The following is a 72089-nucleotide window of genomic DNA, read 5'->3' on the forward strand; positions in this document are numbered from 1 at the left end:
ACTGTCACCAGTTCAAAGCTTAGATGTTATTATTTACTCTCATATAATTATGTCACATGCCGAAGCAAGTTGTTTGGGTCTTTCTGTTTCAGATTGAATTTAAAGCTGAAACCGGCATGTGCTGGATTTATCCGGGCATTTTGAGTATATAATTGGACAAAATATGTTTGATACTTTCGTTGGTAGACTCAAATGAACGAAACGTTATCTAATTTTACTCACAATTCATTCTATAAGTGCGTGATTTTGTGTAAGGAATAAGGGACGACCATGCGTGACCAACATGAACACCTGCTCATCTTTTCAAGTATTCGAAAGCACTTTTATTAGGTTCCACCCTTAACCTGTCTAATAATGTTTTTTTGTTTTTTTGTAAAGATGTTTATTATTAGATAGTTTATTATGAAGCAAATAAATCGAAATAAAAGCTTTCGGCTCTAATGAATGAAATGTTACTAATTTTACTCTCATTATTCATTCTATAAGTGCGTGATTTTGTGGAATAAGGGACGACCATGCGTGACCAGCATGAACACCTGCTCATCTTTTCAAGTATTCGAAAGCACTATAATTAGATTCCACCCTTAACCTGTCTAGTAATGTTTGTTTGTTTTTTGTATAGAGGTCACTTTCATTTTAATCTGTGCACATATAATAGAGCATTTAATCTTTCAAACGCATACCTTGTATGTCGCGGCGCTTTTGTCCTTCATAAAATTGCCCTGCTGTCGGGAAAAATGAGAGGGAAAGGGAAGGAAATGAACGAAATAGAGAACGAGCGGCTGATAATGTCGAAATGAGAAGAATATTACTGTCTGTACAATAGTATAAATAGTAACACTTTTGAATGTAAATCTCTGTTGCATCAAAATAAAATGACACGTTTATTACATTATACTTAAGCACAAAAGAGTTATATCTAGAAGAAGGTGGACAACATTATAAGAGAAAGAATGAAACTTTCTCTTTTATTTACAAACATATAAATAGCATAAAGAATATTACTGAAATATTATAAACAGTAAAACTTTAGAATGTAAATCTCTGTTGCATCAAACTGATATCTAAAACAACAAAAAATTATAATGCTATATTGACGATATATACGTCGGACATTATATAAACAAAAACAAAAAAGACAAACTAAAGAAAAAATCTGAGAGGGGGGGGGGGGGAGGATCGGAGTCGGTGAGAAAAATATAATAATAAATACAGTACAGACTGCGTCCAACTTTCTATCTCCCGCCACCCCCTCTTCTCCCCTTCTCTCTCCCTCTCTCTGTCTATGTCCATCTTCATCTTTGTCCATCTTCATCTTTCATAATGTTGTCTAGTATTCCGCCATTTTTTGTACGCCGGGCATCATCCCTTCCTTGAGATTAATTATTATAACATATTCCTGATGTTATACGTCGGACATTATGATCAAACCAACAGAGACAAACTAAAGAACAAAATCAGAGGTGGTGGGGGGGGGGGGGGGGGGTGATCGGAGAGACAAATATAAAACATAAATACAGTATACAGGCTACGTCCAACTTTCTATCCCCCCCCCCCTCACATAATTATACCTTATATTTAGTTTAGGGAACGAAATAGAGAACAAGCGGCTGATAATGTCGAAATGAGAAGAATATTACTGTACTTATATTATAAAAAGTAAAAATTTTGAGTGTAAATCTCTGTTGCATCAAAATAAAATGAAAGGTTTATTACATTATACTTAAAGGTAATACAAAGTTTTGGTATGGGGTCATGAATTTGGTTCAAATAAACATATTGGACGCACATGCGATCCTACGATATTCAGTGATCGTTGTCGCGGTTGAAATCGAGTATAAAGTGATGAAATTGTAAATAATAAACTTTTTATGTTGTATAGCGCCCTCTCAAGGTCAATATATTAATTGAGCTATTAAACAATGTTTTTGAATAAAATCGACCGATTTGCTATTACCGTTTGGAATATATATATCACAACTACATATTCTGAGAATTTCATGGTCGCAGCTGCCATCGTATGGTCGTAGGCGCTATTTGAAATTTATCAAAATTTACCGGGAGCACCGGTAAATTTGTATATTCAATTTTTCTTGAAGAAGGTGGACAACAAAACAAAAGAAAATGACCGCTGCACTTAGCGTACTGCCTTTGTATGTAGGGGGCGACTGTGTATTGGAGGCGACTGTGTATAGGAGGCGACTGTGTATGGAGGGCGACTGTGTATAGGAGGCGACTAGACCACACAATTTGGGGGCGACTACGTTAGGAGGCGACTGCGTATAGGAGGCGACTGTGTATAGGAGGCGACCGGCTGGGGGTCGACCTGACCAGACACCATGTTGGTTGGTTTATGAGCCAGAGCAAAATAACACACTGAGCTCCCATCTGAAACCTATTTATTCAGATGGTTATATCTCAGCCAATACTTTACATATTCAATTGGTTTTCGACATCTGGACATCATTTTTATGCTCTTTCGGAAAATAAAGAGAAATTGAGAATTTTTTGTTTATGACGTCACATTTCCTCCACTCTTGTATGGCATGGTAATGTGCGGTTAACAGAGTAGACAGAAATAACCATCTGGTATGGGTAATTCTTTAATAAAACTGACATCTGTCAACGTTCCCCAAACAAAGATGATAGCCCGCACGGCTCGCAAAAGGGAGGAGGAGGAGGGGGGGGGGGGGGGGGGGGGGGGGAAGGTTCTTGCAATTTGGGCCGAATCCGGTACAACAACTTAGGCCTATATACTCCCCCGTTTTTCTTCATAAATATTAATTTGTGCAACCCGCAAAGGGAAACAAATTTATGTGACAATGAAACTTAAATTTTTAAACATGTATACAGAATTATGTATTATACATATACATTGTAGACTATGATTGTTTCTTTGACTTTTGTTTATTTTACAAGTGAATACTTAATTGAAAATTTCTCTAACCCTTGCTTCTTTTGAGCAATAATGACACACATTTGTGGTGGTATCAGCTGCTATGAAATTTCCCTTCAACCTGACATTACGTTAAGGCTTATTTATCAGCAATGGTAATGTTTTTGTTTTAATTTATTGTTTTAATTTATTTTGTTCTAAAACTTGCATAAGTGTTTTCCATGTGAAGATGATTAGAAGCAAAACTATATTTATATGTTGTATGAACGACCTGCTTCTATCCCTTGCTTTCATAAAATCTTCTTGTGAAATATTATGAGTTTTAATCCAATTCGCCCCCCCCCCCATTCCCTTTTATCTGGCTTCGATATCTTTGTGCCAGCCCTATACAATGATACTATCTCTATCTTTCTCTCCCCCTCTCTCTCTCCCTCTCTTTCCATCTCCTCTCCGCTCTGTCCAATCTTGTTCTTTCTCTCTCTTCTCTCTCTCTCTCTCTCTCTTTCCATCTCCCTTCCCCCTCTGTCCAATCTGGTTTTCCCCCTCCCTTCTGTCCTTTCTTGTTCTCTCTCTCTCTCTTTCTCTCTCTCTCTTGTCCATCTCCCCCTCCTTCTCTGTCTAATATGGGATTTTTTTCTCTCTCTCTTTCTCCCACTCCTCCTCTCATATGCCCTTATATACCCCTCTCTTTTCTCTCTTTCATCCCCCATTTCTTTCGTTTCATTTTCTCTATTTTTTCTTTCTTCCTTTTCTCCTTTTCTTAATTTCTTTTCTTTCGTTTCTTTCTTTTCTTTTCCTTTTTTCCTCTCCTTTCTCTTTTTATTTGTCTCGTTCTTTCTTTCCCTTTCCTCTTTTCCTTTTCTTTTTCCTAATTCCCTCTCATTTTTCCCGTCGGCGGAGTGCGGAGGGGGTGTCACATATCTCCCCTCCCCTTTAGCGACCCCCATGAATGAAAATATGACGAATACTAATTATCAGACAATATTCCGCAAACAATTCGGCCTAAACAGTCGCAGTGAAACACAACATGCACATAAATATGAACAGCGCCATCTAGCGCTGATGAGTGTTGTAAATTGCTTTTATCAAAAATAAAGCGAACTGAATAATTCAACTACTTGGTGTATAGGATTATGAAGCATATCCGTCTTTTTACCTCAAATACTAAGTAAACTTTTACTTCTGTATTTTATATTAGACCAATCCACCCTCTCTGTTAACACATCAGTCACACCGATAAACCGACTGACTTTATTGCCAATGGGTGTAACGTAATTGTTTGATCGATCTGTTGTCGGTCTGTTGTCGGTCTCATTAGTCTGACTGGGGTTGGCCAGATTGTATAAGCTAGCATAATAGGCTTATGTATATGTAGGCCTATGTATGATTGATCTTGGATTATAATTTTGTTGGTGGTATCACCTTTACCAACATTTGAGTTTAGATTGATTTCTTTCTTTTAATCAAGACATTAACGATATCCATACATTTCAAACAACATATACCGGTAAATAAATGTTTAAAGTGTTATAATTCCACAAATCATACAATAAATTTACTTAAATGCAAGTTATGAAGCATTATTCGTAAATATAGTTGTTCTTGATAAATAAACAAAAAGACAGAATGAAAAGCAATTCATGATAGTCGAACAATGCATGGAGTTGCGGTACCCCCCCCCCCCCCCTCCGCCCCGCTCTATCTCTCTCTCTCTCTACATATCTCTTTTACTTCTCCTTCCCCCTCTCTCTTCATCTCTCTAAATTATCTCTTCCTCTCTCTCTCTCTCTCTCTCTCCCTCTCTCTATCTCTCCATATCTATATCTCTCTCTCCATATCTCTTTTAATTCCCCTCTCTCTTTATCTCTCTAAATTATCTCTTCCCCCCTCTCTCTCTCTCTCTCTCTCTCTCTCGCCATATCCCTTTTTCTTCTCCTTCCCCCTCTCTCTTTATTTCTCTGAATTATCTCTCTCCCTCTCCCACTTCCTCTCTCAATCTTCCCCTGTCTATGTTGCCCTCTATTTCTGAAACTAAACGTGAATCCCTGTAAAGATCTTATTTTCCTATACAGTTGAAGCATAGTCATACTGTATATTAATGTTGTAGACGATTAAAGCTGTCTACCATCATGTCAATACTCACTCGCTAGCATTGCTTTATGATGCCTTTAGTATGGAGTCATAATAAAGAATACATTTAGAGGCTCAACATATTTCAAATATTGGTGTTCTTTATAGCATCATATTCGGATCTTAACATACATTGTGTCGCAAGCTGGCGCTATTACCCGCATCATTACATCTAACAGAGACTGACAATCATTTGCATCTCCAAACAATAACACGGCCAAAAAAACAACATAGAATGCTATATACACATGATATATCAGATCATAATAAGCCAACAGGTCATAGACATTGAAAATGGATTTAAATACTTAAAGCTACGTCATGTGTAATAAACAAGTCATTATGATCAGGACTCGTAACACAAAGACTAACACTTGATCTTCTGATTTACTTTTGCGATTGATTGCAGTGATCAATATGTGCAATCAATCACAAAAATCAATACTCAGTCGCATAAATCAATAATGATTTGTACGACCAATCACTAAGCTTTGTGTTACGCGGCCTAGAACATTCTCACGAGTATGTGAAAATAATTATGAACTTTTGACTGTATAATTACATACCGCTAATACTAGACTGAACAGAATCAGCACCTCATTCAACTTGCATCATCAAAATACATGGAAATGGTATCTGGCAGAGAATACAAAATACTTGCTCATCTTCCTGCTTGCGCTGACGCTGTTACGTTGGGATATTTAGAATTAAATGAACACAACATAAAAATGGAAGCAGATTTCACAACATTATAGCAATGTACATAATACAAAATGCACACAAAATAATATATGAGCATATAATATAATATCATATACCGACTGAAATTAATGCTAGAATGACTGGACACTTTTGACTGGACTGCAGTAGATATTGTAAACAAAACCACTGCCTAATTAAATCTTCATCATCAAATTAAAACTGGTATCTGAGAAAATGATAAGTATTTGCAATGTCAGAACATCAGAAGTAAACAAAATACACAAATGGAAGCGGACTGATATAACAATAAAGCAATAACAATCATATTTACATAACCATGTATCTGCAAAAAATATCAAGATGAAAATACAAAAATATTAACATATTATAATACATCATATACCAACTGAAATAAATGAAAACAATATGATTATGCAATAGTAAGGCAACGGCATAATACACAACTTATGAACATGCACCTGTGCTTCCTATATACATGTACAGGTAACGTTAATACTGCAATGGTAACAAAAATAACTCTAAAGATGGCACCGACATGTGCCGTTAGAACATGTGATAAAACAGGCTCAACTGGTAAAATATCAAATTAACATCATAATTGAACATAAATACCACAATCTACAAATAAATGTAAATAAAAACTTTACATTTATTTGTTCTTGCCAGCGGAAATCGATTATTAATGTTTAAAATATAATGCTAATTAAGTTTATCTCTTGCGAAGTTGCCAGCAACTGTTTGTTAATTTGCCGTACATATTGTTTGGCTTCTTTATTTGGGTAGCACACTAATGAATTCATATTGCACTTTCACATATACACGCACATAATATACACAAATGCTGAAAGACTCATTTATTGCACTATATCTTGTATAGATATTTCACACAACACAAATATTTAATTTCATTCTCTTTCTATAACATAATTGTCAACGTGCAACAAACTAAAAAAAGGACACAAATAGGACTCCCATACAAACCAAGCAAATCGATTTGCCATTTTGAAGGCTACTTCAACCATCAAATAAAAATTATGTTTACAGGTGAAACTGTGGATATGGTTATGAGTTTCGCCTTTGTATATTCTTGTATAACGAGAGGTAATTAGAAATCATGGTATAAAATTAAACCATACGTATGTCCAAAATGTAAATGTTTTCCTGGTTCATACTAACTATCGTCGCTCAGGAGTTCGTCTGCCAGACGATTTTGATCAATTGAGATCAGGGCTTTCTTCAATTGTTCACGTTCTTTGGACCTTGTAGTTCTTTTCCTCCAATCCCGAAGCATATTAAGTGTTCCCATGTACGAGTGGTCTTGTTTGTTCTTTTGTAGGTAACGTTTTATATCCGGAGGTTCAAAACCCAATGTTACGCCTAGATTGTCGATGTCAATATCCTTATCAATTCGGTTAGCTACTGTCTTGAGAAGGCCGTCAAAATCTTGGTCCCTGGATTTCTCGGTAGGTCTATATTTGTATGGAAAACATATTAAATGTAACTTTTTATATAATAATCTCACTTCAGCGATATTACAGTGTATAGCACATTAAATAACTGGGATTGTAAGTAGATACATACACCATAATTATTTTCTTCTTGATTTTTTTGTGTTTTTGTATGTCTTCAAATATTTTGTTCTAGATAACATGCTTTATATATACCTACTCTGATAAGACTTTCCAGATATTTCCGAAGCATAAGCATGGATTCTAATTCTTTTCATCTTTTTTATCTCTCTCAGTTTCTCGTTAGATACAATTGTAAACAATTTCTAGCCAGATTAAATGGTATATTTCCTTTTGTGTAGCGTGGATAACAAGAGTCAAAATATAAAATATTGATGAGTGTCGGGAGACGTAATTTCTTCAAAATCTTTCAAATTGTATTCTTCTATTCTATTTTTTCTCTCACTCCATTAAGTAAAAAAGGGTATATCCCAAAAATAGATTTATCTATACAAATCTGAATAGAAGTCAACATTGACTTAGATGATGGCATTGCACAAATCGTTACATGAAAACAGAACACAAACAATCATGACAATTCTCGCTTATACCTTTTGATCTACGCTGACTTATACTAGATAATTATCTAAAAACGATATCAGAATATTATTATGTAAGATATGAATTATCCCATCAATGATGTTTTTATCAATTAATTATTATTAGCGTTTATCGGCATTAGCGATTAGGAAACAATTCTGACCTGGCTTTAGAAGTAGAAGCTTCACCGGCTGCTGCTGATGCGCCTTGAGGAGGAATATCGACTGCTGTGGATGCAGACGGTCTCGGGGATGCGGACTCTTTTTTTCCTGGTGATGTCTTGGTCATTTCTGTTTTAAGAGTAAGAAATTGTGTTCACTTTGTACAACTATGTATTTATTATGCTCATGTTATTGGTTGTATAATCCTGTTGCCTTATAAATTAAATTACGATTGAATTACACAAATCATTTTTTTTTTTACTGATTTAATTTATTGCCTCATTTATTTTTGTAATCTGCTAACAATTAAAATGCACCCCATGTTGGTGAGTTTAAGTTTAAATTTAATAGAGTTGTATTAATTAATGTAAGCAAAATCCTTACATCTCTATAAACCCTTACTGTACTGGGGGAGAGAGCCCCCTCCCCCCACCTCCACGTTTTTGGAGATTGTCGTTCCATGACTTTTTTTTACTTATGTCTTACGCACATTTTGATACCATTTTCGTCGAAATCAGATATACATGCAATGTGTTAACTAACAATTAGTATTTGCATGTCATCAAAAAGTGCTATAATTGCATATTCATGTACAATCAAAAATGTGAAAACAGGTTTAGATGTATTTCTTCATAAGTGGGATAAGAAATTCATAGGTTTTGTTTACAGTTCATGTCTACCCATGACACTCATAATGGCCGCCCATGACAAAGAGTATCCCACCTCTTACAAAATTTGAAGTTTGGTTTAAAATTTGATTGATGTGACTAAGAAATCAAGTCCCGTTATCATGTATTCTATTTAAGAGGTAACCATGGCAACCAATGTTATCAAATGTCAACATTTTCTTGACAATGTTTACCTAATATAAGGATTTAGTAAAATGGATTGGTTACCAAATACAAAACAAAAATTTAGCATGCTTAAAGGTACTATGTCCCTTCTGCAGGTCAAACAAATTAAAAGGTTAAATTCCAACGGCATTTGAAAGACAATACTTATTTAGAACTTCCCTCAAAATGAAAGGATTTGAAAATGGCTATTTGTGGGAAAATAACGACCATTAGTTGTCGAATCGACATGAGTGATTGCAATCACCTAAGTAGTAGTCTGATTTCAGACCCTTGTACCGAATGGTCGTACGTTTTGTGCTTACAAAGATTCAATCAGTTTAATTTTGGCCATTAGTAGTTGGTTATTGATGTACATAAATGATCATGTACCTGTTACAGCTCATTTTATGTATGTTATTACAAAAGAAAAAATGAAGTCAGTCAGTCACTCAACAGTGCCCGACAGGGAAGTCTAACAAGTAAACGGGTTTCCTTGCATAATTTGAATATTAGGACACTGCTAACGTTTGAATTTCACAGATAGGACATATTCATAATTCCTGCAAAGTTCTACAGAATTTGATGTTGGCTGCAAAACTTTAACGTAGTTACAGTTGCGGTTTATACTCAAAGTGAAACACAGAGCCTCCTTTACAAGAATCAACAAAAAAAAATAAGGTAAATTATGTTGTTAACCCACCACGAGAAGCAAGGAAATGTGTTCTTAACTTTATATCCATCTGTAGCTTTGATTGTATCACTTTCAGCGTCACCAGTTCGTCATCTGCTTTTCCGTTAAAATCCAATTCGAAGTAGAGAGTATGCTTAGTCTCTTTGATGAAGCTTGCATTGATATTCTGTCATTGGATATAATTAAACGTTAATATTAACACAATTGATAGGAAAAGAGGGTTCAGAATACTATTTGAATATATTTGTAGGGGAAAACACCTTAACACGTGAATTACATTAAATGAACAAGTACAGAAATACAAGGCATTGATACTATGGGTGGTAGGATCAGGCGCGTACGCAGGTTTTTTTTTTTGGGGGGGGGGGTTCGACCCCCCCCCTTCATTTTTGTTGTATGTGTGTGTTTTGGAGGAACCCCTCCCCCTCAATTTTTGTTTTAATATTACAAAAATGGTGCTAATAGGTGACCAAAAAAATGTGCTCTTAACCCCCCGCCCTCCCCCCTCCCCCCCCCCCCCCCTGTGCTTATTCAGCGGCAGGCTGAGTTGTTGCGAAATTTGGGGGCACAAAACAAAATATATGTCCTCTTACAAAAGAGTTTCGTACATACTGTAGGTTTAATATGGTAAAATAGTTAGGCCCAATAATGGTTTAGTAGGGAGCGTTACGAACCCTCAATGTGCTGTCATATTTTAGACCTTCCACATAGACAAGCGCTTGTCTATGTGGAAGGTCTAAAATATGACAGCACATTCTAAACACATTCATATATCAAACTTGTCTGCTTTGCAGGATTTAAGCTTAAAATGTTACTTTAATTATCACCTGAATTGATTTCTGACCACACACCTAGTCGGCATATACTGCTAATAAATCCTGGGATCAATCTACCAGAACTAGACTCGCTCTAATTGTATCAGGCTACAACCAACTGTGCAACACCATGAACAAGGGGTTATTTGGGGCATAACGGAAGGGTCCGAATTTAGTTGGGCATGTTTACGATTGCCAATTCCTTCAAAAATTACCGAATAAAATATTTTTGTTATTGCTAGTGCTCCCAGATTGAAGATACCCTATTGTGCCGACATGTTCATTGATCCGACCAAGGTATTGATAATTCTGTACTCCATGAATCACGGTGAATTCAGTATCTTTCAATAGTAACTGTTGCATAATCAGCGTCTTAAGAAAAAAAGTGCAAAGATGCGATGCTGCCATATTATCTGTATTTCTTTGGAAGGAAATTGTCTTTAAGTCTTCAAATTAAAAGGTCGTTCTTGAAAAGATGGTTTCTCCTAGATTACATGAACAGTCTTTCATATCATAAGTAGTCTTAAGCCATGATCACAACCCCAAAAAGTAGTTTGCTCGGCGGCCGGGCGGCAAGTTTTTAGTCGATTTCACCCAGTCACCGAGCGGCGGCCGCCCGAGCACCGCTTGTTTTTAGGACATCGCTCGGTCGCCGCTGAAGTTTTAGCGCGGAGTTAAAATTCTGCGGCGCCTGCTTACTTTTCACTCGCTGCCCAAAATACGCTCGGAACCCGGACGGTGGCCGCCCGGGCGCCGACCTAATCTAGCGTTCACTATCGAGCGATTTAGGTCCAAAATCGAAGCCGCTAGGTCAAAGTCTGCAGAGCGGTCGCTGCCCGGTCCCCGCTAGGAGATCAGTCGGTCACTGGGCGGCGAGCTCAAAATCCCCTTTGACCTGGCGGCTTCAATTTTTGACCTAAATCGGTCGACGGCGAACGCTCGATTAAGTCGGTGCCCGGGCAGCGACTGCCCCGGCACCGAGCATATCTTGGTGCCCCGCCGATCACCGGCCGGCTGCCGGGCAATTTCTTTCAAAATCAGCAGGTGGCCGGTGGGAAACCGCTCAGGAATCGGAGGGTCATCAGTCGGTCACTACCGGGACGCCGCCCGGAGAAGCTCCCCTATTTCCCACAGTTTTGACCTAAAATCGACCGGCGACCGACGGGAAATCGACAGGGCACCACCCAGGCATCGTTGAGGCTCTACAGCCTGCTCGAATTCTCCAAAAATCGTGGGGCGATGCCTCAATTCCAGTGGCGACCGAGCAGGCTACAAATCGGTCGGTCGTCGCTCTGAGTTGTGACCATAGCTTAAAGGCTCATTTTACTAGGTAATATATGAATTTGTATTCAAAATGAGACATAAAGAATAAATAATAAAAACGTTTACTATACTTAAGATGATGATACAGTCGAGACCAGTTTCAACTCAGACCCGCAACATATAATACAGGAATGGGAAGGCAAAGTGTGTGTGTGTGTGTGGGGGGGGGGGGGGTGACTCTCACCTGTTTAAGTGTGTCATTATCATTTAGTTGGCAAGTGACTTCCAAATCTTTATGTTTGACATTCATCTCATCGTCATCATCTTTAGCGGGTTGATACTCTGCTTTCTCTCTGATTTCATGAACATCTCTCTGTGACAAGGTAATGTGACAAATAATGTTTATAAAAACAAATTTGTCAGACTTGAGAATATACAAATATTGCATGTCTCCCCATTCAAAATAATAGTTTATAGTTTGGAGGAAGGGGTAAAAGCAGTACTTTTGATAATTTATAGAGTGATTGACAAGAGCTTCCAGAAGAACTTGTCTTTGACCATGCCCATAGTGGATTCAATATGAATCAGTTTAACATTCCATAAGTTTGTGGTTTCACCACGTGGGTAGTGTGAATAGGGCTGTTGGGTTTCAAAGGGGATAAAGTAGAAAGGAGAGTGAGCGTGTTCTTCGGTTGTCCTTTGGAGGACTGCTTGATATTGTATGGTGAGAGGTAGAGAAGATGAAGAGAGGTATTCTTTAGTGTATAGAGTGCAGGAAAGGTGGGGCAAACCGGGTCATGACTCTCTCCCCTTTGATAACCAGATCAAGTTCACAAGTCTTTTGTGGAGTATCCACATAGAGAAAGCGCAAAGATTATGAATATCACACACATCGCCATGCAAAACCTAGCATTTAAATATCATCTGAATCGTTAAATACATTTATTCTTTCAACATAAATCTGTAGTCATGACCAACAGTACGGATTTAGTTTACGTATTTCATGTTAATAATAACGACGCCGATCCTATCAAAGTATATAATTATATCATTAGTGACTTATACCCCATTCACAGTGGTTTTAAAAATTTGTAGCGGCGTTGTAGCGGAGCGGCGACACCGCCATAACACCGCTACAAATGCATTCACAGTAGAAAAGTTATCCCGCTGCAGCAGCGGGATAAATATCATGTACCCATTCACGCTGCAGCGGGTGATTTTTATTACCTCCGTAACAAACACGTGTATGCATGGCTCATGACCCGCGAGTGACCCCGATATGACCGGAAATACTTCAGCGCGGGGTTTTCGATTGCTTGAAATTGCGCGCGCAAGCTGCACTTTACACACTCTTCCTCATGTAGCTAGCTCGATTTAGCTATGGATCTATCTATACTTTTACGTATTGCTGTCGCTTTCATTCTACTGGAATTGCAGAGAACGAATCGCAATATTTTAGTTCACTATGCTCGAGTGCAGCATTCGTTTCGTGAAAGGTAAACATTTCAAGTTGCTTTTTGTATCCTCGATCATATTACTTTTTAAAAAACTAGCATTTTTATTGCTTCCAGTCAGAATATTTTAATTTTTTGAAGTGTGAAATATTTTTATTTGGATAATTATAATATCTACATAATAATAAAATCAATTCGAATCCACTGGTTACTTTATTTCTATTTCACTTTATGTTCCCCATTGCTGGAGAAAAGAGGTCAGTGATAGGTAAGTAAACAAATCACACGTGTTTGTCGCGGTGTTATAGCGGAGAGCCTTCACACTGAGTAAACACCGCGACAGCAGCGGGACTGTCCCGCTGCTGTAGCTAGGCGAACCTAGCGATAGTTTGTCGCGGCGTTATCGCGAGGCGGTGTTATCCCGCGATAGTTTATAACGAGTCCGAGCCTTCACACTGAAGACAACACCGCGACAGCAGCGGGACAGTCCCGCTGCTGTCGCGGTGTTTGAGGCCACTGTGAATGGGGTATAAGTGAGCATTTCATGGTGAGCATTGGTGAATGTGGGTTTTCATGAGTAAAAAAGATTGCTTCATATGAGAAATGTTTTATGTCATACCCAATAGATTGTATGAGGTTTGGTAACCATGCGAAACTGCAGCATCATTTTCCTGCACTGTGGCATTATGTTTGGAAGAAAAGGCATGAAGGACATTCGTTTGTATTTCGTGAAAACATCTTTAATCATGGCCATATATCCTTTTGAAAAGTGCTCCAGTGAAATCTCCACATGGCTATATGTAACCCGACAGGTTCTTGAAGTTTGTACAATGCGAGCAGCTTCCCCGTCTGTAAAAATATAAATAAAAATGAAATGAATTAAAAGCAAAACATAGTAGTAGTAGTTTGCCACTCACCACGTAGGTGTCAATGGGTATACCTGGTAATTGCTGGGGTAACAATTTTTGCTGTAACTTTAAGAGGAGTATAGCATTGATGGTGATGAATCTCGCAGAGTAATCAAAATTATTATTATCAGTATTATATTTTTTATCATTATCATAAAAACTAATACCACTAAGAAAAATATTATCATTATCATTATTATTATCAGTATGATTATCATCATTCTATTAATTACTCCTACTTCTACTACTACAACTCCAACAAGTACTCTAGAGCCTAGCCGAATAATATACAAATGATTGCGTCGGTAGGAATTGTGTGCACAAGGTACCTTTGAATGGTTTTAGATCAAATTCAAAGGTACCGCGTGCACACAATGACACCGACCCACAAATTAAACCAGTGCATCATCTGTTTTATAACATGGGGCCCCAAAAATCGTCAAAAATACAAAAAATTGTTATATTACAGATTTACCGGGTGCATGGCAAATCATGCTTTCCGGTAATTACCGGACGCATGATTTTGCCATAGCCATGCTTTCCGGTAAACTTATCATGAAAATTAAAAAAAAAAAAAAAAAATTGTCAGTGCATATTAAACTGTAAACTCTAAAAATAAAATTATATAATTTTAGTTTTAAATATTTTTTTCAAAGAATTATCACAAAAACAAGAAAAACTAATAATTATAACTATTTATAAAAAAAAAAAAATTATCCCCAAAAAAATTATCAAAAAAAATCAAAGTAATAATAATTATTATAATAATTAAAAAAAGGAATATCTGTGGTATCGATCACCGATATCGCGTGCATCCAGTAAAAATAACTACACGGTAATTGACCAATCAGATTGCAGGGATTCTTCTACCCATTTTATAATCCCTTTTAGTGTATCTCCGATCCTTACTACACTAAACGGCTATCTTCTAAGATGCGTTTAGTTTAGTTCGATTATAATGTGCATGTATGTAAAACGACGACTGGCTGGAATGCTATCCATTTAGTTTAGAGGGAAGGCGAAATTATTATCAAATTAATGTACACAATCAAACTTTTTGTTCTTCTGAGTTGGACGTGTTAAAGAACTTTCAGCTTTTGCTTTACCGTGATTCATGGAGTACAGTACGACCTGTACTTTTCTTGGATCAATGAGGTTGGCACAATGGGGCATCTTCAATCTGACAGGTTTCTCTGATTCAAACTGTAATCCTGACGGAAGACACTGGAAGCCATAGGAAACAAGCGTCTCGTCGTGTCTCAGAGAGATTTCAGGTGGGATGTCTGTGAGAACATCTAAAGTTATTGTTTCACTAGATCCCTCTGGCAGTGCACAGGGAGGGATGGAAAGAGTGAGTCCGTATGATGGAATATGTAGCTCTCCTCCGGTTTGGTCAAAGATCCCTTCAGAATGGTATTTGTCTAAGGTTAAAATCATTTGCTCCATTATCGATACATGTAAAATTATGATGCAAGGTGATCTGGCCTTAGGTACTTAAAATAATTTCAATAAACTAATAGAACATTGACCCCCCCCCTCCCCAGAAAATTACCCCTAGGACAATTACCCCTTAAGTCAATTACTTCCTAGGATTTTTGGAGGCCTGTGTTTATGTTGCTTATATAAATCTGCCAGTTATATTGAGGGACGTCGTTTTTCTTATAATTTATTTGAGCCTATGAACTTTTTGTATGTACTTTTTATGAAAAAGATTTAACCTAAAATATGGCTTTCTCAACACACATTATGTGTAAATAATAAGAAAAAAATAGAATAAACAAAACAGTAGGTATGTCTTTATCTTAGATAGGAAATTGACAGTTTCTTTAAAGTAAATGTCTGCCCATGACACTCACTATGAACGTCCACGAGAAAGGGTTTTGCACATCTGTAACGGAAGAGGGGCTTGGTTTAAAATTCAATCGATGTGACGAAGAAACAACTTCCTTGACTACAATTTGCAGTTGGAAGTAAATGTCAATGTAAGTTAGTTTAGACAGAAAAGACAAAATTGAGCTTAGTCAAGATTCATGTCTCTATCTCATCCGTCAATGACAAGGAACATTTCATTTATATCTTTATTCGGGAGGCTGGTAACCATCGCAACACCTTTAGTGATATATTTTAAGGTTACGGGGTAATGATACGGGGGCTCGACATAACAATGTGTAACCATGTATATGGGTTTCCAAACGCTCCATTGACAGCCTTCTAAGCACTTTGATATCCGTTTTCCAACTTATTAAACATAGTGAAATAGAAAGCTTTTTCTGTACACCATTTAGGTGAAAAGCTATCAAGGATTCCTTTACATGAGATCTATTTCATATTTTGCATCTATATACCTCCTAAATGAACAGCATTTAAAATCCTATTCAGCTCAGTGGAGCTTCCGCCTATCTTGTATTTCCATACAGAAAGGCACTCTCTCGTCGCTGGCTTAGAGTCACTTCCGTGCTGCTTCAGAATACGTGATGCCTCGTTGTACTCAATACCAAGTTCGTCGGACAGGTGATGGTATTTATCGTAAGGGACGCGGGCTGCAAGAGTATTCAGTTGTACATCTGATACCGTGTCACTATACAACAAGAAATTATAAAACAATAAGGAAATATTATGTAAAGTAATTCTCAACTCATTTTGAATTTTCACCCACGTCGCATACAATGGCGGTCCATGAGCAACTCTTCATTAATTTGGGGACAAGTGTTATGATAGTTCATTTGTTAAGCTAGCACTAGGTGCTTGGGTTGTCATTGGAGACTTCATCAATTTATATTTCAGTTTTCTTCACGTTTTTGAGTCGATATCTCACTGTAAGCTCTCAAGGCCTTTAAGAACATTCATCCTCTAGATATTTAGGGTACCAAATGCTTCTTTGCTGCAACTTCGATCTTCTTTTCGAATATTGGAAGCCTTGTAATGCATCTATTTTTTTCATGAGGGAAAATTAGAAATCTAAAAGCCAACATTTATAGACTAGTGTGTTTTTGCATGGTTGATCAGAGGGTTCAGTCTAAAATGTCAAAGGTAAATATGCTATAGGTAGGTGGGTCAGACGTAAAAATGCCAGAAGTAAAATGTCAGTAGTAAAATGTTCATAGGAAAATGTGTCAGAGGTAACTAGATGGACCTTCGACTGCGCGCAGTCAAAAATGATGCCTCCGCCATAGAGCAATTTTACAAACCAAAACAGAAGCAATCTTTCAAATTTAAGTTTGATTGTAATCCATTAACAGGTTCTCAGAATATCGTGATTACAAGCTTTTTTTGTATACATGTATGACCCTTTGATCTTTGACGTTACGACCCTAAAATCGAATCAGTTCATTGGCTCTGCGTGATACAAACATGTCCTGAGATTGATAGTAATCCAATCTATCAGTTCTAATGATAATGCGTTCACAAGCAATGTTTGCATACTTAATAAGCCCCATTACCTTTGACCTTTGACCTCATGACCCAAGAATCTAATCAGTTCATTGGCTCAACAAGATACATACATGTCCTGAGTTTGGTGGTAATCTGTCCATAGGAGGTTCTAATGATAGTGTGAACACATGCTATTTTTGGATACATAATGAGCCATGTGACCTTTGACCTCGTGACCCCAAAATATAATCAATTTATTAGCTGTGCAAGATACATACATGACCAAAGTTTGGCAGGAATCCATCAATCGGTTCTTGAGATAACCCGATCACACGAATTAAACGGGACGTCCAGACGGACTGACTGACTGACGACCAACCCGAAAACATAATACCTCTGGCTACTTCGTAACGAAAGCATAAAAATGTCAGCCGTAAGAGTGCCAGAGGTAAAAATATGGAGAGTAAAAATGTCAGAAGTCAAAATGACAAAGGTAACAAGGGAAACGCTCTCGGCGGTCTCGCCTGCGCCTGTATAACGCAATTTGATATAGTGAAAAATCCCACCCCCCCCCCGATATATTGCTGAAATTATTTAACGGCAGGGTAGCCCATTAGCATGTTTAAACAGGCCCCCAAAAAGGAAATCCTCAGAATGTAATGAGCATTTTGAAGTGAATATTGACTAAGAATCATCAGAAGAATTATTTACTATAATTTGTAACAAGATTGATAACTTTAATGAAATATGAACAAAAAAAAAAAAAAATAATATTAATTCTCATTAAGTTGTGAAAACATAATCCAAGTCTACTGACCTAAAATGACCTTTGAATTAGACTTTTTGACCTGGACCTAGTGTCATATGATTTGTGATACTTGATAACCCTTGGGTACAAGTTTCATGGAATTTGAACAAATACTTTAGGAAACTATGCTAAAAATTCAAAATCTTGATGTTGGTTCTAAAACATACTACAGTCTAAGTTTGTTGACCTGAAATGACCTTTGACTTTTGCAACCTGAAATCATACTCACATGATTGGAGATACTTTATAACCCCCATGTTTGAGTTTCATGGAAGAGGAATGTATACTTTCAAAATTATGTTAAAATTCAAAATCTTAACCTCAGGTTAAGTTTATGATGTAGATGCCACAACATAGTCTAAGTTTGTTGACCTGAAATGACCTTTGACCTTAACTTAATGACCTAAAATTCAACCCACATGATTGGGGATACTTGACAATCCTTCAATCTATGTTTCGTTGAATAAGAACTTATACTTTCAAAATTATATTAATAATTCAAAAACATAATCTTAGGTTAAGTTTGTGATGTTGCCGCCGCCGTCACCAGAAAAGGGGCGACTATGGCTTGCTTTTGCTATGCAGGCGCGACAAAAATGTGTGAGTAAATATGCCACAGGTTAAACAAAAAAGGTCAGATATTGGAATGTCAGAGTGAAAATATCAAAGTAAAAGTGTCAAAGGTAAAAATGTCAAAGGTAAGAATGTTAGCGGTAAGGGAGAATTCTAAACAACCAACTGACATGATAACGTTTTGCGTTTACCTTTCCTTTCCCTTGATCATGTAGATCGACTTATTCAGCTTTAATGATAAATGCCCAAAATAGTTCAGAGCCTATACATTATTTGTGGTTTGAGGATATATTGTGGTGGCCATTGAAAAGGTAGGGGTGGGGGGGGGGTCTAGGGGCTTCTAGCTTTTTCTGAACTGGAGCGACCAAGAGGGTATCCTCTCCACCCCGCCCCTTCCAAAATGTTCGACCCAATAAGCTACTGGCAGTTGTGTGGAAGACGCGTAATGATAATTATACTTGTGTCAAACTCGCTTCATTTAAAAAATAAAGTCAGCGACGTGCGGTTTCCCCGGCATGATATTCCGCTCCATAATTAAGGTTTATCACATGTTACAAAATCCGAGTGGAAATCCCTTTTATTGTTGGATGAGATTATTCTTTTCTTTTCATAACAAAATATATTGAGTAAGTCCACTCATTGGTATCAAATGGACATTCAAAAAGGACAAGTGCAAAATCAGCTTGAGCAAAGCGCAGTATTTAGTGATAACATTCTGCCCCTCTGTGAGCCTCTTTCGCGCTGCTCAAGGTCATACCGCACACTTACATTGTTTGTTTGTCCCCTCTTGTTCTTCCATCTTCATCGCTAGAGTCAGTCTGTCGGTCTGTCTTCTTTTTTCTCTTCCTTGGACGTCCATCTAGACTGTCATCCTTGGAACCATCGCTCATTGTTCGTTTGTCCCGTCTTGCTCTTTCATCTTCGTCGGTAGTAGAGTCAGTTTCTCGGTTGGTCTTCTTGTCTCTTTTCCTTGAGGGTTCATCCAGACTGTCATCCTCAGAACCATGGCTATATCTACGTATGGAAACAAATATTCAATTGACACGTTAGTAGACGAACCGAAAGTAAGGGGTAACAATAAAATTAGGCAAGGTTTGTAAGGCATAAAGTAAACATTTAGTTCTTAGACTTGCATTAATGTCATGCTAATGTAAGGATTTTTTTTAAACTCAGAAGGTTACTCTTTCCCATTAAAGTTGTTCATTCAAAATGTTTTATTTATAAATCCGATTAAACAATGTTTCTCTTCTATGGGGTCTACTATTCCGGGAATGATTTTTCCCCCTGAAGATTATATTGTTTTAACAGCGCGAAGTCCATAACATATTAAAATACAAGTTTTGTGATTATTTGAATTTCAATAAGAAAGAATTGTTCGTAATTGATTATGTGTATTTTGTGAGCTACACATGCATATATAGATATATCAAAAGAATGTTAGGCATAATAGAGTTCCCACGAGATACAGTGTTAATATATGCATTTAGTACAGACTATATAAATTTCACAACACACTTATGACACAAATATTTGACGATGTAAAATAGGATTTAAATGTTTCCTTTGTTCTAGGGAATGTGAAAAAACTTTGTGTGAGTTTTTAACATTCTCACGTAGGAATCATTTTGTACTATGTTACATCGTCAACAATCTTGGCGTATCTACCATTACATTGTGTGTTGCATTAGTATGAAATTGCTATGTTTTGTTTTTTTTAATTTTGTTTCCGTTTCCGTCAAGTCTAAATTCTTTTACTGAATTTGAATGTACATGTATATTTATGAATCCATATAGCATGCAAACATCACAAACTTTCATTGCTAAATGGATAATAAATATGAACCTTATGATCCTTATATGATAATTATGTAGAGTATTGAGCTCCACCTCTTTTTATACTACTTTCATGGTAAATAATTCCATGGCTGGCTGTCATGAGTTCATTATAGGTATTAGGGTCAAATCCCCCCCCCCCCCCACTCAGTGTTATTTAGGGTACGCATATGCTCGTTCCCTCTTTTTGAAAGCACCCCCTATCTGAGGACTGCCAACATTTCCGAACCCCCCCCCCCCCTTTCGCGGGCTTTTCGCGGGCTTTTCCTGCCTTGGAGACCCCCCTAAATACGGAAAATGCTCAATGTACCCCCTAAATTCGGAATAATTTCTCAGGAGTCCAAAGAGATGAGAGAAAAAAAGAAAAACACCCCCTTTTTAAAGAAATCTCCGGGTGAAAAGTCAAATACCCCCTTTTTTTGTACAATTCTCGGGCCGGACTTTGTCGCACGAAAAGTACCCCTTTACTGGACATTTTGGTAACACGCATGCGGTCATTCCAACCCCGGAGTGGGGGGGGGGGGGGGGGGGGGGGGGGCGGGGTCAAATCCCACTAACGCCAACTTAGAAGATGAGAAGGGGATTAAACAACAAGTAATACTAATCATACAGAATAGTTTATGAAATCATGTTTAGGTTAAATGTCATGGATTTTTTCTGATTGAGGGTGAACATGTGTTGCACAATGCCCAATATGATATGTGTTCATTGAATCATCGCAGCAAAAACGTACCGAGAAGGCTTAATGATATTCTGTTGACCTATGAAAGTATTTCCTGTCACACTACTCGAATTCGCTGCATCTACATGTACACCGATTGATGAATCTCCTTGCTTTTCCCACGGAATTTGTGTTCCTGTTGAAAAAGTAATCAAATTAATGACTGGAGATTAGAATGACGATGGCACCAACAACAACAGCAGGTACAATATGAATGACAAAGGCAATAATGATAATAAAATGTGATGATGTTTGATGATTGTTTTACCTGACTGCGAAGAAAGCATGTATATGGTTGTAAGCAAACGGGGGACGGACGGTTTAAGCCCTCTCCAAAGGATTAAAGCCTTATCAAAAGGCACAAGCACACTGACTTGGTTTCGAACCAATTACCTCCTGGTTACGAAACCACTGCTCTTCCACTGAGCCATGTTTTGATAATAATTATGATAGTATAATAACAATATTGATTATAATACAAATAATAATAATTATTATAATCATTATAATCAATAATAATAATATAGGTTTTCCCGGCCAATTTCGTCAAAGCAGCGATCAATTTCACTAACGTGCATTCATGTTCGAGCAAATTGTCTCCACTCGTTGCTCCCTGTTTCATTTTTAAACTTTTTGCATTCAATTTCGTTTCGAGTCACCGAATTTTCGAAACAAGCACATTCAAATTAACGTTTGGTTCAGTCGAATTGGAAATGCGTTAGCGTCATTCAATTTCGCCAAAGTTGAGTGAGAGGACAATTCTTTGGCGAAATGCGGTTTCATTTTCGTCTATGAGCAACCTCTTTCGCAATCGGGTCATTCAAATTATAACTAGACCTCATAATTATTGTATGAGGCTCGATGTTTATTCGGATATTCACTTTTTCATGTTCATTTTTTATTCCTTTTCTCTATGATCTTTTCTGACATGATTTCACATTATCCAATCTTCTTATTTGTCTGATATATTTATATTGCATTCAATATTTTCTCTTTCTGTCGATCTTTATTTTTGATGAAACATTTCTTTATACAGTCATGTCTTCTTATCTTTCATTATAAATGAGGTTATTTTTTAAATGTTTTTTTTTTATCAATCTGGATTGAGAAGGTTATCTTTTTTTTCTTCTTCATTTTACATCTTTTTCTTTATTCATCATTGTATTTTGTTTCCATCATAGCCATGTCTAAAGCTCAACTCAACCGCTATCCAGGATCTGTGTATGATTATATAGCTTGTTCTTAGAAGAGAAGTCACAAATTGTGCACCTTCTCTGGGTACAGTTACCTGTGTAATGACAGATATCTGCTAACGAATACGCATAATCATTCCTACAAGTAAACTTAGCATTAAATTATTCAAACAGAAGTATATTAAGTGACAAATTAACATCAAATGAAAAGCAATGCACAAATGTCACATATGGATGCCTAATCACGAAATTGAATGCTCGAATACATACTACCGTCTGTCCGGCACGAATTTGAATGCTCTTTGCATGCTTTTCTAAATTGAATGCTCGTTTTGCACTTCTCCGTGACAAGAGTATGAAATCGCATGCTACTAAATCAAATTGAACGACGCAATTAGCTTTTTGAATGTTGATCTACATAGTCATTCAATTTCGCACGAACTTGAATGAACGTAACGTTAATTCGGATGCTAAGTTTACGAAGTTGGGCGGGAAAACCTATAGTAAGAGTAATAATAATGATGATGACAATAATGATAATAGTAAGAGTAATAATGATGATGAAAATAGTTATTAGAATGATAATAATAGTAATAACGGTAATGCTAATAGTACACTGTCGCCCATTTGGATTTTGTTTAAACCTCTTTAATTGTAATACTATTGCTTATTCGTGATAAATAAAGTTTAAATAGCGCGTACAAAAAAAGAATACAGATATCATCAAATTAAGATGCTGGAGGTTATTGTCAAAGTGTGTACTTGTATTGATACGCACTGTATAGGCCTACAATGTCAAAGCTTTATTGATCAATCTCTATGACTCTTCAGATTGATCAATAAAGTTCTGAGAAAACGGTATATAAACTTTATATGTGTATGTCAAGAATAAACCAGGATGCCACAATCATATCATGAAAAGAGGTTAGGAAGATTTATTCCAACTTAACGGATAATAGTGTAATAATACTGAGAAAATAACAACGATGAGATTAACGACTGTTAGGATAAAGCTAACAGTAGAACTTCAAAGAAATCCTCTTGAAAATGTTTGCACAAAAACGAATTTGAGCAGTACATTATACAGAGGATCATAAAGTATGCCAAAACAAAAGCAACGATGTGAAAATGAATGGACGATTTTGACATTGCTTGATGGTCAGCAAATTTAAATCACGCTCGAAAAAATTCCTTTAGCATTTGTTTGCAGGATTCGTGATAGAAACTTACAGGAAACAGTGACAAATTTGAAGTGAGAGAGAGCGAGAGAGAGAGAAAAATAAAAATGAATGGGAAATGAATGTAGAAAACTGATTTAAAGTTTAAGGTGAAATATGTCAAAATGACATACGGTACACATATATACGTGAGGGCTGCATATCTTTGAGTTCAGACAGAGCTTAATACTAACCTTTGTTAAATGCTTCCAGGATATAACTGACATCTATTACGCAACCATCATTACAAGAAGCATACTCATCCTGGTCTTTCAGGATATCTCTAATGGGGACCAATTCCTTATCGCCGTGTTTAGAACAGTTTGGACACAATATTCCCACAGAATATTTCATCCGTCTTGCCCAGAGCTTTTTCAGATCCTCCAATGTTTCATGAAGATAGTCAATAATCTTGATAAATGAAAGAAAATTCATTTACTAGCAGCATGATAAAACAATGTACAAAGTGACGTATCAAGTTCACTAAGACAATGCAGTGCGCCCCCCCCCCCCCGTCCCCCTAGCTGATACCCCTCGCAATATTGTAGCTCACTGGAAACATGGGACATTGGGTGATTTTCAATCTCGGTGGCTGTGTTGCTGTTAATTTAAATAGGAACATATGTTCTGCCAATGCAATGAAGATCCATGACTGGTGATTATCTAAAGTAGTTAATATTCATTTTTGGGGGCAGTACGTATAATCGGACACCCGCCAAATTGCTTTGGGTAGTGATGTGAGCAATTCGTAACTTCCAAGGTGTATAATCTAGTTATACATGTATAATTCATTTATAAATCCAGATAGTATCTGCGTGTGAAACTTTTTATTTATTTCCATGTACTTTGAATTTCATTACACTGAATTACATGGTTTATACATAATGCACTTTACCGGTGGCTTGACGAAATAACACACATGTCACAAAAGAGCATCCCTGACCCCAAAATGGTTGCACTTGGAACAGGGGCACAGTTACATGTCATAACGGAGTATCGGTGGGGAGAAAATAAGATTAATTTGTAATGACGCTGGTTTAATCCTAAAAAGGCCTCTCTCAGCCGCGGCGATCTCGACTATGCAGGGACGAACGATTCTTAAACTTGGTATAAAGATGGTGCATCTCAAAGAAGATAACGGTAAGCCCTTGAAGTTTCATATATGTCTCAAACAGCTTTTGACTTATTGCTTATCATCTAATAGTCATTATATTCCACATACTAAGAATCTTGCTCTACGATTGGTCAAAAGAAAATCATGTGATGAGAGATAGTTCACCCATCATTGAAGGGAGAAGAAAAGGTTGTTGCACTGTGTAGATAGTAGTACTATCTACTGAGTGCAACGCACTTTAATTGTATACGTTGCGTATTGCTATCCTCTTTAAGCGATTTTAGTGTAAGTACGCAAACTTTGGTCACACGCAAACTATGGTCACACCACCATACTGCATACATCATACGTTTCGTACACCGTTTGCTAGCTGTTAATTGATGACTCGTTGCTTAAAAATGACGGAAGAAGTTTAAAGTTTCCGATGTGGAATATAAAGCAAATAATCACCTTTTGGTTTCAGGCGATGGCAAACTATCACTTCCTCGGCGATCTGAATGTATATGCTATCTTTCCTCTTTGGAAAGATAGCTACATCCAGATCGCCTTGGAAGTGATATTTTGTCCCATCACCTTCATCAACGGTAATTATTTGCTTACTATTCACACATACGAATTGACAATTCTGCATCATGTACAATACACATAGAAACATTGAAATTTTGGCCGCTTTTGTTAAAGATCCGTGGTACCTGTTGGACGAAATGTTTATATATTTTGTATCAAAAGACAATAAAATACAGAAAGCTTGCAGAAAAACAAAACATATATCCTTGAATGCATGCTACAAGAGTGGGAAGGACTCTATAAACCCCTCTCCCTGTTCATTTTAGGGTTGGTACTTACGTTCTCATTCAAGTTGACTCTGGCTTTTGTTCCTTTGGATGATGCACCGCGTGGGACCACTGCATGTATCATAACCTATTAAGACACCAAGAGAAGATGAAAACAAGTACTTGTGTTAAAGATGTAGGCCTAAATGGTGAAATTGTATGTTGTTAAAATACTATTGTTAGGTGTTAGAGGGGTAATAGACTACTGCATGCAAGTTAGAGTTATATGGATATATCAAGGGTATTAAACATAGCTTCATGTCACCCCTATAAAGGTCGAGTCATTATTATCGTTAACAATTATCCCATTTTCATGAAAAGAGCACTGCTGGGTCAGCCGCTACACAAAGCTGAAGGCGAGCTACGATTTTAACCTGTTTAATATTTTCCCTGCACATTACGTTAATTTGAATATTCCATTTTATTCTGGAATCGAGATGCATACCAGGATATTTGAATATTTTACTTTGTGTCATGCGTAAGCTAGATTTGTTTACATCCACACCAATTAAAGGTAGAGACCAGTATTGGAAACGCCCCAATTTCAAAAAATGAAATGGAAGCTCTTATTACCAATCATGTGAAAAAATATGTTTTGACTAATACATGATGATAACAAATTTGCCGGGAAACCGCCTACTAAAGCAAGTTCGATCTCAGAAAAAATGCTTTTAATAGAAGCAGAAAAATCTGAAGAAAAAAAAAATTAATGGAAAATCAGACAACTCATTTTTTTTTGTAGGTACATTTCATATTATGCTGACGTAAAAAATCTTGGAAAACTATGACATCATTCCCTCACAAATCACCAATAAATTTTTCAAATATTGATGATACCAACCAATCATCATTTTTTTGTCAAAAAATACATTTTATTATCATTAAACTTCAACCCAAGTGTACATTTCCACAACGAAAACAAAATAATAGCATTTTCAAAATGTCTAATTTTCATAAGCACACATTTGTAGGTTTAGAATATAATACATATATTTCTACAGAAAAAAAAGTTTGCTGTGTGTTCATTGTGTTTGCAATCACATGCAAAAAGCATATTACTTTGAATAAAAGCGTAGTCAAAGTTACTAAGAAAATCATATATTTTTAGGACAAATAATGACAATTTCCCATTCTCTTTTGATGCAATAACCTTTCATCTTTTCTACAAAAACCAGATAAGTTAATAAGTCTCGTTATATATGGATGGATCTGAAATAATAATCTACCTTTGTCTATTGTTTCCCACTGATTTTGCCATAAATGCTGATAAAAATGACGCATGTGGTTAGTTAATTCAGACCTATTTCGTGGTACAGTTACATCTATGTGTTCTGTTTTTGTTGCATATTTAGCCAAACTGTCGGCTCTTTCGTTTCCCAATAGGTCACAATGCACAGGTAAAGCTCAAAGCTGTATGTCAATACCAAAATCGCTTAATTGTGTCAATTTCTTCGATATTTCTATAACTAAACTAGATTTGTCCATGTTTTTAATGATGATTTTATAATGATAATGCCTATTAGCCGAAGCACACTGGTGCCATGTCACTCGTACGCATCCAAAGTTTGGGGATATCAATCCCGTTGTCTCTGTTGAAATTATTGGGATTTGGATGGATACTGATAGCTTCTTTACCCCACAAGGACAACTCACTCCCAGGACAGTTACCCCACATAGACAATTACCCCCGTCACAGAGGGTTAAATAAGCTATCAGTATCCATCTAAATCCCAATAATTTCAACAGAGACAACGGGATTGATATCCCCAATTTTGTTGACCATACATTGCGAGAAAAACGAATGTCACTAGCGATATTATTATCGATACTAGTAACGAGTAATATATTTAGCATCAAGATTGATTTTCTTTAGACTTTATTTTTCATGGGCAAAATAGATCACTGTTTTATCAGCATAAACATGTCATTGACACCAATCCACCTCTTCCGTCAGATCACGCGGTAATTCACAATCTATGGTTAAAACAGGCGCGGATCCAGGATTTCTTAGGGGGGGGGGGCCCAAATTTGAAATTATGCGAGCCAAATATTGGTACGTTATGGTGACCAACAGTGACGTAATGCGGGGGGGGGGGGCGAGTTCCCCCCTCCCAGGCGTTGACGTTTCATTATATTATTAGAGAAAGAAGACGATTCGTTGTACCGTTCTCGAAAATAATTTTCGTCTGAATTTAGTTTTTCTCCTCCCGCGCGAAGCGCGGAAAATTTTACGACTTATTAAATTATTAGAGAAAGAAGACGATTCGTTGTACAGTTCTCGACTCTTAATCCTTGTCTAAATTCAGCCCCCCTCCCCCTCCTGCGCGAAGCGCGGAAGCTTTGACGTTTTATTAAACTATTAAAGAAAGAAGACGATTCGTTGTACCGTTCTCGAAAATAATTCTCGTCTGAATTTAGTTTTTCCCCTCCCGCGCGAAGCGCGGAAAATTTTACGATTTATTAAATTATTAGAGAAAGAAGACGATTCGTTGTACTGTTCCCGACTCTTAATCCTTGTCTAAATTCAGTTCCTCCCCCTCCCCCTCCTGCGTGAAGCGCGGAAGCTTTGACGTTTTATTAAACTATTAAAGAAAGAAGACGATTCGTTGTACCGTTCCCGACTCTTAATCCTCGTCTGAATTATGCCCCCCCCCTCCCGCGCGAAGCGCGGAAGCTTTTACATTTTATTAAATTATTAGAGGAAGAAAACGATTCGTTGTAAAGTTCTCGACTCTTAATCCTTGTCTAAAATCAGTCCCCCCCCCCTCCCCCTCCTGCGCGAAGCGCGGAAGCTTCTACGTTTCATTAAATCATTAGAGAAAGAAGACGATTCGTTTTACAGTTCTCGACTCTTAATCCTCGTCTGAATTCAGGTTCCCCCCTTCCGCGCGAGGCGCGGAAGCTTTTAATCTTCATATAATCATTAGAGAAGAAGACGATTCGTTGTACAGTTCCCGACTCTTAATCCTTGTCTAAATTCAGTTCCTCCCCCTCCCCCTCCTGCGTGAAGCGCGGAAGCTTCTACGTTTCATTAAATCATTAGAGAAAGAAGACGATTTGTTGTACAGTTCTCGACTCTTAATCCTCGTCTGAATTCAGGTTCCCCCCTCCCGCGCAAAGCGCGGAAGCTTTTAATCTTCATTTAATCATTAGAGAAGAAGACGATTCATTGTACCGTTCTCGAAAATAATCCTCATCGGAATTTAGTTCCCCCTCCATCCCGCGCGAAGCGCATAAGCTTTTACGTTTCATTAAATAATTAAAGATTCGTATTACCGTTCTCGCCTCTGAATCTGAATCCTCGTCTCAATTCAGCCCCCCCCCCCTCCTCCTCTCCTGCGCGAGAAAGAAAACGATGCGTTGTACCGTTCTCTATACTCTTAATCCTTGTCTGAATTTCAAAGAAGTGGGGTCGAGGCGGCGGAGCCGGCCCCCGGAAGCCCAGCGGTTTTAGGCGTTTAATTAAGGTCAGATGAGCATATTTTTGTGTATACCTTATTATTTTGTGACACTGGCAAGTCACTATTTGGCGTGGGGTCCAGGGGGCGGAGCCCCAAAAAATCAGGGGTTTTAGGCATTAAATTACCGTCAGATGATCATCTAAGAGGCCGCTTAGGGGTTTTAGGCATTTAATCACGGTCAGATGAGCATATTTTGATGCCTCGAGGCTCTTGATCCCCGCCGTACCTCGGGCCCTGACATGTAGGAATCTCAAGAATCATATTTTTTTGCCTGGTTGTAAATTTAGGAATTTTTTTTATTTTCCAACAAACACATACAAACGTATAATTTACTAAAAAGTGAGGAAAAATTTCGGAAATTATGTCATTTCAGCATTATTTGTAATACACCGTTGTGGAATCAGAAATAAACCACGTTTGAATTTGATTTCCCCCAAGCCCCCCCCCCCTCTATCAGTACGCCAGTATCTCCTCTTTTCCTTTTTTTTCTTTCCCTTTCCTTCCTTCTCTCTTATTTTTTTTTTGATTGGGGGGAGGGGGGGGGGGGGGGGGGGGTTAACAGCCTGGGAGGCAAGGCCCTTTCGGCCCCCCCCCCCGATTTCCTTCTTCCCCCTTTACTTTTCTTCTTCCTCTTCTTTCTTTCCCTTTTCCCTTTCTCCCTTCTTTTCCTTCTTCTCTCTTTTTTTTTTTGGTTTTTTTTTTTTTTTTGGGGGGGGGGGGGTGGCCAAGGCCTGCTCGGCCCCCCCCCCCCTGGATCCGCGCCTGGGTTAAAATATACCATGCAGTAGAATCAATACTGGTAAACATCTGACAGGTATATACATAACTCTCAAACCACAGTGAAACATCAAAATGACTTGTATGGGATAGTGGTACATGTAGTCCTACCTTAATTTGATGACACTCTTTACTGTTGGTCTCATTCGTCATCTCCACTCTATGATGATTGTCAACAAAGAACACCATTTGCCTGGAGTGGAAAGTTGGTTCGATATACTTCTTTTTCTCCATAGACCATTTTGCCATTCGAACATAGAACCGGTGTAAGAAACCATCTACGAAATAATGACGGATTCATCAACATTATAAAGATTTGGACAGTTTGAAGTTCAGAATTTCGGGCTGGTTTCGTCTAAAGAATATACAAACCTCGGGATATAACAAAATATGAGAGTATAAGATCAGCAAAAAAAATGATGATGATTGTGATTATGATAATATTCATGATATTAATAACTATAAAAGTAATAATTATAATTATAATTATAAAAATAATAGTAACAAACCAATAATAATGATAATAATAATAATCAGAAACATGTTTATAAACTAATAAAATGTTATGAAAAAAACATATATAAACAAAAGGTTTTCGTTAACGCAAACTTTGGTCTGTATGCAAAGGATAATCAACAATTTTTGTTTAATTCACTATCTAGGTTTTTAGTGACTTGCGTTATATGCCTAAATGATTATTTTTCAGGTTGGGCGTAGGGGTTGTGGTAGGCGATATATTGTGTTGGCGCATTGTTTAGAAGAATGATCAATTACATCCATCAACAGTAAACAAACATGTCATTTCGCTGTGCCTATATCTAAAATCTCCTTACGGCAGTGACTTGGCTGATATGAAAGAAGTGACATACTTATGTATGTATGAGTATTAACATACTGTAATTCAAGATACCCTCAGGTTAGGTACGTTTTTTTATGTATTTCAGAAGGGTAGTTCCATTCAAGCCATTAACAAAAATGAATGGCCTGCTTTCCAATGAAGCACTAGATTATAGAGGCACCGGTAAATAAAATAACATCGCATTTTATAATACAAAGCAACACAAATATAACTCAGAACTATGTAATAGTATAATAATAAACATAAATAAATGGATACTCTAAACGAATACATTACAACATTATTTGTAATAACAACAATAACCAGGGCCTACAGCTCATTTATGTCAAGTGTATAGTACCGATGACTATAGTCATAGCAGATTACCTTCACACCTTCGTCATGATAACATTCTCTTCACATCGCATAACATATAACTTACGATATCATCCCTTATACTATTAGATTTCAAAATGAAACAAAATGCTCTTTTTAATAAGTAACAAAGAACAATAAAATAACCGACCTGGTAAGAACTGATGGAAGTCAATGGTAAATTCGACTGTATGGTCTTTTTTGTGGATTTCCTTCTCACGAAGCATAGGAGAGCAACGACAGGGAACAAAAAACCGTCTCCCCTGAAAAAAGATGATTATTTAATGTAGCCATATATTACTTGATGTCTATGCATACAATTACATGAATACTGTAATTGTTGAACTTAAAGGTACTATGTCCCATTTGCAGGCAAAACAAATGAAAAAGGTTAAATTCCAACGGCATTTGAAGAAAAAAATAATAATTTAGAACTTCCCTTATTAAAAGGAAAGGGCTTGAAAAAGTCTTTAAGTGGGAAAATAACGACTATTAGTTGTCGAATCAACTAAAGAGCTATAGAGCCAGTAAGTAAAAGTCTGATTTTAGGACCATTGTACCGAATGGTCGTACGTTTTATGCTACGCAAAGATTCAATCACTTAAAGTTTGGCCTTACAAGAAGTGGGTTATTGATGTAGACAATTGCTCATTTACCCTTTACAGCTCATTTTATGTATGTTATTACCAAAGGAGAAAACAACCAGTCAGTCACTCAATAGTGTCTGACAGTGAAGTCTATCAAGTAAACGGGTTTCCTTGCATAATATGCATATTAGGACACTGTTAATGTTTAAATGGCACAGATAGGACATACATGACATATTCAAAATTCCTGCAAAGTTCTAAAGAACTTGATGTTGGCTGCAAAAGGTATTTAAGGCTTAATACGTTTTCTTAGGTATTTTGAAGTGTAGTATTGACTAAAGACGGTTAACCCTATGGTATGGTGAGATGAATAAAATTTACATTCACATTCCTTGCCTTCCCTTAATCAGTGAATAGCTCCCAAATGGCAAAGTATATTGGTGTAAAAAAGCGATAGGAGAACCTCCTATGAAACTATGAAATGCAAATCTTGTATACATCTTACCACACCAGACATATCTGGTATTTCACAGATCAGATCAAACTTGATCATCATGTCAATTATGTAATCGAGCTGATCATGGTCTTCGTTTTGTTCCTTCAAGACAGCTTCGATCAATTCTATACTAAGAACACCCTTTCCCTTGAGATTTCTCCAATATTCGCGTAGGTCCCCTCCCTAGGTTATAATGAAAAGTAAACAATTATTAAGAGTATAACCATTTCCAAAGTTTTTAAAATGTATATATTAACAGTATAAGTCCAGCAAAAATATTAAAGCACTAGATATACGTTACCAAATTCGAATTTGCTGTGCTTATTCTTTCCCATACTAGTTATTGACTCATGAAATAGAGTTTAAACAAAAAATGTGGAAGTCCAAATCTCTCATAAATAATCAATGAGGAACAACGTGCATTAAAAAGAGGCAGTAATTTGTCATGATAAATGTGTCACCTTTATCGGGTTGAGATGAATAACTTCAATCTGATAAAGAAACAATGAGATGTATTGCATCAGAAAGGTGACTCACTCAATAAGCCACAAGGAACCGCATTAAAATAGTTTTACCAATTCTTAGTAATTGTTTATAAGTTCGTAAACAACTATTACAACTTTGAAGAGTAGGATAACAAAAAGAAATATTCTACAGAAACACCAAGCATTAATAACTATATCGGGTTGGGAAGGGAGAAGGAACACCAAAATTAACTGAACTCTTCCTCACACAGAACAATATGAAAGTTCTAGGTTTTCTTATAGTCTGGCAATACCAGATTAGTTAATTCATCAGAAAGCGTGGCAATGAATAACAAGATACATTGATGAGAAATAAATCAGTATTAGTTAATTTGTATACATAAATATGATATAATATGTTGTATATATATACATATATATATATATATGCATATACGTCTCCTTCAAAACGGTATGGCAAGTACAAACTTCTAACCTTGTGTTCCTCCTTTTAGTTTTCCTTCCTCTCATTCTTCATTTCTTATCTCTTTTTTCCTTCTTCTCTCTTTGAATAAAAATAGTACACAATGTAAAACAAATTAAAATAATATTTCGAACCATTTTCTTGTCATCGATGACTGTAATGATATTACTGACGATGCTGTTCAGAAATTGTGGCTTTAGTACAATAAGCTCACATCCCTGGTGATATATCAGGTGTCCTATGTCATGGTAGAACTTTAGAACATCATCCACTTTGTCTTTGTTGATTCCCAAACGTTCCATTTTCGGGCGTGCCTGTGGAATATTGTAATTAAAAGCAGTACGTGACCAATTGTGTTATATCAAGAAGTTTCAAGAGATGGAGTCCTATCTAGCTCATTCCCTTTGTACCATCTTCAATGCCGCAAGGAGATATTATGTGAGGCATGTGCTTAACTGGATCTTCCTTGCAGATATGTAGACAAAAACAAATCCTGACTAGCCACTTTCAAAGGGAAATATGCTTTTGTAATGATAACTACTTTTTCGCTACCACTCGTCTGATAATTAGAGCAGGACACAGTGCTTACCTTTACAGGAGGCAAGTGAAAGGGAATGGAGCAAAATTTCCTGAAATATTAATCAAAATTACTTGACTAGGCATGTGTGGGCACTAATCTGACATATAACATCATAAAAAACTGTACATGAACAAATTCACTTTTAATTTATGTGAGCCGGGGTTAATCAGAAAAGTTATTTATGTTTCACAAATTAAAGCTGCTATCATACAATGTAAGCAACTTTCTTGACACAATTAGGTTTTTCTATTCATATTTCATCATCTGTTCGATGTTCCCCTTGTTAGTTCAAATAAAAAGTGAAATATTAAGGATATTTCTTTGTGAACAAAATCAGTACTCAAGCTTTCCGACTAGAAATATCGCAATCTCTTTTGCCGCGCAATGCGAATGTATTCCCCGGCAGTGGCAGCGATTTTGTGTCATCTTTATGTTCGGAGGAGGGACAAAGCTCCTCTCTCCTCCCTGAAACTAAAGGATGACGTAGAGATCGCCACTAGTGGCTCAGACTATTGTCAAGACTAGGAGCAGCATCACTAAAACAATATGTGTGTAGATCAATCAGAGTATAATGCATCTCTGTAGAAAATTTGAAAGAAATCTGTTAAGAAATGTGGCAGTTAGAGCGCACAAAGGACAGCCACCAAAATATGACCTTTGATCATATAAAAGAAGGAACAATGAGAGCAATGAGAACAATGAGATCAGCATCACCCAAAAAGGCAGATTGTACCAAGATACACCTCCAAACAAAATTTGACAGAAATCCGTCAAGGAACGGTGCAGTTAGACCGCAAACTAGAGTGCTACAAAGAAATCTATCAACATATGACCTTTGACCCTATAAAAGACGAAACACTAGAAGCAGCATCACCAAAATATATAGGCCTGTAGATTATACCAAGATAAACCTTTGTTACAAATTTGAACAAAATCCCCTTAAAAATATGGCCTATAGAGCACACACAAACCATCCAAAGAATATGGCATTTTAACCTATAGAAGACGCAACACTGAGGGCAGCATCACCAAAAGTTATAGGTGTTGACATTATACCACAATATATCTCCATTCAAAATTTGAAAGAAATCCGTCAAGCAAGGAATGTGGCAGTTAGAGCACACACAAGAATATGACGCGGTGGACGCGGCGGCGCAACGCTGTTGAATCCAAAGAACCCCACCGGCATACTGCTGGGGGATACAATGATATTGGCGGCTTCGAACCTCCGATATCAAAGGTAACATCACACCAGTAGATTCTACTGTGCAACCATAGAAGACGGCAGCTGCTTGGAATAATGTGTTGCCAGTTGGGTCTCCAGCTCTTAAAACTCCTTGGTTATATATACCGTATGGCGTTAACATTCCGAATGCTCACTCATTATTAATGTATGTGCACTATGGGAAGTTATTGACATATTGTAATAACAAAGGTAGTACCGGTATCTCTACTTTAAAAAAAAAATCCTATGACCTTTGGCCTTTGTTCCACGTACTCTAAATTATAATTTGGTCGTCTTCTTATGATGGTACAAACTAAAGTTCGAGCTCATCCACTTACTCCAACATCTAATAAGATGGTCTTCCTATGGAGAAACACACTGCCCCCAAGGTTTAAATGTAAAGACCAGTTTTGGAAACGCCCCCCCCCCCCTCTCAAAAAATGAAATGGAAGCCTCTTATTACAAATCATGTGAAAGAATATGTTTGACTAATACGTGATCATACACATTTTGCCGAGAAACCGCCTACTAACTGATATATTTGGTAAATTATTATATCTTTTTGGACCTGATAGATATAACGCACGTGTCATGCACGTGTGCAAAGTCCCATATACATCTTTATGTGTACAGTGCTTGTAACTGTACCAAGACTGGGCGAAATTTCTTATCATTTTGATGATTCCAGAACCTTGCAGTACACACCTATACTTATATGCTAGATGATCAACCTTTTCTGATCGATTCCACGTTTCTTTCACAATGCAATCGCATGATCATAACTGGTCTTTATCTTTAAGTTCATATCTCAAGTGGTGCTTGGGATACCTTGATAAAGAGGAAATATGTAATTTCATAAATTTGACCTCTATGACCTTTGATCTTTGCTTGCCAAAAATCTAATCAGATTATTTTCCAATGATGATACATATTTCAAGCAAACTTGAAGTCCCATATCTCACGTGGTTTTTAGAGATATCGCAATAGCACCACAAAAACCTGTAATTTCAGAAATTGACCTCTGTGACCTTTGACCTAATAACCCAAAATCTAATCAGATCGTCTTTTTGTTTTGATACAAAAAAAAAGTTTGAGCCTCATATATTTAGAGGTACTTGAGATATCGTGAAAACGAGGCCAATACCCACAATTTCGTAAGTTGACCTCTACGACCTTTGACCTAGTTGCTCCAAACTCTAATCAGAGTGTCTTTATATGAGAAGAGAGTGGGATGGACGGACGGACAGTCAACCCAACATAATTATGCCTCGGATACCATCCACGACAGGCAGAGCAATAACAAATGGCGTGTGTGTGTGTGTGTGTGTGTATTGGGTTTTTACAGACGTGTATCAATCAGATTTGATTATTACGTCTGGTGACCGACCTTGAAACGTCACCATCCGAAAGACGTAACATAGTTTCGAACCTCCGTCCTCGGCTGCATCTGTTTGTTACATCCATTGTTAGCTGGATTACAGGCGCACGCCACAATGCATTGCCTTATTAAAGGGACTTGGTAACATTGTTAAGATGAGAGATAGTGGTGCTAATTAAGGTAGTGACTTCAATGCTAGATGTACAATTAAAGAAAATCTTTAAAAAATTGAGTGAAAAGGACGATTATTCATGGTACAAATAGGGGAAAATGATCTGATCGATTCCTTAATTCTCCCAACTATATTATTACAATTTAATTACATTTTAGGTGAATTGAAATCGTCACAAAGCAATAAAATGGCTCTACATTCCATTCCAGACGTTTAAGAGTTGACATATTTTGCATAGCCTGTTTTATGTCTTTTTTTCATGGAAAAACGGTTGGGAAAACGGTTGGGAAAATTCGAAAATGGTTTGGAGAATTTACTGTTAATCACTGTTATAGGGTGTCATACATCGACCTTTTCAAAGAAAACCATAAATATCTTCATGGTTTGAGAATGTTTTGCATGTCAGAGGGTTAGTACAGTAGAAGGAATATAGTAAGTAACATTATATACACAAATTAAGCAATTTTTTTCATCAACGTTGAACAATGTTACCAAGTCACTTTAAGGCTTCTTTGTATTGTTTGTTTATTTCATGCTTATTCAAGTTTCAAGTTTCAAGTTTTATTTATCTTTCTTTCATAACACACTTTACAAATATGACATGAATATAACAAGTTTACAGAATATGGCAAATATTACAAAAGAAAGATGAGGTGACCTTGGTTGAAAGCAAGGCTTGTGGATTTAAGGTCCCTCATGAGTACCTTATGAATATGTCCTAAAAGAACAAAACTCGTCAGATAAGAAATAACAATAATGCATACATTTAAGTGCTGACAAACTAAACTAACTAAACAACTGATAAAATATAAACATAAATAAGTATAATAAAATAAAATCTACTGACTACTAAATAATGGCTATAAACAAAAGAAACAGGACAATACAACGAGCAACAGGACTGAAACACAGACAAAAACAAAAAAAGACAGACAGATGAATAGAAGTGAGAGATGGGAGTAGAATTATACTGACCTATATAGTAATTAATTTTCTTAAATATTGATCACAACTATAAATCTAGACGATATCGACTCAAATAAAGTAACTTCAGTTTGCGCTTAAATACATAAATACTGACTGATTGCGCTATTCTTGGTTCAAGGGAATTCCAAAACCTAGGTCCAGTGGACCCCACAGTAGTAAGGGCAAATTGCGTTCTAACAATAGGCAAGTGATATGCTTGCGCCTGATGTGTGGAATAACTATGAACTTGGTTATTTTTCTTAAATATTCTAGCCAAGGCTACTGGCAGTAGACCTGCATTCAATTCATACATTAGAGCTCCTAGTTGTAAATGATAAATATCTTCAACTTTCAAAACACTACTATTATAAAAAAGAACATCTGTATGCGCAAGATAGTGTGTATTACAAACAATTCGTATTACTCTTTTCTGTACCAGTAGTAATTTATCCATTTGAGATTTGAACGAGTTGCCCCAAGCTAGCACACCATAGTGCAAATATGGCAAAATTAACGTTCCGTACAACATACGTAAAATATTCAGTGGGAACACAGATTTCAATTTATAAATTACACCAGTATTTCTTGACAATAATTTACAAAGTTTACTAATATGATACTTCCAATTTAAATGTTCATCAATATGCAGGCCAGGAAATTTAAATGTAGATACTCTTTCAATCTCAACACCATTGAACATTATATTTCCAGGCAATATACTCAGGGGATTACTAAAGAGCATATAATTAGTTTTTTTAAGATTTAAAGACAACTTGTTTGCATGAATCCACAAAGTCGCATTTGTCAACTCAGAGTTTACAGTCTGCAAAAGAGTTTGTGGATTTCTGTGAGAGAAAAATACACTCGAGTCGTCTGCAAATAAAATGAATGATAACATTTTTGCGGAAAGTTGAAAATCGTTAATATACACAATAAACAAAAGCGGGCCTAGAAGGGATCCCTGTGGGACCCCACAAGTGACGTCCCGCAAATCTGAATCAATTCCATTCAAAGTAACAAACTGTTTCCTATTTGTTAAGTAGCTTCTAAACCAATACAAGTAACCCTATGGAGGATTTGGAAAGTGGGGATGGGGCGGGGGCCTGATTGTAATAGGCATGGTGGGTTCAATGAAAGACGGAATCAAAATGTGTTGGGGATGCCATCCTGACATTTCATATGTCTTTGTTTGCAAGTGTGACCCTTAATAATATTTTTCTTTTGTCAAGTTTAACAGATCAGACTAAGAATGTGCCCTTCTCCCCCAATTTGCCTTTCCCGATTTTGTGATATATATTTGTATATATATATATATATATATATATATATATTTATATAAATATAAACATTTATTTATTTATTTATTTATTATTCATTTCTAATCTTTTGACAGGGTAGCCCATTCACCAACAAGTCTTCCTTGGGGCCCTGAATAAACATGAACATATTTACATCGCTTATAACGTTTATACAGAACAAATAATACTCGTTTGCAAAATAAACATATGTCAATAGGAAAATCTTGATTAAGTCGCAATTATGTGAATAAGTCATGTTAATATTACAGAGCATGCACGTATATGTTCGGCTAAGCCATTCACAAAATACAACTTTGTTAAAACAATCTCTTAAATGAATTGACAGAGGAAGCCGTTCTCATCGAATTATCTAGCTTATTCCATTCAAATATGGAAGAAACAATTGGGCTACACTTATAACAATCAGTGTGAAATCTAGGCACACGTAAACATCCACTGTCTATTTGCCTTGTATGATGCTACATCATTAGGATTGATTATAAGCCTACCTGAAGGTAAGACGGCGCTAAGTTATGAATACATTTATATATCATGATGACGCGACTTAACTCAATCCGTTTGTCTAGTATCATCCATTTAAGACTTGTGAACAAATCAGCCGACGGTGTGTCATATGTCTTGTTCAATATTATTCTTGCGGCCCAGTTTCATTTTATTTATTTGTTTCCTGCTCCCTTCGTTTTAACCTAATGAGAGCAAAATATTGAATGCCCACTTTAATACTCCCTTTCGTGCTACATGTACATACATTTATTGATTATAATTTTGCATATATTTAAGCACTTCTTGGAATATGCCTCAATAGCAAGGCTGTTAAAGATTAACAATGTTTAGTTGACTTCTGTATCTGGTGCTTGCCTGCACTTCAAAACGGTTTTCTTTCTTATCTGGCGATTTGGATGCACAAGGGTCTGATGCAAGCAAAGAAACAGGTATTTTTCAATGATTGCACCAAGAATGCAATTATATCAGCCCTGCTTACCTCAGTCACTGTTAGGCTGTTTAGATCACGGCTCTCTATCTCAGTTAAAAATGTTCTCCACATAGTTGGCTTTCGAACTTTCATATACTCTGAGTCCTGTATGAGTCCATCAATGCGATCTTGAATTGTATTCACCTGCAAAATAAAATTTGATAATATATAGATATAACATAACACATCCAAAACCTTTACATGCCTTTTCACAGTTATTTCTCTTATCTTATGGTGTTGTAACTGCCTGTGGTAGAGACACATTCATTACGTTTTTGTATCTTTTTTTAACTTTGCAATCATTAATGTTTAATTGTTAGTCTATGTGTGAAAAACCTATTCTCATCGGGAATAAACTTCAAAATCATCTAAAAGGTAGCATTACAACAACCTAGCTGGAAACTGCTCTCGTAATTAATTACAGAATTACAGCCCTTAAAAATGTTATTACTTGTTCTATTGCATGTACTACTTCTACTACTCCTACATACTAAGAACGAGACAATTGGGACTGCGTCTCCTTAATGGCTATGCCCTAAATTCAATATAGGACAAGGGTGAAATTATTCATGACACATGATGAAAACAAACTAGATGGATCTTCGACTCATCGACTGCGCGCAGTCGAAAATAATGCCTCCGCCATAGAGCAATTTTACAAACCAAAACGGAAGTATTTTTATAAAATTAAAGTTTGATTGTAATCCATTTAAACAGGTTCTCAGAATATTCTGATTACAAGCTATTTTTCATATACATGACCCTTTGATCTTGGACCTCATGACCCTAAAATTAATCAGTTCATTGACTCTGCCTTGTTCATACATGTCCTGAGTTTGATAGTAATCCATCCGTCGGTTCTTATGATAATCGGTTCACAAGCTATTTTTGCAAACATAATGAGCCCCATGACCTTTGACCTCATGACACCGAAATCGCATCAGTACATGACCCAAGTTTGGCGGTAATCCATCAATCGGTTTTTGAGATAATGCGATCACAAGCTATTTTTGTATACGAGCCCCGTGACCTTTGACCTCGTGACCCCAGCCTCTGTACTGTTTTCGTGTAGCTCACCCAATCAGCTGATAACATAACACAACCTCAACATTGAAAGTAGACCTAGCCATTCCTCTCATTCTGGACCCCGATTCGTGTGGACGGAAATTCGGGGAATTGCGCGATCAGTGGAGAGACCGCACTGTGTGTGGGAGCGATGCGTGTGATAGAAGAATAAAAACAAAGAACGGACTGAATTTGGACAAGATACATACATGTACATGACCCAGGTTTGGCGAGAATCCATCCATCAGTTCTTGAGATAACGCGATCAAAAGCTTTTTTGCATACATAATAAGCCCTGTGACCTTTGACCTCGTGCCTCAAAAATCTAATCAGTTCATTGGTTATGCAAGATACATACATGACCCAAGTTTGGCGGGAATCCATCAATCTGTTCTTGAGATAACACGATCACTAGACGGCGGGACGTACAGACGTACAACCCGAAAACATAATTTATTTATTTATTCAAGTTTTATTTAAAATAGAGGGTAGGTACATTCAGTTTAACAAAACTGCTTTCCAAGTACGCCCTCTGTATGCCTCTGGCTACTTTGTAGCGGAGGCATGAAAAGCCTATGTCAACTGACAAAAACTACCTACTAGCCCTACAGTGTAATTGTATCATCCTATAGTAATACTGTCACCATGTTTCCAGCTCACACCTCAAGAAGTTCGTGACATTGTGATAACGACGGTAATACCTATAATTTATAAAATTGACCCCTGTAACCTTTTGCCTTTGTTCTACTTAATCTAAAATCGAATTAGTTCCTTTTCCTATGGTTATACAACTATCACAATGTTCAACGCTCATACCTCTAGTTGTTCTTGAGATATTGCAATATCAAGGCCAATTTTATACCTGGAATTTTATAAGTTTACCTCTATGACCTTTGACCTGGTTTCTCCAAGATCGACACAAATCGTCTTCCTATGGTGATACATGCAATCCATAAGTTTGAAGTTGATATCTTAAGTGGTTCTTGAAATATCGCGATAACAGAAAGTGGGACAGACGGACGAGCAACCTGAAAACATAATGCCTCGGAACCACCGTCTTTCACAAGACTATGTTTCAGATTTTATTTTCAGTGTTTATAGTTCAAGAATGAGGTGCAATGAAAAGAGGAGAAGGAAAGGGAAAGAAGGAGCCATAGTGATTGAGAAGGTTTTGGATAGATCATAGAAATTGAAGAAAACAAGAGTTGTATTCCTCTGTAGAATTGTTCTGAAAGCGAATTTCAAACTATTATTTTGTGAAAAGGAAAGAAATAGGGCCACAACTGGTTTGACGTGTGTCGGACTACCATAGGGTTGTACCGTATCTGATAAATCTGATAAAGGTGAAATCGCAAGTTGAAAAAATGTCGCCCCAATTAACTATTCCAAAATAACCTTATGCCTGTGGATAGGCAAGGTCTCTTCTATCACATGCCAGTGACATCAGAAGGAACTGATATTAAACGCTTAAATGAGCACAAGCCACCTCTTTAAAAAAGGGTGCACAATTTTTAAGATGGACTAGGCTAAAATGTTCGAAGTGCATGGCAATACTCCTATTAATATCATCATTAACCAATAACTTACTTCAGAGTCTTCAGAAAATTGATTGTCAATCCCAAGCATGGGAGAGAGAACTTGCTTCCAATAGGGGTTGGATCCTAACCGGTCCTTCAGTTCTTGGAATTTGGCCGTGACCTTTGTAGAAATAAAATGTGTGGGTAATAGAGCCTTAAATAGGTTATATTTGTAAAAGGAACCCCTCACTCACTCCCACTCTCTCTCTATTCCACTACTGAACCTAATTTTACATGGTTGATATCTAGACATATAATAGTTATTCAACATGTTGTTCTTTGAAATAATGGTGATGGATAACATGCTTCAACATTACCTGATTAAAATAACTTGCATCAACATTGTAAATTGGAATTCATGATATTAGACACAGGAAGGGACCATCATTGCAATTTTTTTATAATAAATAAGTTAATGGTTGAGGTTCGGGTGCTTAATATTACAATTTCAATGAATACTTAATTGTTTTGTTGGCATCATTATCAATGTATCATTTTGTTATCATTGTTACCGAGGCTGTTGATGAGAGATCAATAAAGTGAAGACACACATCTCAGTTCTGACTGCAGATACCGTCAATTTTGTCGTCAAATATCTCAAACCCTTTCATTACATAATTGAACAATTGAATGTGAAGCCTTCATTATTAATAATGATAACAGACTAATGATTTGAAACAAATAATGAAGTTCGTACATTAATAATACCATCTTGTTATCCTGAAGAAAAACAGTTCATTAACCCAGTGCAACTACTAATATACGTAGCCTGCTTATTTTCTTCTCCGAAATCTATATGAACAATATCATGCTTGCAAATGCTATTCTTTGTATGACATGATAAAGAATTCATACCTTCCTTTTTAAAGTTATCTTACCTTCTCCTCGTTGATTACCGGGCCCTCTTTACCCGCAAACGTTCCTATTAACAAGACCTTTGGTTCATATGTTGAGTCTAGATTAGAATCTGGTACTGCATGGGTGTAGACTGACATCAGCCAGAAATGTATCAATTCCAGAATGGTACGATGTGTTCTTACAGCAGACCCTTCTAACTGAAATTTCAAATAAAAAGATAAAAGCGAATTTGAAATTATCAATTGTGGAATCGTTTCCATTTGATCTGCTCATTTAATATTACGGACACAGCTCTACAGAATAAAAAAATTAACTTAAAATTTTTACTGTGTTCATTTATTCTAGCATTTCAAGCCAGTGTTTGACATTAAGGCTGAAGGGACAACGCATTCAAATCCATGACACATGTTATGCCTATCAGATTCGAAAGGGTGTTCAAACAAAAAATAAAGCTAGTGACTTATGATCGAAAGAGATCGTATACCGGTAATTATAAGATCAGAAATCATCTAGTTTAAATAAGTTTGTTATAGGTTACAAGCCAAAACAAAAATAACAAATAATGTGGTACATACAAAAAATACAGGTTTTTAACCTCAATGAAAATTAGATTTTTTTACTCATTTTTTTTAAAATAATCGACAGTTCGATTTCAAATTAAGTGTTAGATGGTTTACCGAATATAATTTAGCTGTGTTTTGCAAAGACAGAAACATTTGTTTTATATAACATATAGAAATCTGTGACGACATGTCTTTCATTTTGGGCACTGAACCTGCACTACAAGAGTTGGGGATATTCTTGTGTTGGTGATTTTGAATAAAGAATGCAAGAATGAATATCTTCTGTATGGATCTCATTAATGACATCGGAATCTTCAGCAATTTTTGAAAGTTAAAAATGGGAGAATGAAAAAAAAAATTCTTGATCAGAATATTGGGGGAAAAGAAACAAAAAAGAATCCATACCCAATATGTATAGTTAACCTGTCGACTACTAAATTCTCCCATTCCCATGTGCTTAATACAGGCACCACCCGGTTCCAGTAGACAATGGGTTAGGAGCACTGAATATAGTATAATCTTAAGTATCCCAAAATACCCCTTTACTATTAAAAGGGGATTTTATGGCTAAGCGTGTGTCTAGAAAAGAAAGGGGCCACCTATATTATAGGCATACAAGGTACGTGCTGATAGGGCTGTGCCCACCCACCCCCCCCCCTGGATTTCTTTTTCTAATTGCCAAACTTTTAGTACCTGCCACCTCAAATTATTATCATCATCATTATTATTATCATATTAGTATGCATGCCTCCACCTGCATTTCGGCCGTGATCTGGCAAAACAACGTTAGTCTGTTTCGGTACTTGCAAGATATCAGAGATTTTCAATTTGTCAGTTAAAAGTGTTCCTATGTCTCTCAAATTGAATCACTTAACAAGATAGCCTACATTGTCTACATGAAGCGGATGATATTCCTTTATTATGTAGGGTAAAATTATGCATAAAACACTTTTTTCAATCTATCAATGATTTTGTAGAGATATGTTGTTTTGTCAGAACACGACTTACTCTGCATCTTTGGCGTAATTTGGCAAAACAATGTATGACGTTATGCACGCTCCGCTCCGCTGCGCTGTGATCAAGGGCATGTTTCAGTGTGTATGTGTGTGTGGGGGGGGGGGGGGGGGGGGTGAAGAGGCCACCGATTACCACCAAAAATAGCCACCAATTACCGACATATATATTAATGCCAAAGTCCCAATGTCTACAAGTTTAACCCTATCAACTCGTGGCCAGGAGCTCAATTATTTTTCAGTTCCCCCTCCCTTGCTGAAGCTTTGACATTTCATTATATTATTAGAGAAAGAAGGCGATTCGTTGTACCGTTCTCGACTCTTAATCCTTGTCTGAATTTAGTTGCCCCCCTCCCCCGCTTTGATGTTTTATTAAATTATTAGAGAGAAAGAAGAAGATTCGTTGAACTGTTCTCTACTCTTAACTTTGTCTAAATTCAGTTTCCCCCTCCCGCGCGAAGCTTTGACGTTCATTAAATTATTAGAGAAAGAAGACGATTCGTTGTAAAGATTCTAAATCATTGTCTGAATTTTCAAAAATGTTTCTTTGTCCGATAAAAAGTTTGTAAGGAAAACAAAAATGCCGGCCGAACGACATAATGCATCTCACCGACTTCCAACTTCTGCATTGCCGGATATCGAGCAATATCGACAATTTCCTGACAGTTGGGGTGGGGGGGGGGGGGGAGTCGTTGCACCCCCTTCTCCCCCATTCGACGCCCCTGGTTGTGATCATCCGGCAAAACAACAAATCTCTAACCGGGACGTAAATATTTTGGCTAAAAACACCTAAGTCGACATACGTTGTTCTGCCAGATTATTTGGAAAAAATGGGCGAATTGCTGAACTTTAGATGCCTCATTCTTCTATAATCTCAATTAGCAACACAAGAAGCATATTCTCAACTATTTTAGCACAACTATATTGTGCAAGTGGCACGTTGATTCAGCGATTCATAATTCAGGATCAAACGCATGAATATATGTAGTATTTCAACTACTACAGTTTTGCAGCTCCAAACACATTTGCCAGCATTACAACGAGCTGTTTACCCTACAAGTCTTTCAAGGATCGGAGTATAATTTGACAACCGGTCTGCAATAACGCGTCAACATGTGCATTGATGTGTGGGACTGATTGGGCATCCTTTCTGCAACCCCTCACCACCCAGTCGCCGATTAAAATTTATTTAAAAATTAGCCAGAAGTTGACACTCAAGTATGGCTTATGATGTGGCCGAGGCTAAAGAACGAAATGATCACGACTTACATGTTCTTGGTCACCTTCTTCACGCGGTGCTTTATCGCTCAGCTCCAGGTGTAGCGGGATAACAAGAATGTAAAGGGACCGCCATGACAGAAAAAGCTATACAGACAATATATGGAGAGATTAGTTGAAAATGCTTGACCATCTATATATACATGCATGTCATATATTTAATATTTATGTATAAGAAATGTAAGCTATACAACAATATTGGCTATACCACAGCGTTGGCAACTCATATGGAAATAAATGCAATGCGAAGGGAAATCAGAGGATAACGGTTGCAAATCTTAAAAGTTCTCCATTACTGCCATCCTTTTTTGGAAATGTTGGCAAAGGTTACAAAATCTCCTACCGGGTCCAACCCAGAATAGAATACACATGCCTTAACCACTAGACCAAGGAGATGGGCCAGGGGTCTCGACAAAACCAGATTCCACTGACCGACAGACTGGCAAATCTTCAACCTTCAATTAATACCAATGTTTTGGGGGCAAGCGAGTTTTGAATAGACATACATTACATTATATGCATTTCTGTTCAAAGGATTTTCAATTATAATCTTTAATTGTTATTCTGACGAATATTCCACTAGCCAAAACCTGAATCCCTCCAAGGTTTTCTACGACACATGCTCCTGTGACATTTGCTTCACATTGATTTTACTTCTCTTTAATTTTGCCCATGTAGTCTTGATTTTGATAGTGCATTTTTTAATGCATTTATTGATGCATTTATTGATGCATTTGTATTTTGCAGTTTGCAACATGAAAAAGCCTAATGGGTTGACAATTGTTACACCATTTCTTTGTTTTATAGTTGAGTCTCTCCTCCGTAGCAACGATAGCCCCCCCTCCCACCTCTATAACAGGTCCGTGGACTTACTGGATGTGTGATGTAGTAAATTTCTTGTCCTCCGAAGTCCCACATGCTGTAGGTTATGCCAAGCGCGGATGACTTCACCTTTGTGATCTCTTCACGAGTAATACCTTGTGAAATTTTAGCAATTGTAGGCAAAACTTTTACGCTACTTTTGTCTTCGGCTGCTTCAGACACATTTCCTTTTCCATGTGTTGATCCATTGCTGTCTGATTTGACAAAGCAATAAATAAAATTAAAATGAATTGTTGTTACATAGATGAGGCATTGTACACATACATAAAACTGATACATTAGATAATTTTTTAACAAAATAAATGTACGTTCAACTTTATGTGATTAAATAAATATCAATGGAATAAAATTATGTTACCGACAATCAATTAAACTGGAAAGTAAAAGTAGAACAAAACAGAGAGGTATTTTAATGTAGTTTTTGTGTCGTGAGTTGTCGTAGCCAAGTGAGATACTAGCTTTTAACCCTACGTTAACTGGGGGGGGGGGGGGGTCAATTTGACCCCCCCCCCCCTGTAGAAATTTCGCGACTTCTCCGAAACCGCGGCAGATATACAATTTTCCTGTTATGACTTTTTTCTTTTGAGTCTTACGCATCTTTTAAAATGAATTTTTCGAAAATTGGAAACATAGTTACAAAGTCACATGACCTTTTGTCTTCGCATGTCAGCCCGAAAATCGCTAATTTTTGTGATCTGTGTACAAAACATATGGAAATGTCATTTTTCCTAAAAAGAGATAAAACATTGGTTATTTAGTCTTGTTTAAAGTTTAGGTGTTTGTTTTGGGGTCAAAATAGTTGAATTGTAGTTATAAATGAAATAAAACAACAAAAACAACAAAAAACATAAAATACATAGGAAATTATCAAAACAAGAGATAACTTAAGGAATAACCTGGCTCTTCCAATTTTTTGTGTTGTATTATTATTCCAAATGGTCTAACAAATATATGTAGTGAAAAAGAATGCTTAAGTATGAATTATGTATGATTTATGGGCGATAATGTGAATTTTATGACCTTATTTGCATAAATTACCATAAATATGCAAATGAGTAAATTTTTCGAACAATTGAAATTACCATAGTATTCTATACACTTCACTTGACATGTATGCAAATTTTCGCGGCGATCGGCAGTGAAACGGCCGAGATCTTGGGGGGGGGGGGGGTCAAATTGACTCCCCCCCCCCCCCCCCCCCAAGTAAAAACCTGGTCTGAAATAGCCCAGTTAAAATAGGGTTAAGTGTTCATGATTATTCAGATACGTGGTGTATAAAATCATTGTATAAGCGAAGGAAGCATACATACCAGAAAACAACATTGGATAAAGTAGTTGTCGCAACAGTTATACCAAATACCTGAGACAAGAAGTATCTAGCTTGCAAACCGTAATATTACCTGTATTAACTTTAAAGTTTCACTTTACCTGTGTTTTGAATCCTCTCCGATTCTGTCAGTTCTTCAATATGTCCTACGTCGGACTCTGCAATCTGTGAGAATAAAAAACTCACTGAAGCAAACTTGCATATAATAACATAGTACATGTCACATAATAATTAAACTGAGAATATGTATAGTAATACACAAATACAAGTTCTCTGTGATATACATGTATGACACAAATATGGTATGTGAATATATATATATACACATGTATATAATTATAGAGGAAGAGAGGGAGAGTCTACAATAGATGTCATGAATTAATACGTAGAGTAATGGCTATTGCCTCAGAGCAGGAAGAAATGTATAGGTATTTATGTTTCTAAAGAGACCAAATCAATAGTTGTTTTGTTTTTTATTCTTTGAAACTTAGGAGCTAAATCATAATAACAGGTCAAAACGTATCAAACACATAGAATATGTTTGTTAATTTCACACTTACATGTCTATGTTCCGGTGTCGAGGTCACATTTTCTAAAAAGAAAAAAAGGAATACAATAAAGATTTTCTTTTTAAAAAAAGGTCACAGACTATTAACACATACACCGACATGTATCTTGGATCTTTAAAATAAAAATGCAGATTGCTTGAAAGGTGTCTTTGAAATAGAGTAGTGTAGAAAACTAACGCGCTGTATAACATTTCCCCATTGATGATATTTACCTCGAACAGTGTTTTTTTTCTTCTGCCTTTGTAAAAATTGGTGTACTGTTATCACAATTTGCATCTGCACTAGTGCTTAGAACGGTTTAATATTTGTAATGAATCTATAAAATGTAATGACAATATATTATTAGAAAATAGTATATAACATTTGTCAAAATACCTTCAGTCATCTGTTGTTGTGATGAAGTAGAGGGTGTTTCTAGGGTCTATGTCGTGATACAGCAAAGAGAGAAAAAAGAGACAAACATCATAATATGTAATGCAGTCTTGAGATTACCAGCCAGCTAAAGTGTTAACCGTGACCGAAACATCAGCAGTCGATATTTGTTTCATACCTGTATAAACGCATCCTGCATGGAATTATTTATTGATTTTTGCATTTTCAACATAATATAAAGTAATATACAAACTAGGTACATATATTTTATCAGCAAAAGTTAAGATACATATAATCATATAACAGTATAAATCAATTAAATAATTATACCTTTAAAAAGATAAAACAGTTGAAAAATCATTTCACACACACAAAAAGGATACTTTTGACAAAATAGCCCATTCCATAATGTATATATTATAGCATATTTACAGAGATGGAGTGAAAAAGGAGTGATAGCAAACATGTTTGATATATATACTGGAATGTGGTATACAGTAATGAAAAAAATTATACGATATGACATGGACGTAGCTTCGGGTTTCTTCCTACATTCGTCAAGTATTTTTGTCAGGACTCTAGGACAAAGAAACAAAAAAAGGATAGTTGTCCGGGGGGAGTTGTCCTAGAGGATGGTTGTCCGGGGGGGGTAGTTGTCTTAGGGGTAGTTTACTGGGGGTAGTCCCAGGGAATAATTGTCCTAGAGGGTGGTTGCCCTAGGGGGTAGTTGTCCTAGGGGGAATTGTTCTAGGGGGTAGTTGACTGAAAGTGGTTATCCGGGGGGTAGATGTCCACATGATAGGTGTCCTAGAATCATATATGATTCCTTGTTCCTTCAGAGTCAGGCCTTCTCGATTTCAAACAATGGGTTCGTGCGGCGAAAATAGGTGCAACAGTCTAATTCACTTATAAACGCGTTATACCATGCACACAAATATTTTTAATTTTTTTTATTTTTATTGAGTGCTCAGGCACATTTGTTTTTCAAATCTTAAATTAATAAAAAAAAAATATTGTAAATCTTTTTAGATAAAAATTGACATTTTTTCGTTCTAAATGTGTTTTTTTCCCAAAAATGTTTGTTTATTATTATTTTTATTTAAATAAAATAAATTTATGATGCAGGATAATTATGAAACAAATATACCATGCATTCTATTCGAGGTACTGGTTAAAACTATGGGCCTCGGTGACTTCAAAAGTACGCCCCTCAGCAAATAGAACTATTGGAGTCACCTCTTGCGCATAGTTTTAACCAGTACCTCTCAAGACATCACCCAAATCCATAGGCTTGTAGATTATACCAAGATACATCTTCGTTCAAAATTTGAACAAAATCCCTTGAAAATTGTGGCCTGTAGAGCACACACAAACCATCCACAAAAATATGGCCTTTTACTCTTTAGAAGACGGAACACTGGGGGTAGCATCACCGAAAATGATAGGTCTGTAATTTATACCAGGATACACCTCCAAACAAAATTTGAAAGATATCAGTCAAGGAATGTGGCAGTTAGAACGCACACAAGAATATTACGCGGCGGCGTAACGCTGCTGAATCCAAGGTACAACTTCAGCATACTGCAGGAGATGGCTTTTCCTCTTTTGCAATTTGAACATGAACATATCGACCACATGGATCCAAAGTTGATAATTTTAGAAAATAATCAAAACCATTTAGAATGGCAGTCCATGTTCCCTAGTAAGTAAACATCTTCTTTCATTTGATTTCTCCGAAATAACTTACCGGTAACCTCATTTGTGTTATGTGTGTCTTGTAGGCACAGTAAATCTACCTTCTTATTCCGTTTAAAATAATCTCTTAAACCACATACATTGAGCGATACAAGTTTAATTCTCATCTGATCTCGTATTTTTCAAATTTATAGAAGAATGAGAGAAGTTTTAACCCTAACTTTCACACAAACTAAGATATGCGTTAGCGTACTGGTTAAAACCGTACCATGATTATAACTATAATGGGCACGTGAGAAGCGATTGAGATAAAATGAAGGTGAATATTTAAGATAGAAAAGTAGTTTTACAATACTGATTATTTCATTAAAGATTCAAACAAATATTTCAGAGAAAAATTCGAGCTCAGAATACTACACCTGCTTTGTGTTAAAGTTGAATGCACATACGCAAATTTTGGTTTCCTGAATGGTATATTGGAATGATTGAATCCTTAGCTTTTAAAACTGAATTCATCAGAGGGTGACATTCGCCTACATCTAACCAGGGGCGGTGATCCAGGGGGGGGGGGGGGCAGGGAGTCCGGGGGACACTTCCCCCTCATTTTTGTTAGGAATGTATAGCAAATACTGACTGCAACTCACTGTTAGATTCTGGAGGGCCCAATAGTGCAGCGTTTAGACAAATAAAAATAAAATCTTCTCACTCAGTAGCTTTCAGGGGGGGGGGGCGACCCCCCTGAAATGTGAAAAAAGTATATTGCTTATTTTTGTACTAAAGTTTTGCTAAGGAATGTAATTTTTTAGGCTCCCTCGCATGATATCCTTCAAAATGTAGGCCTGCAAGTATATACCGACAAGAGTGAAGTGTGAAAAAAGTATATTGCTTGTTTTTATACTAAAGTTTTGCTAGGAAAGTAATTTTTGAATACAACAAAACTTCACAAAACTGTGAGGGGGTAGTCACTTCCGTCACCTTCACCCCTCTCATTGACTATGCTCCCTCGTACTTGCGTATTGATGGGGGAGGGGAGAGCTTTCGGGAATTCTAATTCGATTCCAGTGATTTACAAACGTTGTTTAAATTTCCCTGAGCCTCCGGGGGCTCTGCCCCCCTGGACCCCACCAAGGGCCTAATAAGGCGGCCCCTGTATGCTCATCTGATCGTAATTATATGCCTAAAAAGCTTGAGTTTCGGGGGCTCTGCCCCTGGACCCCACAAGGGGCCCTAAGGCGGTCCCTTGATGCTCATCTGATCGTAATTTAATGCCAAAAAACCCTGAGCTTCTGGGGGCTACGCCCCCTTGACCCCACTCCAATTAGTGACCTGCATGTCAGTGCAAGTCACAAGTAAGGTATCAAAATATGCTCATATGAACTTAATTAAATGCCTAAAACCCCTGAACTTTCGGGGGCTCTGCCCTATGGATGTTCATCCGACCTTAATTAAATGCCTAACGTTTTGCTCATTACGCCACTGCTCCCTCGTCCCTCGCATTTCCTCCATCCCGGTCATGAATAGAAAGCGTCGCCCCTGCATCTAACCGTTATCAAAATAAATGGTTATGACTATAAGTAATTACATTGGCCGAGAAAACTTATGTCACGTATGTATTCACCTAAAATTCACAATATGTTGGTATTACCAAAAGCTAGAAGCATATTGTAAAACAGAAAGGAGCAAAATTATTTTTAAAATAGTTGAAAATTGATTACTCACATCAGGACTTTCGACGTTTTTTGTGCCTATGTACAACAAGTTGAAGAAAAAGGAAAAAAGCATATGAAAATATATTATGTACAAGCCTACGGATATTAACTTGTGGGTTGAATTCGCTCATGTTTTGATAAGTACCCTAATGTGTGATCATTTTCTAATACATAATCCTGAATCATAGTTATTAATAACATGAACAAAATGTTATATAAATCATTAAATATGGAAATAAAAATTGAACATAATTAAAAGCTAGGCTTGTTGCGTATAGGTTCTCTGACAAACAAAATACAACATCAAGGGCTAAAAATGAAAGAGAGAGAGAGAGAGACAAAGATAGGGGAAACGATAGACAGATAGTATGGTATATGGATAGCAAAAGAGAGGGGGTATGGACAGAGAGATGAAGAGAGAAATAAAACGAAGGAGAAAGATAATAGTAGTATAGTGTAAGATGGGACTGGTAAATTCTCTAGATATGCTAGGCATGGGTGAGAGATGAAAAAAGTGAACAGCAATGAATTGAAAAAAATAATCATTTCAAAGAGATGTCTAATTCCTAAGCATTTTGTTGTAAGAACCCTTTTACTAGCAGTGTTATCAAGAATAATATTTTCATGTAAATTATCTATTATATTATTATTGATAACATTAAAAAATATTGTGTTTTTATGTGTCTGTACATAAGAAGCTAATATCTAATTCTAAGAATTCTCTGGAAGGCATGGTATTTTTACTGGTTGTCATTATAGAGGTTAGGTTACCTGGACTGTTTGATCTCCCTGCCACTTTCGAAACGGAGTCCACTGACTATAAAGGGAAATATATATACATAAATACATAAAGTTGCGCCCTGGTATGGGATTGAATATTACCTCTTGTATATTTAGTAATTTTTGGTATTTTTTTTTTTTTTATATATCCACATTCATTTATAGATATGTTTATATCCCACAAACTAATGATCTTGCTATGTTCAAAATGAGGTCACACAACAAGTGACAGATGGCATATATATGCCAAAGAAGTGATAATGAAAGCTATTACTTTTGTTAATTAAATCTACTTTCGCTAATGCCACAATGGCATATACGTTTAAATATAAATGGTGACGTAGATATTATACTCAGCAACAACAAAAATCGGACACTCAATATTGCTCAACATTTTTCATTTAAACCGTCGATAAAATATTATTAAATATTTATCAAATTAAAGAAGAAATAATACACTACTAAGATCAATTTAGATAAAGTTTTGATCATTTTCATGCTTGGATGGGCATGTTTATTTCATGTAGAAGTCTAATTATGCAATTTTCAAAAGTAGAGCAAGTAGCCATTCAAATGTAAATGAACACGGGCATCTGTAAAGCATTGTTGTTCAACAATGAAAACAAAGAATGAGAAACAATGAGAAGGTTTGAGCTCTGGATATAAACTGTAGTCTCAGGGGCGGGCTGCATGGTTCTGACAAGCAAGATCAAGTTGTTTAGTCCTTTCCACCTTAGATTGTGGACGAGCCATAAGCCATATAACCCCCAATGCTCATCAGCATTTATATAAATATATCTCTGAAATAAAACTGCATACACGGGGTGTCTGGCCATTCAAATGTTAATGAGCATTAGACGTTATATATAATAGTATATTATCAAAATGTATACATGTATATATTGCATATAAATGTGAACTTACAGTCTCTAGGTCATGTTCAAGCTCAACTCCTTTTCTTTCTGTTGACGATAAAACAAAATATGTCATTATGAAACAATCTATCATAATAATATCATTATTTTGCTATTGGATATAAGGTATATCTATGATATTAAAAAAAACACGAAAATGTAAGGCATGAAGCAGACATGATACATAACAGTATTGATTACTCCAAAACTCATATATCCATAAAAGCTAACGCAGTACTATACAAAATTGTTCTTTCTTAAGGAGCGTCACAATGTGACGGACATGTGCGCTATATAAAAAGCCACCATTATTATTATTATTATTATACATATCAAGAAATATGTGATTAAAAAGTTACCAGTGCTCGGTAATATAATTAGACTAGATGGAATTTCGACTGCGAGCAGTCAAAAATGATGCCTCCGCCATAGAGCGATCTCACAGACCAAAATAGAAGCAATTTTTCAAATTCAAGTTTAGTTGTAATCCATAAACAGGTTCTCACAATATCGTGATTAAAAGCTACTTCTATATACATGTATGACCTTTCTATCTTTGACTTAATGACCCTAAAATAAAATCAGTTCATTGGCTTCGCAAGATACATACATGTATTGAGTTGGATGGTAATTCGTCCATCGGTTCTAATAATAATGCGATCACAAGCTATTTTTGTATATGTAATGAGCCCCATGACCTTTGACTTTTGACCTCATGACCCCCAAATCTAATCAGTTCCCTGCCTAAGCAAAATACAAACATGTCCTGCGTTTGATGGTAATCTGTCCATCGGTTCTAATGATGTGATCACCAGCTATTTGGTCATGTGACCTTTGACCTTGTGACCCCAACATCTGATCAATTAATTGGCTCAGCAAGATACATACATGACCTGAGTTTGGCAGGAATACATCAATCGGTTCTGGAAAACGCGATCAAAAGCTATTTTTTCTTACATAATGAACCTTGTGACCTTTAGATCAATGGTTAATGTTCTTACATGCATCAGCAAGCTTTAAAGGTAAAGACCAGTATTGGAAACGCCCCAATTTCAAAAAATGAAATCGAAGCTCCTATTACCAATCATGTAAAAGAATATGTTTTAACTAACAAATGATGATACAAATTTTGCCGGGAAACCGCCTACTAATTGATATATTTGGTAAATTGGTTTATCTATTGTTATATGAGAGATAAACGTACGTGTTGCGCACGTGTGCGTAGTCCCATATACATCTTTTTGTGTACAGTGCTTGTAACTTTACGAAGACTGGGCCAAATTTCTTATCATTTTGATGATTCCAGAACCTTGCAGTACACACCAATACTTGTATGCTAGATGATCAACAATTTGAAGAAAAAAAAAGATGGAGAGGTGTAAAGGGGAAACAGTTAAAAAAATTAAAAAAGAAAGATAATGGCAAAGAAAGTTGGAAATGCACCGAAAAAGACGGGATTTGGATGTGATGTGGCAAGGATATATGTTAAGGCAGTGGGATAAAATCTTTTTTCACGAACAGAAGTCAATGGTAATCTAATAATGCGATCACAAGCTATTTTTGCATACATAATGAGCCATGTGACCTTTGACCTCGTGACTCCTAAATCTAATCAGTTCATTTGCTCTGTAAGATGCATACATGACCTAAGGTTGGCAGGAATCCATCAACCAGTTCTTTTGATAACACGATCACGAGCTATTTTTGCATACATGAGCCTAGCTGTGATCCCAAAATCTAATCGGTTCATTAGTTCTGCAAGATACAAACATGACCTAAGTTTGGCAGGAATCAATCAGTCAGTTCTTGAGTTAACTCGATCACGAGAACGGGATGTACAGACGTACAACCCCAAAACATGATCCCTCCGGCAACTTCGTAACGGAGGCATAAAAACATTACACATTATTTTATTGAATTATATGAAATCCAATGTAAGTTACGGTGGTATTTCCATATAACAGACAGTATTATAATATGTAACATGAACATATTGTATTTAATTGTTAGACTGACTTTGTTCTTTTCACCAGGCTGCTGCAGCATGGAATTTTTTGTATATGAATATAAAACACCACAGGATAACATGATTAAGTAAATCAAGAAACAGTACAACAGATGATTGATTTTCTTAGTTTTCATTTTTTTTCTTTCTCTCTCTCTCTTTTCAGTGAAAAATAATTAGGTAATGCAAAGTTTTGGGAAATTTTGAATTCATGGGTTAATAGTAAATCTTCAAAGTGTTGATATATTTGGATGCCTCTGTGGATGTGTTATAAGCACTAACAAATTAACCCCTAAAACACTTCTGCTTTCGAGCAAATTGAATAATAACAATTTATCGGTGCTCCCGGTAGATTTCTCATATTTCAAATAGCGCCTAAGGCCATTCTATCGTAGCTGCGACCATGAAAATTTCAGAATATGCAGTTCTGATATATAATTTCCAAACGGGAATAGCAAATCGGTCGATTGTAGTCAAGAAATCTTGTTTTAACACTATGATAACCAGGGGGGCGATTTGACCCCCCCCCCCCCAGTAGTAATTTAGCGACTACTCCGGAACCGCGGCAGATATAACATTTTCCTTTCAGGACTTTCTTCTTTTGAGTCTTACGCATCATTTAAAACAATTTTTTCGAAAATCGAACGTATGATTACTAAATCATGTGACCTTTTGTTTTCTCATGTCAGCCCGAAAATCGCTAATTTTTGTGATTTGTGTACAAAATATATGGAAATATAATTTTTCATAAAAAGAGATAAAACATTGGTTATTTGGATTTGTTTAGGTGTTTGTTTTGGGGTCAAAATAGTTGAATTGTAGTTCGAATTGAAATAAAACAACAAAAACAATAAAATACATAAGTTAAAAAACAATGAAATACATAAGAAGTTATAAAAACAAGAGATAACACAAGGAAGTACCTGGCTCTTCCATTTTTGTTGTTGTAATATTATTCCAAATGGTGTAACAAATATATGTATTGAAAGAGTATATTAATAATGTATGATTAACGGGTAAAACTGTGATTTCAACTGCGACAACGATCATTGAATATTGTAAAATCGCATATGCTTCCAATATGTTGATGGACGGCGAACAGTTTTATATCAATCGGCAACTGATCGTATTTCACTTGTCGATCAATGAGTCACCCTTTTATCAACCGCATATAGCCCAGTATTAGTCAACAAACTCTGGTGATCTGTCGGCGATCAGTCAACGATCAGTCCAATAACTGGAGCGTAACCTTTATAGATCGTGAAATGCCTCTCTATGACCAGCTTTGTTGACAAAAAGGTTTGTAATGCAGTAGCGTAAACCTCTAAACGTTGAAGATGATCCAGATACCAATTACAGATCACTGAAAACCATTTAAAGACTGCCACAACCTCTCCGTGACATGTGACAACTGACTCCCGACCAGTGGTTGTCAGAAATCGGTGACCGGTTGTAGCCCTAGAGTGACTTAGGCTTAAGCTTACTAAAGTTTCAAACGTTACTCATGATACAGCTATTGGAAACTAATTATCGCATTGCATTTTGAATTGCACTTGCCTTTGAACAATCTCAACTTTGAAAGTCATATTATGTCTTATCATGTATTAAGAGTCCTGAAATAAAATAAAAAGTGACTGAAATGAACGTACCTGTGATTGCTGGATCACTTCGGTTTTCTTCCCCTCCTGTGGAACACTAACAGAAAGAAAAACAAATGCTACTGTTATGCCCAAAGATAAAGATTTGATGGTTACGGTATCTTGCAATATTTATTGTGATTAGTACAGTCTAAAAGTTACAGGGAAAGGTTTATTTCATGTAATTTAAACAAATCATTGTGCATTGTGAATTTTGTGCATTTTATCTGGAACTATATATGCACACACATGGTTTTCAAATCTGTTTATTTAAAATAAAATTCGAAATGTAGAAAATTTAAAGAGCGAACATTTGAATACTCCTGCAGTATGCTTACCTACAGCTATAACATAAATAAGAATTCTTTTGAAATGTTTATCTGTTTGCTTCTGTATTATAAAATATGTGTAATAAAAAAAGAAAAAAATACAAAAGTTGATATTTCAATGTAAATGCATGCAAGCATTTACATTGAAATATCAACTTTTGTATTATAAACTACACTTTAAAAAATAACCTGACGTTTACATGATTTCTGAAGGTGACTAATACCAGACTCTTTAGAATAATTCGATAACAGTTTTAGCGTAATGTATGCCTGAGTCCTATTTAAAATTATCGCTGAACATTTGTAAATGTATCAATTCATTTTTGTCCTATAATAATAATAATAACAATACTCAGTTTCTAAATAGCGCGCTTATCAGAATCACTAAAGCGCTTCCAAACTTGGAGATTATTACCCCGGCTTTAGCTGTGCTGCTATTGCGGCCCTCTAGCATTTCAAATATTATTAATTCCTGCCGGGTACCCATTTACATCACCTGAGTTGAGTTTGGCAAATGTAGACCAATGTCTTGCTAAAGGACATTAGTGCCGCGGCGGGTCTCGAACTGCAGACCTTGTGATCGTCAGTCCCGCGACTTAACCACTCGACCACGGCACCTCTTTCGAGTACCTTTCAGGTATTAGTAAATACTTTATATCACTAAAGTCATATTTCATATTCATGTGTTTGTACGGAAGTGCTGTATACAAAGATTGTTATTGTTCATGACTGAAGGCTAGTTCAGATATGACCCGGCAAAACCGAGGCCGCTTGTTATGATATGAAGTGAAATATGCTTCATATTTTTGCAATTTTTAAAACAAGGCCAATTGAATTCGCGAAAGTTGCCATTCATCTACACGTGAAAAAAAATGCAGTAGATTTTTACCCGGCAATTTACCCTGCCATATAAAGGAATCCTAAGCCCTAGAAATAACTAGTTATTCTGAGAGATTAATTTTAGTCTTGCCTATCAATCTACGAGATTGCCCACCAAAGTGTGCATAGCGTAATGTAAAGATTATCAGCACGACATGGACATCACTATTTTCTTGATAACATAAAGAACCGTATATTTTAAGAATTTTGGGGTGAGTCGTAAGAGCAATACAACATCTTTTTTGTTAACGCCTTATCAGAAACAAATAATGATCACATTGATTTATTGATTTGGAACATTTCCTGGATTGGCGATCAAGTCAAATTATTTTTAATTGCACTCTTACCGGTGTGTCGTTCCCAAAGGTAGAGTCCATTGCTATGCTTTGTATTATTTCATCGTTGGCTACAAACATGAAGCAAACAAAAATATGCCTAGAATTAATAACCAAGCCTTAGCCCTTTTTACAAATACAAATCTAAGTTTGAATTTACAACTGTTCTTGTATTGATAACGTATTCCTTAAAGTAGACATTCACTGAACATTAAAAAGGATGGCCAATAATTTATCACTAGAAACCATGAAGCTTGCAGGTGGCAATCTAAAAAAGTTTATGGTAAAAATACAAAGATAAACACATAAACGAGCATCTCTCAGGATCTGAAATATAAGCGCACTTCGCCAGGAAATTTAGCAATGTTTTGATGACCTAACGTCATGGACCGATCGTATTACTAATAGACATATCTCAATTGCCATTATGTCTCAATTTCAACAATTTGATTCCTTTAAAACATCAATGTATTTCACATCATTCTTAAAGGTAATTGAGGCTGATGCTGATAATCATAATCATTTGCTTAGAAACATTCGGGGCAAGGATATATCCTTACTGTCATGGGGGGGGGGGGCTGTGAGAACCCCTCTCCCCCCCCCCCCCCACATTGTCAGAGATTGCGCCACAACTGCTTCGAATTTTAAATTATCGTTTTTTGATAATTAGAGATCCTTTTCGAGATTCATCAAAAATTATCCGCTGGATTCATATTACCTGTTTGAGGTGTTTTAACTAATTCCCAGCTGCTAACTGCGCTTTTAGTCACAGTGTCCTTTTTTGCTCCTTTAGTACTTTCTTCGTTCGGATTAAACCTGTAATGAAGATAAAACGCATTCTCACATAATTAAAGTATTTGTGTAGAATTTGTTTAAAGGTTTGTAATGTTGCAATTGTATATTAATAATAAAGGCAACATCCTTAACTTACCAATATTGTATTCTGCATGTACCGCGTAAAAGGGGCAATGGGAAGGGGTGTAAATAAATTGAATGATATGCCTTATTTGTATGGCGGTCATAATATGGACTCTACACCTTACTATGACAACATATAACAAAATATGGTAACTTTATTATGCTAAAAAAAGGTGTGCCACCGAAGTATGACCTTTGACCATATAACCGACATAACACAGGTGGCAGCATCACCAAACAATAAATATTTGTACATTTCACTAAGAAACACCTCCATACAAGATTTGAAAGAAATCCGTCAAGAAATGTAGCAGGTGGAAGGCATAACAGACATATGACCTTTGACCATAAATGAAGGATGGAACAATGAGGGCAGCAACACCAAAGAGTAAAAATGTGTAGATTCTTCCAAGATACATCTCTATACAAAATTTGAAAGAAATTCATCTAGAAATGTGGTCTGCAGAATGCCCTCATGCCATCCTACAAAAATATGACCTTTTGACCCTGTAAAACATTGGACATTTAATAGTGGCAGCATCATCAAAAACTATAGGTGCATTGATTTTACCAACATACAAAATTTGAAAGAAATCTGTAAAGAAATGATGCAGTTAGACTGCACACTAGAGTGCACACATGACATCTATGCAAATATGACCTTTGACCCTATCAAAGATGGAACATTGGAGGCAGCATCACCCAAATTTGGACGCTAGTTTAGATTATACCACGATACACCTTCGCTTTTAAATTTGAACAACTTCCTTTGAAAACCATCCACATAAATATGACCTTTTACCTTATAGAAGACGGAACAATGGGGGCACCATTAACAACATAATTTTCGTTTGTAGATCATACCAAGATACACCTCCATACAAAATTTAAAAGAAATCCGTCAAGGAATGTGGCAGTTTGAGCGCACACAAGAATATGACGCAGCGGACGCGGCGGCGTAATGCTGCCGAATCCAAAGTATCCCCGGCAGTATACCGGAGGGAACTTTGGATTCAGCAGCCAATAATACAGATTAAAAAGAATTTAAACAAATCTGTGACTTATGCTATAATCAATTAGTCTTAGCTTCTTCCGCGCTTCTTTGTATTCTTTTAATTCGTCTTTAACTTTTGAAAATGTCTGTATCTCATGATAAATATTTAAAGTGATTATATTCACAGAGAAAGTACAATCTCAAAGTCCAACATTGCACTTACTCCCGTCCTGTGAGTCGATTGATTAGGCTTGTCTTCCCAACACCTGCAGGACCAATGACCATTATTCGAGATCTGTTCCACGGGGCAGTTCCACTCCTAATTGCTTCTTGAATGACTGTGTCAATATCCGCTGGCACTGAAATTAAAGGAAAAAAGAGAGAAAGTTAAAGGCTTCAAAAATTAAGACCAGTTTCGAAGTATGTAGAAGCTAGGTCAAGCATGGAACAGGCAGGTATTGAAAAGCGAATTGACACTTGTCGTATCAATAAATATAGCTGAATTTCTCTCACGATTCCAGAGAAGTATATACTTATTATACTCCTTTCAGATTCGTCCGGACACATCCGATGAAACGGCCACTATGCACGGTACAGACAAGAAACAGCCGATAGAAAGAAGAGAAATAGGCGATGAAATTCTCCTGGTCATGAGCAGGAGAAATTCTCTTTCCATCGGTGTGGCTCCGATGAAACGGCCACTATGAATGGGTTTTGGAGAAAAACTTGTTCTAGTGTACGCGCGTTTTTTCGGAGCCTGGCTATCAGGGGGGGGGGGGGGGGGGGGGGGTGGGTAAGAGGACATTTTTTTGTTTTGGTCTCAAAAAAATCTCAACGACTCAGCCAGCCGCTGAATAAGCGGGGGGGGGGGGAGGGGGGGGGGGGGGGGGTAAGAGGACGCTATTTTAAAACTTTTTTTGGGGTCTCGAAATTTGAAAAATTGACATTTTTCTTCGTTGGGGGGGGGGGGTAAGGGTAAGGTCACCTTTTTTAGGTCAGCCATGGGCATGATTTTAATTTTTTTTAAATTTAATAATTTTTATAATTAAAAAAAACAAAAAAAAAACAAACAAAGGGGGGGGGGGGGGTTTAGGGGGGGGGGGGGGTTTCTTTAAAAATACACACATAAAAATACCAAAGGGGGGTTAACCCCCCCCCCCGCCCCCTGCGTACGCGCCTGGTCTGATTGTACACTTGTTTAGACAAAAAAAGAGCCTATTCCTACTTTAATATCACTAGTTCTACATTTTCCGCGAAATTCACTTGTGTTGCAATTTTTTGCAATATCATGTAGTGTTAAGCCAATACATCTGTTAATAATTTACTCGCAGAGGATCAAGATGCTGACATGATAAAGCGATACATTGTCGCAAGTGTTCGGAAAATAAGAGAAAGAGAAGAAAAAAAGAAAGACCAAGGCAAAGAGAAAGAGAAAGGAAAATTTCAGGGGAATAGATTCTTTGCAATTGCCAGATCAACTCTTTGGAATCAACTACTATAGTAATATAGACTATGGGACAGGGGCTTGTATATTTCACTTTTGCACTCCGGTCACGGGCAGAACTTCAAATTTAAGGTGGTTAAAGGTGTTTAAGGTGGTTCATATAACCCTTAATCCAAATTCACTTGATTCCACATGCATAATTTGCAGGTTTTTCAGTAAGTTTAACCCAAAGTTGGGCTCAAAACCATGTGGGCCGTATTCTGAAGTCAGGTTTAACTTTAAACCTAGGTTTAAGTCTAGTCTAAGTCTCGCCTAATTCACAGATTTAACATTACATTTCTGAAGTCTGGTTTAACTTAAACCTAGGTTAGATTTAAGTCTGGTCTAACTTTGTAGAAATGGTACAGATATTTAAACCAGGGGTACACCTAGTTTAAATCTGGCTTAACCCTAAAAAGGCCGGGCTATTTGAGTTCTTAGTATGGCCGGGGGGGGGGGGAGCAAAATGCCCCCCCTAAAGATCTCGACTGTGCAAAGGCTGATCTCCGCGAATATTTGCACGTGTGTCAAGTGAATTTTTATTTTTTTTAACATCGCTTTATTTTTCAAACTTGCACAACAAAGGAGAAGACACAATAGCCCAGGACATTTCCATTTTACTGGAAAATGCAGGGCATTAAAAGTACATACAGTGTATAATGTTATATAACGTCGACAAAACAAAAATTAACTAATTTTACAACATTGTGAAGACTGAGGAGTTATGGATATTTCTAGCTATAGATGAAATAAGAGGAGGTAAATATTGAAATTCATTTGATATATCAACTAAATAAATACGAAGCAGACATAATGAGTATTACAAGAGTTTAATTTGAGTTAATGTTTAATACAAAGAGGATTCTGTCAGTGCCAGGCAATGAAAACAGGCGAGCAATAAAAAGAAATGTAAGACTGGCTACAAGGTGTATTAACTAATTTGTGTATGTGAGTAATTAATCCCTTAGAATACTATGATAATTTCAATTTTTTGAAAAAAATCGCTTATTTGCATATTTATGGTAATGTATGCAAATAAGGTCATAATTCACATTTTTACCCATAAATCATATATTATTCATATTTAAGCATTCCTTTTCACTACATATTTTCATTACACCATGAGGAATAATAATACAATAACAATTTGGAAGAGCCAGCTTAAATATGTTACCTCTTGTTTGATGATTTTTTACCGGTATGTATTTCATTGTTTTTTTTTAACTTATGTATTTTATTGTTTTTGTTGTTTTATTTAATTTCTAACTACAATTCAACTATTTTGACTCCAAAAACAGCCACCTAAACTTTAAACAGGATCCAATAACCAATGTTGATCTATTTTTAGGAAAAAATGACATTTCTATATGCTTTGTACACTAATCACGAAAATGAGCGATTTTCGGGCTGACATGCAAAGACAAAAGGTCACGTGACCTTGTAACTGTAGGTCCGATTTTCAAAAAAACTCTTTTAAAAGATGCGCAAGACTAAAAAAAAAAAGTCTGTGAGCGGCGGGGCGCCATCAATATGCGTTCCCTCGATCGATCAGAAAAATCGTGGAGGGGGGGGGGGGCATAATGTTGGTCATAATGCCCCCCCCCGGCCTTATTAGGGTTAAGTCAGGTCTAACTATTTGTTTACGATATCGAGAGAATAAACCATTGCGATTAAATTACTACAAATGATTAGACCCTAGAGACCTCTTGTTGAAAGAAAATATCCTATCCACATATTTACGGTGACAAGGTTTTTTTCATCGCTGTCGTTTTTCCAAAAAAACAGCGATTTACAGACCAGCTACTTGCTAGCCAGCTGACTCCAGCACTGGAGAAGACACATATCGCGTGTGGATGCAAGTGCTGACCGCCTTGCGATTTTATGCCGTCGGCAAGTTTGAACATTAATTTGGATACTTTATTTGCTTTATGCCTAATATTTTCTAAATCTTGTGGGAAAATAAAGACGATTAGTTGTCAAATAGACATAAGTGATTGCAATCACTTAAAGTAAATAGTCTGATTTTCAGACCCTTGTTTCAAATAGTTGTACGTTTTGTGCTGCGCAAAGATTCAATCAGTTTAATTTTGGCCATTACAAGAAGTGGGTTATTGATTTAGACAAATGTTGCATGTATGTATCGGTAATAGGTCATTTATGTAAGTTATTACCACAGAAAAAAAAGTCAGTCACTCAATAGTGTCTGACAGTGAAGTCTATAAAGTAAACGGGTTTCCTTGCATACTTTGAATACTAGGACATTGCTAACGTTTAAATTTCACAGATAGGACATACATGACATATTTATCATTCCTGCAATGTTCTACAGAATTTGGTGTTGGCTGCAGAAAGGACACGGTATCTTTAAGGGTCATGCACAAGTTGAATAATAACCGTAAATGACCGGATGCTAATTTTACATTCTTTATTTTAGAATGAACCCGTATACAATTTGCTTGATATTTATAAACATCATGAAGGGTCATTTCTTATGTCTTCAAAGATGACTTTATAATTTGGTATTATTTTGTGAAAGCACAACATGTCAAATTCAAAGCGGTAGTAGAGGTGTCCATTGCGTACCATTTTTCTACTTATTTGATGTTCAGTCGTTACATCCTTCCACTTCCAAGTGAGCATCGAACGAATACAAAAGAGTTAGCAAAAAGTTGCAGATGGATGACATCCACAAATAAACATACTTTATTTTAAGATTCTAAGCCATTTGGTAAAACGACAATTTTGAAATCGTCAACAAAGAGAAGCCGTGTCAAAAAATATAATTTTCTTGAAGACGCCATTATGTGCTTTCCAACAAAAAACAATACTTCAACTAAAAGACATCTTGGTAAAATGACCTTTCCTGAGGTTTACAGCTTTTGGCAAGAACCTCGCACTTACATGCCATTGTTTACTAGTTTACTGAACGACAAATGTTATCCCAAATTTTGCCTGCCCTGGACTGTCCTGTTTTTTTAAATTCCATTCCTCGCATGTATTATTTGTGATTTTTTAAGCAGTTTTTTTAATTTTTTATATCTTATCACCTGTGTATATTCAATTGTGACCAGTGCAATATTAGTGTATTTAATTCTCAATTTGTTCCATTAAGCAACTGTTTACACACTTAACAGACCAAGTTTAGCCCCAACGGGCACATTAGAAAATACTGCCCTCTCTTCTTGTATTTGAGCCATACGTATAGTAAACACACAGGGTTTTGAGCCCAACTTTGGGGTAAAATGACTGAAAACCCTGCAAAGTTTGCATTTAGGATCAAGTGAATTTGAATTTAGGGATATATTAATCGACTTTTGAAAACATTTTGAAGTTCTGCCCTTGATCGGAGTGCAAGAGTAAAATATACAGGTCCCTCTCCCATAGTCTATTAGATGTTTTGTCAATTCACCTGGTTCGTGCTTGCTTTGGTCGGACTCTGCCACAGTTCCTGCCTTCTGACCCGAGTGCTGCGCGGACCCTTGATGGGCCCTACTAGTTGGACGGGGTGTTATCTCTGACAATGTGGGGTGAAGGAGATGTCCGATGTATTCACGTTGTTGCCTAACATCCATTTGCATCAACTCTCCTGACTTTTCATCCATGTGTAGCTTCTTGTTAAAGAACGAGTTCTGAAAGATAAACAGACAAAACTCTTTTAAACAATAAAACGATATTATTTCGTTAAGCGGCTCCTTTCTATCTCTATCTTTCTCCTTCACAAGCACACCAACCAGTCTTGAGACTCTATTTCGGAATATTTTGTAGACCTTAAAGCCTTTCCCCTGCTTAATGAGTACTTACTAGTAGCAATATCGTTCATATTTCTCTATGGAACTTATTTTTTTCATTTAAGAAACGGAGGACGAAGGATGCTTATCAAAGTAATGACACCATTATTTATAAGTATTGGTCCTTTTTTCGTCTATGATTTTACATCAAAGTACTATGCTGTATATTGAATAATTGATATATATTTTTTGATTAGCGACCATATTTTGGAACATATTCTAAGTAAATATGCAGGCCAATGTATTAAAATGTTGGTATCCCGAGTGTGGATCTACATTAATTTAAAATTGACCCTCTACTCATGTCTTTTGTAAACTGTATGAGGCTGCTTCTTCTCAGAATGACTAAAAATCATGATTAATTACAAAGTTAAGCCTTAAGGAATTTGTATTTATGCATACATATTACGAAATATTAGAAATATCCAACTGTATTCTTTTGAAAAATCCATATTCGTAAACGAGGATACCAATGATTTTGAACTGTATTACTATTCTCTTCACCATATTGTTTTTTTTCCGTTTAATTAGATTATAATTATAATTGATATGAATAATATTGTTACTAAACATGGCCTCATGGAAGACCAACATTGATGAAAATGCGCTACCTTGTTTAACCATCATAAATCAATTGATGAATAGGTAGATTGGCAAATAGATACATGAATATAATATATGAATATACATGGAGAGAGATAAGTAAATAAACAAATGAATAATAATAAACCTAAACACAATTGAACTTCAAACATAGAAATACAGGTGCAATTTGTCAACATTTCGAGAGAGAACGGAAAAATGATTAAAAAATAAAATCTTGAGAAAGAAGAAACAGTATGTCTATAATACCATTGAAGACGGACCCTGAAGTGCAAGCTCCAGGTAGAAGTCTTCAGAAAACCATGAAGGGGATTCCTGTGAATGCTCAATTGTGAGGTCGGTTAGACAGGGTAGAGCGCAAATAAATCTGGCAAGATTGCGAGACGCCAGGCTATCATTGCGTTCCAAAGAAATGCCCTCCATACGTACATTCTGAATCTGTTTGAAAAATATTGAGAGTGGGCAACTTATGAATGTTTTTGTTTATTCAAAAAGCACATAGATCCCCTGATTAAGCAGCTAGTTGTGGTAAAGTGAATAATATGTAAAGGCAGGCGTACGCAGGATTTTTTCAAGGGGGGGTTTTAACATTTATAAATCGGGCCGAAAATTTCGCAACGACTCAGCCAGCCACTGAATAAGCGGGGGGGGGGGGGGGGGGGTTAAGAGGTCACTTTCTTTTCTTTTTTGGTCTCGAAATTTGAAAATTTGACATTTTGCTCCGTTGGAAGGGGGGGGGGTAAGGTCAGCTTTTTTAGGTCAGCCATGGGAATGTTTTTTATTTTTAATTTAAAAAAAAAAAATCCAAAGGGGGGGGGGGGGGTTAGGGGGATTTAGGGGGTTTACTCACAAAAAAGATACCAAAGGGGGGGGGGGGGGGTTCTAACAAAGCCATCAGTAAATTAAATGACTGTGTCGCTTAGCTATCGAGCTAGAAATGTACACATTTTTGTAGTTAATTTTGCATTTCAGAATACTTTTTATCAAAAGTTTAAGCTTTCTAGGATCTATCCACACCATATTCTTTTTCTTATGATAACAAATTATCTAAAATGGAAAGATAAACATTTTAAAAGGTGAACATTTCTTACTCGGTTGCTACCCGAACTATATAAGCCAGCTTTATTCAACATTATTTAGATAACTGTCTGACTTTCAAATATGGAGGAAGACTCCTTTAAACATTATTTTCTAGGAAGAGGCTTCTCCCAGGCCTTGAATCATCATCGATCTCCCACTATCTTTATAGGTCTTTTACACACATAATGATAATTTCTGGCCCCTTCTGGCAATATACAAATGATGCACAGGTTTGAGTGCGCCGGTAGGGATTGTGTGCACAAGGTACCTTTGAATGGTTTGAACACACGAGGCGCAGCCGAATGGGTTTTAGACAAAATTCAAAGGTACCGCGTGCACACAATTCCACCGACCCACAAATTAAACCTGTGCATCATCTGTTTTATAAGATGGGGCTCCAAAAATTGTCAAAAATACAAAATTGTGTTATTTTACAGATTTACCGGATGCATGGCAAAATCATGCGTCCGGTAATTACCGGACGCATGATTTTTAAATTTGCATAATTTGTCTGTTGTTACTTAGTGCAATGGATTTAAACAAATATACAATGACTTAGGCCTAAACCTCAACAAAATAAAGTGAGGCCTAATTGACCTTTACATGAAATCTTAACAAAAGAAAGTCATTAAATCAATAAAAACTTATTTTGCAAGCTTTTTTTGAGTTTTGGGGAGGTGCAATCTAAATTAGAAGAGGTCTGGATCTTGTCCATATCAAGTACAGACATTGAGACTTAATGTGTGGTGCTTCCTGGCCCCTCTCGCTTCAGTTTCACCAACACAGCCTCGAGAAATTGAAATTTGTTACAGATATCTAAAGTACAGTGATCCAAAAAGTGGCGTTTTATGCCACAGCGAAGGTACTAAAGTCTAGGTTTACAACTCACCGTCAGTCTATGTACATAATCATAGAACTTAGTTTAGAACGATAACAGTTTGTAAAAATGTCTCCTAAATGACGTTCTTGATCTGTGCAAACTTTTCCAACTTTGAGAATCCATACTTTAATTGAAATGTTCATGCTAGTCGCATCTGAATCATCCAAAAATTTAGATAATTCTTCTTCTTACAGAAGCTGAAAAATCAAATCGCCGCCGCGATTTCGCCATCTTGTTTTGGGTTGTTTTTTTTTCCTTAGTGGAGAAGAGAAAAAATGCAAACATTGAGGAATTCGGTGTCATCGATTCCAATATCGCATATATCGTGTTAATATCCCGTGCATCCAGTAAAATTAAGTACACAGTAATTGACCAATCAGATTGCAGGGATTCTTCTAACCATCTTATAATAACAATTGTACAGAGTTGAAAGGAATTTTCATTACGATGCGTGAGCCTATGGTACACGAGGCAGTTAGGTTGAAGAGGGAAATTTCTACTGAAGGGGAAAAACTGAAAATGTTAGATTTCTTACATACTCCTGTTGTCACAAAATATACAATTTTTTTAAATAATTGTATAGATACATGAATTAGGAAATAATTCATCAGGTTCAAAGAGACTCAGTTGTATTTCATTCTTGGCCGTTTAAACAGATATTCTTCTCACATTAACTCGGTTACACCCCTTTTGTTGATTTAAGTTAATATAAATAGCTTGGACAAAATAGTGTTATTTCCTGTGCTATACCGGGTATTTAGAAAATTACACAGGCTTGAATAGCATGGCTTAACTTTCGAGGACAGAACTGTCCAAATGATCGTGCCAAATTCAGCGTTAATATACTTCAAGGGTTGATTGCACCAAAACATACAGCCTCATATTTTCTAGTGACTTGCAACAATTATTATGCTGTCTGCAAAGAAAAATACCTGATAAGAATAATCTGTTCATATGATGAAGAATACATATTTGGAGGCGCCCAAACATTTTATATGACAGCGAGGCGTCAGAATATTGTCATATTCAGCATTGTCTGCAGCAAGGGCCCGAATTAACTTATATTTTGTCTACATGTATCTAGTAAGTTTGGACTACATTTTTACCATTTTAATTTATTGTTGTTATAAGATTGCATATAGAAACAAATGTGCCCACATGTGTATTGACGAGTGCCAGAGTAATGCAAAATGTAACTTCTTTGACAAATTTGGAATGGGGGCGATGCAAAACTTGTTATTTCTTGAAAGGGTACCGTAGCTGAAAAAAGGCTGAGAAACAATGCTCTAGTATACGTCACAGTACTGAAAACACATGCGATTAGATTTAGATAGCCCAAAGATTGTTTGTCTTGTATTTATTCGTATTCCTATCCCGCAACCTCAGGTTTTAAAAAAGAAACAATTATTTCTGATTTTTATTTTGTTATCTGCTTCTTCTTTTTTTAATAAATTTTACCTGTGATGAAGAAGCTTGATCAGCAATCTCTTCGTAGAAATCATCATGAAAGGAACATGAGCGAATCTCCAGGTCTGTAAGGTGAGGCAGGATACTCAAAAACTTCCCTAGACAGTAGGATGCTGATTGATCATCGAGTAGGTCCAAATTGTAAAACTTAAACGTCTGAATCTGTGCATGAACATACAATAGAATAACATACGTGAGTCATGAAGCATGACATGACAAAAGATGATCCAGGATTCTGGTTTAAGGGTTGGGGAGGGAGAGGGTCAGTAAAAGGGAATCTAAAGAGCAAGAAACTTTGTAACTATTAGGTTGCTTTTTTTACTGCGTAAAATGTATGTATAATAAAAACAAACATATACAAAATAAACTATATAAAATAAGGCTGTAATGCTGTAATTTAGACACAGAAAAACTTCTTCCTACAAGAGGAAGCTGATTGGCAATCATTTATTCATATAATCTTTTTTGTTGGTAGAGTAATGGTAGTGATTTTATGTGTTCTACCTTCAACGTGTGAATCTGTGGAAATGCAATCGAATACGCTATACGCTGGCAAGTCATGAAGAAGGATAAATGATAGTGGAAACCCTTCAGTCAGTAATTTAATGTTACTTTGTACAACCCCCCTCCCCCCCTGACACTTAAAGGGATTGTGCATCTTTGTCTCAGATTCTGAAACAAAGTCCTGGATTTAGCTGATGCTGCAATGATAAAATAAACCTTTATGTGAGTCAGGAGCCCCATGACTTTTACAAGCCGATCGTCTGTCTGATTATCAAGATATATACGATTGGAAATCGAAATTTCAAATTTTTAACACTATTGGGGAAAATGAGTACATGGTGAAGCCAGGAACTCCAAGATTTTTACTTTTTTCAGGCACTTCTTGATAATTTTGAAGCGCAAATTTTGTTAGGGCTTCGAAAGTACACAAATCACAAACATTGATATCACATAGGGCTATGCATCTCAGATTTAAAATTGTTGATACCTTTAATTCTCTATGCGCTTTACATTTAGAATAATTACGGATGCACAGACGGACAACCCCCCCCCCCCCCCCCCCAAAAAAAAAAAAAAATGCCTCTGGTACTCGATCACTGCGTGTAGCGGAAGCATAACAAAATACAAATGACAGCATGAAAGAAGTGAGTGACAGGAGAGCAATGAAAAAAGGGGTTAATGTCTAGGATTATCCAAATAAATCTGCTTTGACTTAAAGGCTCTCTCATCTAGTGGGGACTAATCATGAGCATATCATGAGCATAAATATAATCATGAGCATAAATATAAAAATTAAAATATTGACATTCAAGCGAAATAATAGAGATCGTGGGGAGGAGAGAGAAATTGAGAAAATAAAACGAAATGGGAGAATTAAAGGACTTTCATGGTCAACAAAAAGATG

At 36.5% G+C, this 72089-nt stretch overlaps 2 protein-coding genes across 2 annotated transcripts; both read right to left on the reverse strand.

Moving 5' to 3' along the window:
* Window positions 1-5123: 5123 nt before the first annotated feature.
* On the reverse strand, window positions 5124-31344 carry LOC105447452. The gene is made up of 13 exons (XM_030993909.1): window positions 31189-31344; window positions 29936-30102; window positions 25600-25674; window positions 23834-24050; window positions 21242-21365; window positions 19444-19689; window positions 16268-16500; window positions 15029-15343; window positions 13634-13863; window positions 11805-11933; window positions 9492-9648; window positions 7961-8087; window positions 5124-7218 (listed from the first exon to the last, which is right to left on the reverse strand). The coding sequence occupies exons 1-13, from the start codon at window positions 31262-31264 to the stop codon at window positions 6921-6923; spliced, it is 2394 nt and encodes a 797-aa protein (XP_030849769.1). The 5' UTR covers window positions 31265-31344; the 3' UTR covers window positions 5124-6920.
* Window positions 31345-31969: 625 nt separating this feature from the next.
* LOC105447459 (probable serine/threonine-protein kinase pats1) lies at window positions 31970-49228 on the reverse strand. Its single transcript, XM_030993910.1, has 11 exons — window positions 49189-49228; window positions 48805-48836; window positions 48346-48409; window positions 46909-47111; window positions 46027-46122; window positions 43202-43378; window positions 42334-42444; window positions 39691-39825; window positions 33203-33382; window positions 32130-32303; window positions 31970-31975 (listed from the first exon to the last, which is right to left on the reverse strand). Exons 1-11 carry the CDS (start codon window positions 49196-49198, stop codon window positions 31970-31972), a joined length of 1188 nt encoding a protein of 395 aa, XP_030849770.1. The 5' UTR covers window positions 49199-49228.
* Window positions 49229-72089: the final 22861 nt, after the last annotated feature.

Source organism: Strongylocentrotus purpuratus, unplaced genomic scaffold (genome assembly GCF_000002235.5).
Source record: "Strongylocentrotus purpuratus isolate Spur 01 unplaced genomic scaffold, Spur_5.0 spur5_scaffold_20, whole genome shotgun sequence".
NCBI classification, from domain to species: Eukaryota; Metazoa; Echinodermata; class Echinoidea; order Camarodonta; family Strongylocentrotidae; genus Strongylocentrotus; species Strongylocentrotus purpuratus.

Coding starts and splice junctions, on each gene's coding strand:
- LOC105447452 (XM_030993909.1), bottom strand. CDS start 31,264: ATGCTTCGTGAGAAGGAAATCCACAAAAAAGACCATACAGTCGAATTT. Junction 30,103..31,188: donor CTTCCATCAGTTCTTACCAG/GTCGGTTATTTT, acceptor ATTATTTCGTAG/ATGGTTTCTTACACCGGTTC. Junction 11,934..13,633: donor AACCTCATACAATCTATTGG/GTATGACATAAA, acceptor ACCTTGTCACAG/AGAGATGTTCATGAAATCAG.
- LOC105447459 (XM_030993910.1), bottom strand. Junction 43,379..46,026: donor AAGAAGGTGACCAAGAACAT/GTAAGTCGTGAT, acceptor TTGAAATTTCAG/TTAGAAGGGTCTGCTGTAAG. Junction 33,383..39,690: donor ACAGCCTAACAGTGACTGAG/GTAAGCAGGGCT, acceptor AATATTCCACAG/GCACGCCCGAAAATGGAACG.